A 72,089-nucleotide genomic window follows, 5' to 3' on the forward strand; every position below is an offset into this window, starting at 1 on the left:
TACTCTATGTGACTGCAGTTTTCTGAATTCTCACAGCGCCTGCACTGCACACTTTAAGGATTCTTCCTTGCTGGTGGCAAGAGTGGACGATCATGTTAGCAAAAGTATGCGATTTGAATACTTCTTGCCACATTCCTACTAGACGTGTCCGGCCTCGCTCGTTTAATTTTAATTGAGGTCACACACGTCTAGTCGGCATGTGACCACATGTATGCTTATCGCCAACATGAGAGAATCCTGACAGCGTGCAGTGCGCACTGTGAGAATTCAGAAGTCTGCAGTCACATAGAATTACTGCAGACTCCTCAGAAACTTGGACAACCCCTTTAATGTTCTTAACATTAATAAAAATATGAGAATTAGTTAGTATCACCAAAACACATTTACATCTAGGTACCTGATAGATGACATCTCTGGAGTCGTTCTCTTTCTTTTCTTCATCTTTTTCCAGACTCCATGATGACTCCACATCTTCAGCTGTCTCTGCAGACTTCCATCTTCTCCGGTCTCCTGCAGCGCATCCCCACATGATGCCCTTAAAAAGTGTCATTATAATGCTCTTGAATAAATATATCTGCCCTATGCTGCACCCCTGAATAAATAATTGCCCCTCACTATATTCTTTGCACAAAATATGCCCCCACACTGTCCCTCTTATGACACATGCCCTCCACTCTACCCTTTCCTTTCCATGCTGAGCCCCCTTTTCACACTGTCCTCTCACACTGTGTCCCACCAATAGGGCCCAGTCTCTATATTATGCCCCATCGTCACACTCCCCCTCCTTAGCATACTGTCCCCTCCTGGCTGTGCCCTTACACTGTCCCTCATGCTACACATTTACACTACTCAGTCTGTATTCTGTGCCCACCCATACTTTTATTCCCATACTGTATCTGTATCTTCAGACTATTCATACCTCAATAGTCTCCTCACACGTTTTCTCTTCCTCATACTGTCTCCTCTCACGTCCCCCCTGCTAACCATACTGTCTCCTCACATATTTACCCCCTTTTCTCTCCATACTTCCTCATCACACATCCCCCTGACTCCCCATAATGTGTCTGTAAACATCCCATCACCCTTGCTCTCAATACTGTGTCCGCATATTTTTTCCTTCACTATTCATACTGTGTCTGCACCTATCCCCCTACTTGCTCACCATACTGTGTCCTCATACATTCCCTCCCTTCACTACCTATACTGCGTTCGCACCCATCCTCCCTATTCTGTGTCTGCACCCATCCCCCTCATACATCCCCCCGCTCACCATACTGTGTCCGCACCCACCCTCCCACTCACCATACTGTGTCTGCACCTGTCCTTCCCTTGCTCCTCAAACTTATGTGATCATATCTTCCCCATTACGCTAAATCTTTCCCACCCCATTACACTAAAACTAATTCACCCTTGCCCCCACACAGAATAAATCTCCCCTACACACAGAATAAATCTCCCCCCCCTACGTCGAATCTTCGGTGTCTTCAGGTCTACTAATGTGGAGCACTTACCACCGATGCTCTTCGCACTTCTACGAATGATGTAAGCGGCATGATCACACGACCTGATCACGGTGCTGACGTCGCTGTGACCTGGCGGTCAGAGCTTCAGTTGTAGTGACATCTGGAAGATGTGAGTACAATTGATCACTGGGAGCCGGCGCACTGCAGCTTTTCTGAGCCGACTTTCAGCTTGACATCCAGCAAGAGAACGGCCAAATCCCCTTGTGGGGGCGGCAGAATGAAGCCACTGGAGGAGACACTTCAGACAGCCGCATTAGGCGACTGGAATGCACCCCCTGCTGGCTGCACCCAGGGCACATGCCATGCCTGCCCCCCCTAGATACGCTTTTGTGATGGAAGACCCAGCCACGACCCTTCTTCAATGCTCTTACCAGGGGAAGGAGGTTGTTGGCCAAGTTCTTGTAATACATGACCCCATCCATCCTCCTTTCAATACGGTGTGCAGTCGTCCTGTCCCCTTCACAGAAAATCACCCCCAAAGTATGATGTTTCCCCCACCATGCTTCACGGTTGGGACGGTGTTCTTGGGGATGTACTCATCCTTCATCTTCCTCCAAACATGGCGAGTGGAGTTGATACCAAAAAGTTCTATTTTGGTCTCATCTGACCATATGACCACATGACCTTCTCCCAAGACTCCTCTGGATCATCCATATGGTCATTGGTGAGCTTCAAACGGGCCTGGACATGTGCTGGGGTGAGCAGGGGGACCTTGCGTTCCCTGCAGGATTTTAATCCATGACGGCGTAGTGTGCTGCTAACGGTAATGTTTGAGACTGTGGTCCCAGCTCTCTTCAGGTCATTGACCAGGTCCTCCAATGTATTTCTGGGCTGATTCCCGACCTTTCTCAGAATTATCCTTACCCCACGAGGTCAGATCTTGCATGGATCCCCAGACCGAGGAAGACTGACAGTCATCTTGTGTTTCTTCCATTTTCTAATAATTGTGCCAACAGTTGTTGCCTTCTCACCAGGCTGCTTCCCTATTGTGCTGTAGACCACACCAAGTGTCCTTAAACAGCTCTTTGGTCTTGGCCATGGTGGAGAGGTTGGAGTGTGATTGAGTATGTGGACAGGTGTCTATTATACAGGTAATGAGTAGGAGGGCAAGTCTGGTCATTAAAAGTGTTCTCTAGTGCTGGACAAGCCCTTCTTTAACGGGTTTTCTGTTTTCAGTAAATTGTTGTCCTTAGGCAAAGTTCTGTGTAAAACAAGCAAACTGAGCTTTACTTATCCTGCTGGGGTTCAGGGCGGTGTCTCCCGCCGCTTCTCACGGTCTCTATTGTTCGTCTGCAGCTCTGACATCACGTCAACAGCACTGCGGCCAATCACTGAGTTAATGACATCTATATTGAAAGAGTCAAAACCCCCACAAATCAAATATACACTCACCTCCCAGATCGGCGCCGTTACTCTGATGTCAGGGCGGACTCTCTGGGTGGTCACGTTACATTGTTATGTCGCTTGACCACTGCAGCCAATCAACGCCCACTGATTGGTTGAATTGTTTACCATTTCTATTTACTAATTCTTTACTAGCCAGATTATAACGTGGTTAAAAATTGGCATAGATTGGTAATCGAAACGGAAAGTCTACAACGTTTTGATTATCTGGCGGCCATTTTTCACATGTACGCTCGGCTTCGTTGAGTGTGCACGTGTTCTCAGTTGGTAGAGCTTTCTTCCAGTCGATGCAAGACGATCTGCCGTTACACGCGGACCCTTCTTTTCCTGGTTTCCGTCCAGTATGGATGAAACCAACACTTCTCCGTTGACCCGCCATAAGGGTGGGAAAAGCGCGGCACTCGGTGCACTGTTTGGCGCTATATGGGCACTACGCGGCCGTATGGGAGCAACGTATGACACTTTGTGGGCACTGTATGGCAAGATGGAGGTAAGTCAGAGAGTAAAGCTGTGCGCTGTTTATCTCAGCACCATTTACGGGTTTATATTTATGAATAATAAAAGAATAGGAACAAAATCGAAAACTAAAAGCCGCATCATTATCTCGCCGCTGATTCTGGAGACGGAGACATTTACATACTTTGATGCTTTCATACTTTGACCTGAGCCGAGTCTCTCATAGCAGGGAAGGAAGGATGAAGGTGCGGCAGGCTCACGGCACAGAATAATAGGATTGTGAAGATCTCTCCGAGCGGCTGAACCAAACATAGAGCAGAGGGAAATGGAGGGAAAAATAGCTCCTTGTTTTTGTAAGAGGCAAATGATGCATTTATCTCCCTGAATGGCGACGAGCGCGGCTTCCTCTTTGAACATCTCTTGATGAGTTCCTGTTATTACTGCGTGGTTTTTTTCAGGATCTTGGCTGCCTCGTCATATTGGCTGTGGGAAACAAGATTCTGAATATCTCTTGTCAGTGTTCATTTCCTTTCTAATCACAGCAGCTGGAGACGGGCGACATGTTTATCGCTGCATTGTCAACCGCCGACGACACCGCCAAAATGGAAGCTGCGGGGACAAGTAGCGAAGCCCAAAATAAATCAAAAGACCCAGAAAGGTTGAGAGCGCTACCTTCAGATTGTAAAAGCATCATAAACGTATCCGTCAGGTATATTAATAGACAATAGGGGGCAGTATTACATATATATTCTTGTACATAGGGGCAGTATTATAGTAGCTATATACTTAAACATAAGGGACAGTGTTGTGAATTCCGCTTTTGGGCTCCCTCCGGTGGTTGTAAGTGGCACTTTTGTGAGTTCTGCTCTTGGGCTCCCTCCGGTGGTTTTAAGTGGAATGGCTGCTCCTTGGATTTAGCAGTCTACAGCTGCTTCCACTGATTGTCTTTCTGCTCGGCTATTTATGCCTGGCTCTTTCCTTCAGCCAGTGCCACTTGTCAATGGTTCCTGGTTGGATTCACATCTCTCTTGGATTTCCCTGATATCCTGACCAGTTCAGCAAAGATAATTCCTTGCTTTGCTCTTTTCTGTCCACATGTTGTGGACTTATTCGTTCTGTGCATTCTATGTTTTGTCCAGCTTGTCAGTATGGATTAATTCAGTTAAGCTGGAAGCTCTGGGAAGCAGATTTACCCTCCACACCTTTAGTCAGGTGTGGAGATTTTTGTAAACTCTGTGTGGATTTTTGTAGTTTTTAATACTGACCGCACAGTATTCTATCCTGTCCTATCTATCTAGCTAGACTGACCTCCTATGCTACATCCTGGTTTCATTCTGTGTATGTCTTTTCCCTCTCCACTCACAGTCATTACTTGTGTGGGGCTATCTATCCTTTGGGGATTTTCTCTGAGGCAAGATAGTTTTCCTGTTTCTATCTTTAGGGGTAGTTAGTTCTCAGGCTGTGACGAGGTGCCTAGGGAGTGACAGGAGCATCCCACGGCTACTTCTAGTGTTGTGTTGAGCTTAGGGACTGCGGTCAGTACAGGTACCACTTCCTTCAGAGCTCGTCCCATGTTGCTCCTAAACCACCAGTTCATAACAGGACAGTATTATAGTAGTTATATTCTTGTACATAGGAGCAGTATTATAGTAGTTATATTCTTGTACATAGGGGCAGTATTATAGTAGTTATATTCTTGTACATAGGGGCAGTATTATAGTAGTTATATTCTTGTACATTGGAGGCAGTATTATAGTAGTCATATTCTTGTGCATAGGAAGCAGAATTATAGTAGTTATATTCTTGTACACAGTGGCAGTATTATAGTAATTATATTCTTGTACATAGGAGCAGTATTATAGTAGTTATATTCTTGAACATAAGGGCAGTATTATAGTAGTTATAGTCTTGTACATAGGGGTCAGTATTATAGTAGTTATATTCTTGTATATAGGGGCAGTATTATAGTAGTTATATTCTTGTAAATAGGGGCAGTATTATATTAGTTATATTCTTGTACATAAGGGCAGTATTATAGTAGTTATATTCTTGTACATAGAGGCAGTATTATAGTAGTTATAGTCTTGTACATAGGGGGCAGTATTATAGTAGCTATATTCTTGTACATAGGGGCAGTATTATAGTAGTTATATTCTTGTACATAGGAGCAGTAATATAGTAGTTATATTCTTGTACATAGGAGGCAGTATTATAGTAGTTATATTCTTGTACATAGGAGCAGTATTATAATAGTTAGATTCTTGTACATAGGAGCAGTATTATAGTAGTTATATTCTTGTACATAGGAGCAGTATTATAATAGTTATATTCTTGTACATAGGAGCAGTATTATAGTAGTTATATTCTTGTACATAGGGGCAGTATTATAGTAGTTATATTCTTGTACATAGGAGCAGTATTATAGTAGTTATATTCTTGTACATAGGAGCAGTATTATAGTAGTTATATTCTTGTACATAGGAACAGTATTATAGTAGTTATATTCTTGTACATAGGAGCAGTATTATAGTAGTTATATTCTTGTACATAGGGGGCAGTATTATAGCAGTTATATTCTTGTACATAAGGGCAGTATTATAGCAGTTATATTTTTGTACATAGGGGCAGTATTATAGCAATTATATTCTTGTACATAGGGGCAGTATTATAGTAGTTATATTCTTGTACATAGGAGCAGTATTATAGTAGTTATATTCTTCTACATAGGAACAGTATTATAGTAGTTATATTCTTGTACATATGAGCAGTATTATAGTAGTTATATTCTTGTACATAGGGTCAGTATTATAGTAGTTATATTCTTGTACATAGGAGCAGTATTATAGTAGTTATATTCTTGTACATAGGATCAGTATTATAGTAGTTATATTCTTGTACATAGGGGGCAGTATTATAGTAGTTATATTCTTGTACATAGGGGCAGTATTATATTAGTTATATTCTTGTACCTAGGGGGCAGTATTATAGTAGTTATATTGTTGTACATAGGGGCAGTATTATAGTAGTTATATTCTTGTACATAGGGGGCAGTATTATAGTAGTTATATTTTTGTACATAGGAGCAGTATTATAGTAGTTATATTCTTCTACATAGGAACAGTATTATAGTAGTTATATTCTTGTACATATGAGCAGTATTATAGTAGTTATATTCTTGTACATAGGGTCAGTATTATAGTAGTTATATTCTTGTACATAGGAGCAGTATTATAGTAGTTATATTCTTGTACATAGGATCAGTATTATAGTAGTTATATTCTTGTACATAGGGGGCAGTATTATAGTAGTTATATTCTTGTACATAGGGGCAGTATTATATTAGTTATATTCTTGTACCTAGGGGGCAGTATTATAGTAGTTATATTTTTGTACATAGGGGCAGTATTATAGTAGTTATATTCTTGTACATAGGGGCAGTATTATAGTAGTTATATTCTTGTACATAGGAGCAGTATTATCTACTATATAATTGTCTAAGGGTCACTTCCGTCTGTCTGTCCAGGATATTCATTGGTCGCGGCCTCTGTCTGTGATGGAAATCCAAGTCGCTGATTGGTCTCGCCAGCTGCCTGTCATGGCTGCCGCGACCAATCAGTGACGGCCACAGTCCGATTTGTCCCTCCCTATTCCCCTGCAGTCAGTGCCCGGCCCCCGCTCTATACTCCCCGCAGTCAGTGCCCGGCGCCCGCTCCATACTCCCCGCAGTCATCGCTCGCTCCATTATCCCCTCCACTCACCGCTCACACAGGGTTAATGCCAGCGGTAACGGACCGCGTTATGCCACGGGTAACTCACTCCGTTACCGCCGCTATTAACCCTGTGTGACCAAGTTTTTACTATTGATGCTGCCTATGCCGCATCAATAGTAAAAAGATCTAATGTTAAAAATAATAAAAAAACAAAAACCTGCTATTCTCACCTTCCGTAGTCCGACTTGTGCCTGCCGCCAGCTTCCGGTCCCAGAGATGCAGTGCGAAATTACCCAGAAGACTTAGCGGTCTCGTGAGACCGCTAAGTGATCTGGGTAATTTTGGAATGCATCCTGGGAACGCAAGATGGCGGCAACCGCGCACATCACCAGAGGTTCGCTGGATCTACGCTGGATCCCGCCGGAAGGTGAGTATATAACTATTTTTTATTTTAATTATTTTTTTAACAGGGATATGGTGCCCACACTGCTACATACTACGTGGGCTGTGTTATATACTACGTGGCCGTGTTCTATACTGCGTGCTATATACTATGTGACCACTGTTAGATACTATGTGGGCTGTGCTATATATTACGTGGGCTGTGTTATATATTAAATGGCCAGTGTTACATACTACGTGGGCTGTGTTATATACTGCATGGCTGCTATATACTGTGTGGGCTGTGTTATATACTACATGGGCTGTGTTATTTACTGTGTGGCCTATATTAACGCATCGGGTATTCTACAATATGTATGTATATAGCAGCCACATGGTATATACCACAGGCCACGTAGTACTCCTATATACTATCTGGCCTATGCTATATACTATGTGGCTGCTATATACATACATACATATTCTAGAATACCCGATGCGTTAGAATCGGGCCACCATCTAGTAGTAGTTATATTGTTGTACATAGGGGGCAGTATTATAGTAGTTATATTCTTGTATATAGGGGCAGTATTATAGTAGTTTTTATTCTTGTACATAGGGGGCAGTATTATAGTAGTTATATTCTTGTACATAGGGGCAGTATTATAGTAGTTATATTCTTGTACATAGGGGCAGTATTATATCAGTTACATTCTTGTACATAGGGGCAGTATTATAGTAGTTATATTCTTGTATATAGGGGCAGTATTATAGTAGTTATATTCTTGTATATAGGGGCAGTATTATAGTAGTTATAGTCTTGTATATAGGGGCAGTATTATAGTAGTTATATTCTTGTACATAGGAGCAGTATTATAGTAGTTATATTCTTGTACATAGGAGCAGTATTATAGTAGTTATATTCTTGTACATAGGCACAGTATAATAGTAGTTATATTCTTGTACATAGGAGCAGTATTATAGTAGTTATATTCTTGTTGATATTGGGCAGTATCGTTCCTAACTGCAGCATATGACCTTTCCTAAAACCCTACTTTAATCTAAGTTCGATTTAGTAGAGCCGCAGGTAACACAATATTCTTTGATTCAGTATAGACCGTGTTCAACTTAAACCCCATTTAGAAAACAAAATAGTTTTGTAATCCCAGCAAATAACTCATGTGCAGCATCTCGCAGGAAGCCGAGCTTTTCGCAGGGAGAATCAAATAACCCAGAGATATTAATAAGGACCAGGAGGAAGATTTTCACTGAGCTGATATTTGCTAAAGATTCCAAGAGAGGAAGCCTATAAGTAGTAATAAGGGATAAACAGCTGCCCTCCTCCCCCAAAACATACCCAAGCTATGCGTGTGTGATAACTGCGCTGATCATAAGGCGCACACATAAATCCTCACAGCTTTCATCAGAAAACAAATCTCCACGGAACAACAATGTCAGTGATAAATCAAAATCACACCATTGTTATGTGGCACAAAGGCGGATTGGCAGCTGATAGCTATCACAAAGCCAGTGCTCTCTATGGCAGGAGGCCATATGGAACTGCATCGAAAGAAAACAGCATCTTCAAGAAATGAAGCTTGTGGGACAAATGTGGACAATGTACAGAAGGCTTGGTTGCATACTTTATTGAGTACCCGTTACTAGGTCAAAAGAGGCCTTTTTTTTGCCTGTATTTGTTTCCCGCTGCTCCCCTTAGTATTTTTTATTTTTAAGTATGCAGTACGATTCCAGAGAAATGGATCTTTTTATTTAGTACTATTTTTTTCCAAGGCACCGTAGCTCACATGCTGCGCTGAGGTGTGTCTATAGGCTGCACTGGGTGACGTCTTCAGGCTGCTCTGGGGCGTGTCTTTAAGCTGCTCTGGAGTGTTTCATTATGCTGATCTGGGGGATGTCTTTAAGCTGCTGTGGGGCATGTCATTAGGTTGCTGTGAGGTGTGTCTTTAGGATGCTCTGGGTGATGTATTTAGGCTGGTCTGGGGACGTCTTTAGGCTGCTCTGGGGTGTGTCTTTAGGCTGCTCTGGGGGATGTCTTCAGGCTGCTCTGGGTGATGTCTTTAGGCTGCTGTGGGGCATGTCTTCAGGCTGCTTTGGGTGATGTTTTTAGGCTGCTCTGGGGTGTGTCTTCAGGCTGCTCTGGGTGATGTCTTTAGGCTGCTGTGGGGCATGTCTTCAGGCTGCTTTGGGTGATGTTTTTAGGCTGCTCTGGGGTGTGTCTTCAGGCTGCTCTGGGTGATGTTTTTAGGCTGCTCTGGGGTGTGTATTCAGGCTGCTCTGGGTGATGTATTTAGGCTGCTCTGGGGCGTGTCTTCAGGCTGCTTTGGGTGATGTTTTTAGGCTGCTCTGGGGTGTGTCTTCAGGCTGCTCTGGGTGATGTTTTTAGGCTGCTCTGGGGTGTGTATTCAGGCTGCTCTGGGGAATGTCTTCAGGCTGCTCTGGGGATGTCTTCAGGCTGCTGTGGGGCATGGCTTCAGGCTGCTCTGGGTGATGTTTTTAGGCTGCTCTGGGGCGTGTCTTTAGGTTGCTCTGGGTGATGTTTTTAGGCTGCTCTGGGGTGTGTCTTCAGACTGCTCTGGGTGATGTATTTAAGCTGCTCTGGGGCATGTCTTCAGGCTGCTCTGGGTGATGTTTTTAGGCTGCGTTGCTTGAAGTCTTTATGCTGCTCTGGGGGGGTGTTTAGGCTGCTCTGGGTGATGTCTTTAGGCTGCTCTGGGTGATGTCTTTAGGCTGCTGTGGGGTGTGTCTTCAGGCTGCTCTGGGTGATGTATTTAGGCTGCTGTGGGGCATGTCTTCAGGCTGCTTTGGGTGATGTTTTTAGGCTGCTCTGGGGTGTGTCTTCAGGCTGCTCTGGGTGATGTCTTTAGGCTGCTGTGGGGCATGTCTTCAGGCTGCTTTGGGTGATGTTTTTAGGCTGCTCTGGGGTGTGTCTTCAGGCTGCTCTGGGTGATGTTTTTAGGCTGCTCTGGGGTGTGTATTCAGGCTGCTCTGGGGAATGTCTTCAGGCTGCTCTGGGGATGTCTTCAGGCTGCTGTGGGGCATGGCTTCAGGCTGCTCTGGGTGATGTTTTTAGGCTGCTCTGGGGCGTGTCTTTAGGTTGCTCTGGGTGATGTTTTTAGGCTGCTCTGGGGTGTGTCTTCAGACTGCTCTGGGTGATGTATTTAAGCTGCTCTGGGGCATGTCTTCAGGCTGCTATGGGTGATGTTTTTAGGCTGCATTGCGGGAAGTCTTTATGCTGCTCTGGGGGGGTGTTTAGGCTGCTCTGGGTGATGTCTTTAGGCTGCTCTGGGTGATGTCTTTAGGCTGCTGTGGGGTGTGTCTTCAGGCTGCTCTGGGGGATGTCTTTAAGCTGCTGTGGGGCATGTCATTAGGTTGCTGTGAGGTGTGTCTTTAGGATGCTCTGGGGGATGTTTTTAGTCTGCTCTGGGGATGTCTTTAGGCTGCTCTGGGTGAAGTTTTTAGGCAGCTCTGGGGGATGTCTTTAGGCTGCTGTGGGGATGTCTTCAGGCTGATCTGGGGATGTCTTTAGGCTGCTCTGTGGTGTGTGTTTAGGCTGCTCTGGGTGATGTCTTTAAGCTGCTGTGGGGCATGTCATTAGGTTGCTGTGAGGTGTGTCTTTAGGATGCTCTGGGGCATGTCTTTAGGCTGATGTGGGGCATGTCTTTAGGCTGCACTGGGGGATGTTTTTAGTCTGCTCTGGGGATGTCTTTAGGCTGCTCTCGAGTGTGTGTTTAGGCTGCTCTGGGTGATGTCTTTAGGCTGCTCTGGGGGATGTCTTCAGGCTGCTCTGGGTGATGTCTTTAGGCTGCTCTGGGTGATGTCTTCAAGCTGCTCTGGGGAATGTCTTCAGGCTGCTCGGGGTGATGTCTTTAGGCTGCTGTGGGGCATGTCTTCAGGCTGCTCTGGGTGATGTTTTTAGGCTGCTCTGGGGTGAATCTTCAGGCTGCTCTGGGTGATGTTTTTAGGCTGCTATGGGGTGTGTCTTCAGGCTGCTCTGGTTGATATTTTTAGGCTGCTCTGGGGCGTGTCTTAAGGCTGCTGTGGGGCATGTCTTCAGGCTGCTCTGCGTGATGTTTTTAGGCTGCGTTGCGGGATGTCTTTATGCTGCTCTGGGGGGGTGTTTAGGCTGCTCTGGGTGATGTCTTTAGGCTGCTGTGGGGAATGTCTTTAGGCTGCTCTGGGGAATATCTTTAGGCTGCTGTGGGGCATGTCTTCAGGCTGCTCTGGGTGATGCTTTTAGGCTGCTCTGGGGCGTGTCTTCAGGTTGCTCTGGGGCGTGTCTTCAGGCTGCTCTGGGGAATGTCTTCAGGCTGCTCTGGGTGATGTTTTTAGGCTGCTCTGGGGCGTGTCTTCAGGCTGCTCTGGGGCGTGTCTTCAGGCTGCTCTGGGGAATGTCTTAAGGCTGCTCTGGGTGATGTTTTTAGGCTGGTCTGAGGCGTGTCTTCAGGCTGCTCTGGGTGATGTTTTTAGGCTGCTCTTGGTGATGTTTTTAGGCTGATCTGGGGGATGTCTTTAGGCTACACTGTGGTGTGTGTTTAGGCTGCTCTGGGTGATGTCTTTAGGCTACTCTGGTTAAGTAAATAAGGCAGCACACTGCAGCGCTAGAACATGCAAACTTGAAAACACGAAATTTGAACTGCATTACTGCACTAGAAATATGAAAAATGAGAGCGTTTAGCGCATAAAAATGGCCAATTTTATGTGTACCTGGTAGCCCCTTTACGGCATCTCTCTTATACCAGGTCCTAAACTTGCCTTACCTCGCTGAGAATAAACGTCTCCATCTGAACGGGTACATGTGAAACCTCTTCTAAGACTAAAATTCTCTCTCTCTGTGGAGGGGTATTGGACCTGCTGTAATTAAAACACCTGAAGCTAGGAGGCGGAGTGCATGATCAGAAGGCTAAAGAATACATTTCAAAAACCTGACCTGCACATCCAAACATAGACTAAGTGTGAACAGGTGCTGAACCTAGAGTCGCCAACTCGTATATAGTTAAGTAAATAAGGCAGCACACTGCAGCGCTAGAACATGCAAACTTGAAAACACGAAATTTGAACTGCATTACTGCACTAGAAATATGAAAAATGAGAGCGTTTAGCGCATAAAAATGGCCAATTTTATGTGTACCTGGTAGCCCCTTTACGGCATCTCTCTTATATCAGGTCCTAAACTTGCCTTACCTCGCTGAGAATAAACATCTCCATCTGAACGGGTACATGTGAAACCTCTTCTTAGACTAAAATTCTCTCTCTCTGTGGAGGGGTATTGGACCTGCTGTAATTAAAACACCTGAAGCTAGGAGGCGGAGTGCATGATCAGAAGGCTAAAGAATACATTTCAAAAACCTTACCTGCACATCCAAACATAGACTAAGTGTGAACAGGTGCTGAACCTAGAGTCGCCAACTCGTATATAGTTAAGTAAATAAGGCAGCACACTGCAGCGCTAGAACATGCAAACTTGAAAACACGAAATTTGAACTGCATTACTGCACTAGAAATATGAAAAATGAGAGCGTTTAGCGCATAAAAATGGCCAATTTTATGTGTACCTGGTAGCCCCTTTACGGCATCTCTCTTATACCAGGTCCTAAACTTGCCTTACCTCGCTGAGAATAAACGTCTCCATCTGAACGGGCACATGTGAAACCTCTTCTTAGACTAAAATTCTCTTTCTCTGTGGAGGGGTATTGGACCTGCTGTAATTAAAACACCTGAAGCTAGGAGGCGGAGTGCATGATCAGAAGGCTAAATAATACATTTCAAAAACCTGACCTGCACATCCAAACATAGACTAAGTGTGAACAGGTGCTGAACCTAGAGTCGCCAACTCGTATATAGTTAAGTAAATAAGGCAGCACACAGCAGCGCTAGAACATGCAAACTTGAAAACACGAAATTTGAACTGCATTACTGCACTAGAAATATGAGAAATGAGAGCGTTTAGCGCATAAAAATGGCCAATTTTATGTGTACCTGGTAGCCCCTTTACGGCATCTCTCTTATACCAGGTCCTAAACTTGCCTTACCTCGCTGAGAATAAACGTCTCCATCTGAACGGGTACATGTGAAACCTCTTCTTAGACTAAAATTCTCTCTTTCTGTGGAGGGGTATTGAACCTGCTGTAATTAAAACACCTGAAGCTAGGAGGCGGAGTGCATGATCAGAAGGCTAAAGAATACATTTCAAAAACCTGACCTGCACATCCAAACATAGACTAAGTGTGAACAGGTGCTGAACCTAGAGTCGCCAACTCGTATATAGTTAAGTAAATAAGGCAGCACGCTGCAGAGCTAGAACATGCAAACTTGAAAACACGAAATTTGAACTGCATTACTGCACTAGAAATATGAAAAATGAGAGCGTTTAGCGCATAAAAATGGCCAATTTTATGTGTACCTGGTAGCCCCTTTACGGCATCTCTCTTATACCAGGTCCTAAACTTGCCTTACCTCGCTGAGAATAAACGTCTTCATCTGAACGGGTACATGTGAAACCTCTTCTTAGACTAAAATTCTCTCTCTCTGTGGAGGGGTATTGGACCTGCGGTAATTAAAACACCTGAAGCTAGGAGGTGGAGTGCATGATCAGAAGGCTAAAGAATACATTTCAAAAACCTTACCTGCACATCCAAACATAGACTAAGTGTGAACAGGTGCTGAACCTAGAGTCGCCAACTCGTATATAGTTAAGTAAATAAGGCAGCACACTGCAGCGCTAGAACATGCAAACTTGAAAACACGAAATTTGAACTGCATTACTGCACTAGAAATATGAAAAATGAGAGCGTTTAGCGCATAAAAATGGCCAATTTTATGTGTACCTGGTAGCCCCTTTACGGCATCTCTCTTATACCAGGTCCTAAACTTGCCTTACCTCGCTGAGAATAAACGTCTCCATCTGAATGGGCACATGTGAAACCTCTTCTTAGACTAAAATTCTCTTTCTCTGTGGAGGGGTATTGGACCTGCTGTAATTAAAACACCTGAAGCTAGGAGGCGGAGTGCATGATCAGAAGGCTAAATAATACATTTCAAAAACCTGACCTGCACATCCAAACATAGACTAAGTGTGAACAGGTGCTGAACCTAGAGTCGCCAACTCGTATATAGTTAAGTAAATAAGGCAGCACACTGCAGCGCTAGAACATGCAAACTTGAAAACACGAAATTTGAACTGCATTACTGCACTAGAAATATGAGAAATGAGAGCGTTTAGCGCATAAAAATGGCCAATTTTATGTGTACCTGGTAGCCCCTTTACGGCATCTCTCTTATACCAGGTCCTAAACTTGCCTTACCTCGCTGAGAATAAACGTCTCCATCTGAACGGGTACATGTGAAACCTCTTCTTAGACTAAAATTCTCTCTTTCTGTGGAGGGGTATTGAACCTGCTGTAATTAAAACACCTGAAGCTAGGAGGCGGAGTGCATGATCAGAAGGCTAAAGAATACATTTCAAAAACCTGACCTGCACATCCAAACATAGACTAAGTGTGAACAGGTGCTGAACCTAGAGTCGCCAACTCGTATATAGTTAAGTAAATAAGGCAGCACGCTGCAGCGCTAGAACATGCAAACTTGAAAACACGAAATTTGAACTGCATTACTGCACTAGAAATATGAAAAATGAGAGCGTTTAGCGCATAAAAATGGCCAATTTTATGTGTACCTGGTAGCCCCTTTACGGCATCTCTCTTATACCAGGTCCTAAACTTGCCTTACCTCGCTGAGAATAAACGTCTCCATCTGAACGGGTACATGTGAAACCTCTTCTTAGACTAAAATTCTCTCTCTCTGTGGAGGGGTATTGGACCTGCGGTAATTAAAACACCTGAAGCTAGGAGGCGGAGTGCATGATCAGAAGGCTAAAGAATACATTTCAAAAACCTTACCTGCACATCCAAACATAGACTAAGTGTGAACAGGTGCTGAACCTAGAGTCGCCAACTCGTATATAGTTAAGTAAATAAGGCAGCACACTGCAGCGCTAGAACATGCAAACTTGAAAACACGAAATTTGAACTGCATTACTGCACTAGAAATATGAGAAATGAGAGCGTTTAGCGCATAAAAATGGCCAATTTTATGTGTACCTGGTAGCCCCTTTACGGCATCTCTCTTATACCAGGTCCTAAACTTGCCTTACCTCGCTGAGAATAAACGTCTCCATCTGAACGGGTACATGTGAAACCTCTTCTTAGACTAAAATTCTCTCTTTCTGTGGAGGGGTATTGAACCTGCTGTAATTAAAACACCTGAAGCTAGGAGGCGGAGTGCATGATCAGAAGGCTAAAGAATACATTTCAAAAACCTGACCTGCACATCCAAACATAGACTAAGTGTGAACAGGTGCTGAACCTAGAGTCGCCAACTCGTATATAGTTAAGTAAATAAGGCAGCACGCTGCAGCGCTAGAACATGCAAACTTGAAAACACGAAATTTGAACTGCATTACTGCACTAGAAATATGAAAAATGAGAGCGTTTAGCGCATAAAAATGGCCAATTTTATGTGTACCTGGTAGCCCCTTTACGGCATCTCTCTTATACCAGGTCCTAAACTTGCCTTACCTCGCTGAGAATAAACGTCTCCATCTGAACGGGTACATGTGAAACCTCTTCTTAGACTAAAATTCTCTCTCTCTGTGGAGGGGTATTGGACCTGCGGTAATTAAAACACCTGAAGCTAGGAGGCGGAGTGCATGATCAGAAGGCTAAAGAATACATTTCAAAAACCTGACCTGCACATCCAAACATAGACTAAGTGTGAACAGGTGCTGAACCTAGAGTCGCCAACTCGTATATAGTTAAGTAAATAAGGCAGCACACTGCAGCGCTAGAACATGCAGACTTGAAAACACGAAATTTGAACTGCATTACTGCACTAGAAATATGAAAAATGAGAGCGTTTAGCGCATAAAAATGGCCAATTTTATGTGTACCTAGTAGCCCCTTTACGGCATCTCTCTTATACCAGGTCCTAAACTTGCCTTACCTCGCTGAGAATAAACGTCTCCATCTGAACGGGTACATGTGAAACCTCTTCTTAGACTAAAATTCTCTCTCTCTGTGGAGGGGTATTGGACCTGCTGTAATTAAAACACCTGAAGCTAGGAGGCGGAGTGCATGATCAGAAGGCTAAATAATACATTTCAAAAACCTGACCTGCACATCCAAACCTAGACAAAGTATGAACAGGTGCTGAACCTAGAGTCGTCAACTCGTATATAGTTAAGTAAATAAGGCAGCACACTGCAGCGCTAGAACATGCAAACTTGAAAACACGAAATTTGAACTGCATTACTGCACTAGAAATATGAAAAATGAGAGCGTTTAGCGCATAAAAATGGCCAGTTTAATGTGTACCTGGTAGCCCCTTTACGGCATCTCTCTTATACCAGGTCCTAAACTTGCCTTACCTCGCTGAGAATAAACGTCTCCATCTGAACGGGTACATGTGAAACCTCTTCTTAGACTAAAATTCTATCTCTCTGTGGAGGGGTATTGGACCTGCTGTAATTAAAACACCTGAAGCTAGGAGGCGGAGTGCATGATCAGAAGGCTAAAGAATACATTTCAAAAACCTGACCTGCACATCCAAACATAGACTAAGTGTGAACAGGTGCTGAACCTAGAGTCGCCAACTCGTATATAGTTAAGTAAATAAGGCAGCACACTGCAGCGCTAGAACATGCAAACTTGAAAACACGAAATTTGAACTGCATTACTGCACTAGAAATATGAAAAATGAGAGCGTTTAGCGCATAAAAATGGCCAATTTTATGTGTACCTGGTAGCCCCTTTACGGCATCTCTCTTATACCAGGTCCTAAACTTGCCTTACCTCGCTGAGAATAAACGTCTCCATCTGAACGGGTACATGTGAAACCTCTTCTTAGACTAAAATTCTCTTTCTCTGTGGAGGGGTATTGGACCTGCTGTAATTAAAACACCTGAAGCTAGGAGGCGGAGTGCATGATCAGAAGAATACATTTCAAAAACCTGAAACTACTACTCTGGGGCATATCTTTAGGCTGCTCTGGGTGATATCTTTAGGCTGCTGTGGGGGATGTCTTCAGGCTGCTCTGGGGTGTGTGTTTAGGCTGCTCTGGGGAATGTCTTCAGGCTGCTCTGGGGAATGTCTTCAGGCTGTTCTGGGTGATGTTTTTAGGCTGGTCTGGGGCGTGTCTTCTGGCTGCTCTGGGGGATGTCTTTAGGCTGGTCTGGGGTGTGTCTTTAGGCTGGTCTGGGGATGTCTTCAGGCTGTTCTGGGGTGTGTATTTAGGCTGGTCTGGGAATGTCTTTAGGCTGCTCTGGGGTGTGTCTTTAGGCTGCTCTGGGGAATGTCTTTAGGCTGCTCTGGGGAATATCTTTAGGCTGCTGTGGGGCATGTCTTCAGGCTGCTCTGGGCAATGTCTTCAGGCTGCTCTGGGTGATGTCTTTAGGCTGCCATGGGGCATGTCTTCAGGCTGCTCTGGGTGATGTTTTTAGGCTGCTCTGGGGTGTGTCTTCAGGCTGCTCTGGGTGATGTTTTTAGGCTGCTCTGGGGTGTGTCTTCAGGCTGCTCTTGTTGATGTATTTAGGCTGCTCTGGGGCGTGTCTTCAGGCTGCTGTGGGGCATGTCTTCAGACTGCTCTGGGTGATGTTTTTAGTCTGCTCTGGGGCGTGTCTTTAGGCTGCTCTGGGTGATGTTTTTAGGCTGCTCTGGGGTGTGTCTTCAGGCTGCTCTGGGTGATGTTTTTAGGCTGCTCTGGGGTGTGTCTTCAGGCTGCTCTGGGTGATGTTTTTAGGCTGCTATGGGGTGTGTCTTCAGGCTGCTCTGGGTGATGTATTTAGGCTGCTCTGGGGCGTGTCTTCAGGCTGCTGTGGGGCATGTCTTCAGGCTGCTCTGGGTGATGTTTTTAGGCTGCGTTGCGGGATGTCTTTATGCTGCTCTGGGGGGGTGTTTAGGCTGCTCTGGGTGATGTCTTTAGGCTGCACTGGGTGATGTCTTTAGGCTGCTGTGGGGCATGTCATTAGGTTGCTGTGAGGTGTGTCTTTAGGATGCTCTGGGGCATGTCTTTAGGCTGATGTGGGGCATGTCTTTAGGCTGCACTGGGGGATGTTTTTAGTCTGCTCTGGGGATGTCTTTAGGCTGCTCTGGGTGAAGTTTTTAGGCAGCTCTGGGGGATGTCTTTAGGCTGCTGTGGGGATGTCTTCAGGCTGATCTGGGGATGTCTTTAGGCTGCTCTGTGGTGTGTGTTTAGGCTGCTCTGGGTGATGTCTTTAGGCTGCTCTGGGGGATGTCTTCAGGCTGCTCTGGGGAATGTCTTCAGGCTGCTCTGGGGAATGTCTTCAGGCTGCTCTGGGTGATGTCTTTAGGCTGCTGTGGGGCATGTCTTCAGGCTGCTCTGGGTGATGTTTTTAGGCTGCTCTGGGGTGTATCTTCAGGCTGCTCTGGGTGATGTTTTTAGGCTGCTATGGGGTGTGTCTTCAGGCTGCTCTGGTTGATATTTTTAGGCTGCTCTGGGGCGTGTCTTCAGGCTGCTGTGGGGCATGTCTTCAGGCTGCTCTGGGTGATGTTTTTAGGCTGCGTTGCGGGATGTCTTTATGCTGCTCTGGGGGGGTGTTTAGGCTGCTCTGGGTGATGTCTTTAGGCTGCTGTGGGGAATGTCTTTAGGCTGCTCTGGGGAATATCTTTAGGCTGCTGTGGGGCATGTCTTCAGGCTGCTCTGGGTGATGCTTTTAGGCTGCTCTGGGGCGTGTCTTCGGGCTGCTGTGGGGAATGTCTTCAGGCTGCTCTGAGGTGAAGTTTTTAGGCTGCTCTGGGGCGTGTCTTCAGGTTGCTCTGGGACGTGTCTTCAGGCTGCTCTGGGGAATGTCTTCAGGCTGCTCTGGGTGATGTTTTTAGGCTGCTCTGGGGCGTGTCTTCAGGCTGCTCTGGGGCGTGTCTTCAGGCTGCTCTGGGGAATGTCTTAAGGCTGCTCTGGGTGATGTTTTTAGGCTGGTCTGGGGCGTGTCTTCAGGCTGCTCTGGGTGATGTTTTTAGGCTGCTCTTGGTGATGTTTTTAGGCTGATCTGGGGGATGTCTTTAGGTTGCACTGTGGTGTGTGTTTAGGCTGCTCTGGGTGATGTCTTTAGGCTACTCTGGTTAAGTAAATAAGGCAGCACACTGCAGCGCTAGAACATGCAAACTTGAAAACACGAAATTTGAACTGCATTACTGCACTAGAAATATGAAAAATGAGAGCGTTTAGTGCATAAAAATGGCCAATTTTATGTGTACCTAATAGCCCCTTTACGGCATCTCTCTTATACCAGGTCCTAAACTTGCCTTACCTCGCTGAGAATAAACGTCTCCATCTGAATGGGTACATGTGAAACCTCTTCTTAGACTAAAATTCTCTCTCTCTGTGGAGGGATATTGGACCTGCTGTAATTAAAACACCTGAAGCTAGGAGGCGGAGTGCATGATCAGAAGGCTAAAGAATACATTTCAAAAACCTGAAACTACCACTCTGGGGCATATCTTTAGGCTGCTCTGGGTGATATCTTTAGGCTGCTGTGGAGGATGTCTTCAGGCTGCTCTGGGGTGTGTGTTTAGGCTGCTCTGGGGAATGTCTTCAGGCTGCTCTGGGGAATGTCTTCAGGCTGCTCTGGGTGATGTTTTTAGGCTGGTCTGGGGCGTGTCTTCAGGCTGCTCTGGGGGATGTCTTTAGGCTGGTCTGGGGTGTGTCTTTAGGCTGGTCTGGGGATGTCTTTAGGCTGCTCTGGGGTGTGTATTTAGGCTGGTCTGGGGATGTCTTTAGGCTGCTCTGGGGTGTGTCTTTAGGCTGCTCTGGGGAATGTCTTTGGGCTGCTCTGGGGAATATCTTTAGGCTGCTGTGGGGCATGTCTTCAGGCTGCTCTGGGCAATATCTTCAGGCTGCTCTGGGTGATGTCTTTAGGCTGCCGTGGGGCATGTCTTCAGGCTGCTCTGGGTGCTGTTTTTATGCTGTTCTGGGGTGTGTCTTCAGGTTGCTCTGGGTGATGTTTTTAGGCTTCTCTGGGGTGTGTCTTTAGGCTGCTCTGGTTGATGTATTTAGGCTTCTCTGGGGCGTGTCTTTAGGCTGCTGTGGGGCATGTCTTCAGGCTGCTCTGGGTGATGTTTTTAGGCTGCTCCGGGGCGTGTCTTTAGGCTGCTCTGGGTGATGTTTTTAGGCTGCTCTGGGGTGTGTCTTCAGGCTGCTCTAAGTGATGTCTTTAGGCTGCTGTGGGGAATGTCTTTAGGCTGCTCTGGGGAATATCTTTAGGCTGCTGTGGGGCATGTCTTCAGGCTGCTCTGGGTGATGCTTTTAGGCTGCTCTGGGGCGTGTCTTCGGGCTGCTGTGGGGAATGTCTTCAGGCTGCTCTGAAGTGAAGTTTTTAGGCTGCTCTGGGGCGTGTCTTCAGGTTGCTCTGGGACGTGTCTTCAGGCTGCTCTGGGGAATGTCTTCAGGCTGCTCTGAGTGATGTTTTTAGGCTGCTCTGGGGGATGTCTTTAGGTTGCACTGTGGTGTGTGTTTAGGCTGCTCTGGTTGATGTAATTAAAACACCTGAAGCTAGGAGGCGGAGTGCATGATCAGAAGGCTAAAGAATACATTTCAAAAACCTGAAACTACTACTCTGGGGCATATCTTTAGGCTGCTCTGGGTGATATCTTTAGGCTGCTGTGGGGGATGTCTTCAGGCTGCTCTGGGGCATGTCTTCAGGCTGCTCTGGGGCGTGTCTTCAGGCTGCTCTGGGGAATGTCTTAAGGCTGCTCTGGGTGATGTTTTTAGGCTGGTCTGGGGCGTGTCTTCAGGCTGCTCTGGGTGATGTTTTTAGGCTGCTCTTGGTGATGTTTTTAGGCTGATCTGGGGGATGTCTTTAGGTTGCACTGTGGTGTGTGTTTAGGCTGCTCTGGTTGATGTCTTTAGGCTACTCTGGTTAAGTAAATAAGGCAGCACACTGCAGCGCTAGAACATGCAAACTTGAAAACACGAAATTTGAACTGCATTACTGCACTAGAAATATGAAAAATGAGAGCGTTTAGCGCATAACAATGGCCAATTTTATGTGTACCTGGTAGCCCCTTTACGGCATCTCTCTTATACCAGGTCCTAAACTTTCCTTACCTCGCTGAGAATAAACGTCTCCATCTGAACGGCTACATGTGAAACCTCTTCTTAGACTAAAATTCTCTCTCTCTGTGGAGGGGTATTGGACCTGCTGTAATTCAAACACCTGAAGCTAGGAGGCAGAGTGCATGATCAGAAGGCTAAAGAATACATTTCAAAAACCTGAAACTACCACTCTGGGGCATATCTTTAGGCTGCTCTGGGTGATATCTTTAGGCTGCTGTGGGGGATGTCTTCAGGCTGCTCTGGGGTGTGTCTTCAGGCTGCTCTGGGTGATGTATTTAGGCTGCTGTGGGGGATGTCTTCAGGCTGCTCTGGGGTGTGTCTTCAGGCTGCTCTGGGTGATGTTTTTAGGCTGGTCTGGGGCGTGTCTTCAGGCTGCTCTGGGGGATGTCTTTAGGCTGGTCTGGGGTGTGTCTTTAGGCTGGTCTGGGGATGTCTTTAGGCTGCTCTGGGGTGTGTCTTTAGGCTGCTCTGGGGAATGTCTTTAGGCTGCTCTGGGGAATATCTTTAGGCTGCTGTGGGGCATGTCTTCAGGCTGCTCTGGGCAATATCTTCAGGCTGCTCTGGGTGACGTCTTTAGGCTGCCGTGGGGCATGTCTTCAGGCTGCTCTGGGTGCTGTTTTTATGCTGCTCTGGGGTGTGTCTTCAGGTTGCTCTGGGTGATGTTTTTAGGCTTCTCTGGGGTGTGTCTTCAGGCTGCTCTGGTTGATGTATTTAGGCTGCTCTGGGGCGTGTCTTCAGGCTGCTGTGGGGCATGTCTTCAGGCTGTTCTGGGTGATGTTTTTAGGCTGCTCTGGGGCGTGTCTTTAGGCTGCTCTGGGTGATGTTTTTAGGCTGCTCTGGGGTGTGTCTTCAGGCTGCTTAAAGTGATGTTTTTAGGCTGCTCTGGGGTGTGTCTTCAGGCTGCTCTGGGTGATGTATTTAGGCTGCTCTGGGGCGTGTCTTCAGGCTGCTGTGGGGCATGTCTTCAGGCTGCTCTGGGTGATGTTTTTAGGCTGCGTTGCGGGATATCTTTATGCTGCTCTGGTGGGGTGTTTAGGCTGCTCTGGGTGATGTCTTTAGGCTGCTCTGGGTGATGTCTTTAGGCTGCTGTGGGGTGTGTCTTCAGGCTGCTCTGGGGGATGTCTTTAAGCTGCTGTGGGGCATGTCATTAGGTTGCTGTGAGGTGTGTCTTTAGGATGCTCTGGGGGATGTTTTTAGTCTGCTCTGGGGATGTCTTTAGGCTGCTCTGGGTGAAGTTTTTAGGCAGCTCTGGGGGATGTCTTTAGGCTGCTGTGGGGATGTCTTCAGGCTGATCTGGGGATGTCTTTAGGCTGCTCTGTGGTGTGTGTTTAGGCTGCTCTGGGTGATGTCTTTAGGCTGCTCTGGGGGATGTCTTCAGGCTACTCTGGGGGATGTCTTTAGGCTGCTCTGGGGAATGTCTTCAGGCTGCTCTGGGGAATGTCTTCAGGCTGCTCTGGGTGATGTCTTTAGGCTGCTGTGGGGCATGTCTTCAGGCTGCTCTGGGTGATGTTTTTAGGCTGCTCTGGGGTGTATCTTCAGGCTGCTCTGGGTGATGTTTTTAGGCTGCTATGGGGTGTGTCTTCAGGCTGCTCTGGTTATTTTTAGACTGCTCTGTGGCATGTCTTCAGGCTGCTGTGGGGCATGTCTTCAGGCTGCTCTGGGTGATGCTTTTAGGCTGCTCTGGGGCGTGTCTTCGGGCTGCTGTGGGGAATGTCTTCAGGCTGCTCTGAAGTGAAGTTTTTAGGCTGCTCTGGGGCGTGTCTTCAGGTTGCTCTGGGACGTGTCTTCAGGCTGCTCTGGGGAATGTCTTCAGGCTGCTCTGGGTGATGTTTTTAGGCTGCTCTGGGGCGTGTCTTCAGACTGCTCTGGGGTATGTCTTCAGGCTGCTCTGGGGCGTGTCTTCAGGCTGCTCTGGGGAATGTCTTAAGGCTGCTCTAGGTGATGTTTTTAGGCTGGTCTGGGGCGTGTCTTCAGGCTGCTCTGGGTGATGTTTTTAGGCTGCTCTTGGTGATGTTTTTAGGCTGATCTGGGGGATGTCTTTAGGTTGCACTGTGGTGTGTGTTTAGGCTGCTCTGGGTGATGTCTTTAGGCTACTCTGGTTAAGTAAATAAGGCAGCACACTGCAGCGCTAGAACATGCAAACTTGAAAACACGAAATTTGAACTGCATTACTGCACTAGAAATATGAAAAATGAGAGCGTTTAGCGCATAACAATGGCCAATTTTATGTGTACCTGGTAGCCCCTTTATGGCATCTCTCTTATACCAGGTCCTAAACTTTCCTTACCTCGCTGAGAATAAACGTCTCCATCTGAACGGGTACATGTGAAACCTCTTCTTAGACTAAAATTCTCTCTCTCTGTGGAGGGGTATTGGACCTGCTGTAATTAAAACACCTGAAGCTAGGAGGCAGAGTGCATGATCAGAAGGCTAAAGAATACATTTCAAAAACCTGAAACTACCACTCTGGGGCATATCTTTAGGCTGCTCTGGGTGATATCTTTAGGCTGCTGTGGGGGATGTCTTCAGGCTGCTCTGGGGTGTGTGTTTAGGCTGCTCTGGGGAATGTCTTCAGGCTGCTCTGGGGAATGTCTTCAGGCTGCTCTGGGTGATGTTTTTAGGCTGGTCTGGGGCGTGTCTTCAGGCTGCTCTGGGGTGTGTCTTTAGGCTGCTCTGGGGAATGTCTTTAGGCTGCTCTGGGGAATATCTTTAGGCTGCTGTGGGGCATGTCTTCAGGCTGCTCTGGGTGCTGTTTTTATGCTGCTCTGGGGTGTGTCTTCAGGTTGCTCTGGGTGATGTTTTTAGGCTTCTCTGGGGTGTGTCTTCAGGCTGCTCTGGTTGATGTATTTAGGCTGCTCTGGGGCGTGTCTTCAGGCTGCTGTGGGGCATGTCTTCAGGCTGTTCTGGGTGATGTTTTTAGGCTGCTCTGGGGCGTGTCTTTAGGCTGCTCTGGGTGATGTTTTTAGGCTGCTCTGGGGTGTGTCTGCAGGCTGCTCTAAGTGATGTTTTTAGGCTGCTCTGGGGTGTGTCTTCAGGCTGCTCTCGGTGATGTTTTTAGGCTGCTCTGGGGTGTGTCTTCAGGCTGCTCTGGGTGATGTATTTAGGCTGCTCTGGGGCGTGTCTTCAGGCTGCTGTGGGGCATGTCTTCAGGCTGCTCTGGGTGATGTTTTTAGGCTGCGTTGCGGGATGTCTTTATGCTGCTCTGGGGGGGTGTTTAGGCTGCTTTGGGTGATGTCTTTAGGCTGCTCTGGGTGATGTCTTTAGGCTGCTGTGGGGTGTCTTCAGGCTGCTCTGGGGGATGTCTTTAAGCTGCTGTGGGGCATGTCATTAGGTTGCTGTGAGGTGTGTCTTTAGGATGCTCTGGGGGATGTTTTTAGTCTGCTCTGGGGATGTCTTTAGGCTGCTCTGGGTGAAGTTTTTAGGCAGCTCTGGGGGATGTCTTTAGGCTGCTGTGGGGATGTCTTCAGGCTGATCTGGGGATGTCTTTAGGCTGCTCTGTGGTGTGTGTTTAGGCTGCTCTGGGTGATGTCTTTAGGCTGCTCTGGGGGATGTCTTCAGGCTGCTCTGGGGGATGTCTTTAGGCTGCTCTGGGGAATGTCTTCAGGCTGCTCTGGGGAATGTCTTCAGGCTGCTCTGGGTGATGTCTTTAGGCTGCTGTGGGGCATGTCTTCAGGCTGCTCTGGGTGATGTTTTTAGGCTGCTCTGGGGTGTATCTTCATGCTGCTCTGGGTGATGTTTTTAGGCTGCTATGGGGTGTGTCTTCAGGCTGCTCTGGTTATTTTTAGACTGCTCTGGGGCATGTCTTCAGGCTGCTGTGGGGCATGTCTTCAGGCTGCTCTGGGTGATGTTTTTAGGCTGCGTTGCGGGATGTCTTTATGCTGCTCTGGGGGGGTGTTTAGGCTGCTCTGGGTGATGTCTTTAGGCTGCTGTGGGGAATGTATTTAGGCTGGTCTGGGGAATATCTTTAGGCTGCTGTGGGGCATGTCTTCAGGCTGCTCTGGGTGATGTTTTTAGGCTGCTCTGGGGTGTATCTTCATGCTGCTCTGGGTGATGTTTTTAGGCTGCTATGGGGTGTGTCTTCAGGCTGCTCTGGTTATTTTTAGACTGCTCTGGGGCATGTCTTCAGGCTGCTGTGGGGCATGTCTTCAGGCTGCTCTGGGTGATGTTTTTAGGCTGCGTTGCGGGATGTCTTTATGCTGCTCTGGGGGGGTGTTTAGGCTGCTCTGGGTGATGTCTTTAGGCTGCTGTGGGGAATGTATTTAGGCTGGTCTGGGGAATATCTTTAGGCTGCTGTGGGGCATGTCTTCAGGCTGCTCTGGGTGATGCTTTTAGGCTGCTCTGGGGCGTGTCTTCGGGCTGCTGTGGGGCGTGTCTTCAGGCCGCTCTATGGAATGTCTTCAGGCTGCTCTGATGTGAAGTTTTTAGGCTGCTCTGGGGCGTGTTTTCAGGTTGCTCTGGGGCGTGTCTTCAGGCTGCTCTGGGGAATGTCTTCAGGCTGCTCTGGGTGATGTTTTTAGGCTGCTCTGGGGCGTGTCTTCAGGCTGCTCTGGGGCGTGTCTTCAGGCTGCTCTGGGGAATGTCTTAAGGCTGCTCTGGGTGATGTTTTTAGGTTGGTCTGGGGTGTGTTTTCAGGCTGCTCTGGGTGATGTTTTTAGGCTGCTCTTGGTGATGTTTTTAGGCTGATCTGGGGGATGTCTTTAGGTTGCACTGTGGTGTGTGTTTAGGCTGCTCTGGGTGATGTCTTTAGGCTACTCTGGTTAAGTAAATAAGGCAGCACACTGCAGCGCTAGAACATGCAAACTTGAAAACACAAAATTTGAACTGCATTACTGCACTAGAAATATGAAAAATGAGAGCGTTTAGCGCATAAAAATGGCCAATTTTATGTGTACCTGGTAGCCCCTTTACGGCATCTCTCTTATACCAGGTTCTAAACTTGCCTTACCTCGCTGAGAATAAACGTCTCCATCTGAACGGGTACATGTGAAACCTCTTCTAAGACTAAAATTCTCTCTCTCTGTGGAGGGGTATTGGACCTGCTGTAATTAAAACACCTGAAGCTAGGAGGCGGAGTGCATGATCAGAAGGCTAAAGAATACATTTCAAAAACCTGAAACTACTACTCTGGGGCATATCTTTAGGCTGCTCTGGGTGATATCTTTAGGCTGCTGTGGGGGATGTCTTCAGGCTGCTCTGGGGTGTGTGTTTAGGCTGCTCTGGGGAATGTCTTCAGGCTGCTCTGGGGAATGTCTTCAGGCTGCTCTGGGTGATGTTTTTAGGCTGGTCTGGGGCGTGTCTTCAGGCTGCTCTGGGTGATGTTTTTAGGCTGCTCTGGGGAACGTCTTCAGGCTTCTCTGGGGAATGTCTTCAGGCTGCTCTGGGTGATGTTTTTAGGCTGCTTTGCGGGATGTCTTTAGGCTGCTCTGGGGTGTGTGTTTAGGCAGCTGCAGTAAAATAAGCGTTAAAAACTGACAACTTTTTACTCGGTAGCAAGTTCTCTTTAAAGGGGTTCTCCAACAAATAAAATGAATACATCTGAAAATACATTCATATAAATAAATTGATACGTCTAATTATTGACACTCATCTCGTCTGGGGGGGTGATTGTAATGTTTTTATTTAGAATTGTCGCTGTCGCATTACTGAACACAAAACCCATACTAAACTCTCAGCAGGACAGGTTGTGTGGGTAGAGAAAGCTCTCCTTTCACCTCTCGAGGGATTGTGTGTCTGCCAAAGCTGGGATAATGTCTCAGCTGAAGCTCAGGCAGCTATGTCAGAAGCTGAGAGGAGAGAGAGGAGGAAGGACGAGAAGAAATGCAGGCTGTGGGAGATGTTCTTTTCTAACATAGCTTTCATCTCATCTCAACCTGCTCACTCTGGTTTCGGGTGTCGGACCGCAACGATCGTATCCCTTTGATGTAGTGACTGGACACTTGAATAGGACGGGACAAGACAAGCTGCGTTACCAGGATCGGTCTTTCATACGGATATACTCCGATGTTGCTTGCCTCAGCCGTCAAAGACAAGGGTCGTCTCCTAAATGTTCCTGAAAAACCCCATGATTAGTCTTGATTTAGCCCACAATATGGCGCACACAGTCTACGTCTCCTGTGCGCAGAAAATCTAATTATCAGACCAGAATGTTTGCTATTATTTATTATAATTAGTTATATAACCCCCAAAAAAATTGGAATGTTGACTTAGAGCCAAATCAGAAATTTCTCCCACTTTGCACAGCTCAGTATTTATCGTAGCTCCACTTCACAATTTCCATAGACGTTCCGAGTCTATCTGACATTCCCTAGAGACGATCCTTAGAAGACATCGCTCGCACATTGAAGTCCTTCATTGTCTGTAATGCATACCATGTATCAGGACTAACTCTATCAGAGGAAGATGCGCGATCCCTGAAAGAGTTTTCGTTTCATCTAGTTGTATGTTCCAGTCAAACACTTCTTCACAAAAACTGTTGATGCACAAGTCTTCGTTCTCCGATTGGCCCATCATGTCTTCATCAACAGCGCACCCATCAGCGCCTCCCCCACACTTGTCATAACGGCACTTTAAAACTCTCTCGAATTCTGCGTGGGGGAGATCAACCAGCGTCACATTTCTCAGCGCACAGTTTTTCTTTCTTTTTTTGGGAGGTTTAAGAAAACATAATGAATTTTAAACATTGAAAGCACCAGTGTGCTCAACGTAGGGTAAAATTCTTCACTCCGGCATCGTCGTGTATATTTTGTGCCTTTAAGATACATAGTAGTATATTCTTGACAGGCACTACACACTCCCTCATGCATCGTGGTTCACCGTCACTCATCTATAACTCAAAAGTTTGGCTATACAATCATTTGGAAGCTATATATTGTCCCGGTTTCACCTCTCGAAACGTAAGCTGGTCAGAAAAAAAAAATTAAAAAATATCTGGTGGCATGTCCTTATCTCCTCTTCTGCAGAACCCCCCCCCCCCCCCCCGATAAACAGCATCAATTATGCACAATATCTATTACATTAAACATTCTCATCCTCTGCTCTGTAAAAGCTTGATTTTTCCCTCTGAAAAAGCAAAATTTACCTTTGAAACATTATGTTCCTACATCATCCTAAAACACAAACACTTACACAACTTAGACAGTCTTTCCAAGTCATTAGTTACAACATATAGGTCATCATATAAGCTCCATGCTTAAACTCTGGCGCTGTTGTAACATTCCGAACAGGAAGTGACATTCCGAACAGGAAGTGACATTCCGAACAGGAAGTGACATTCCGAACAGGAAGTGACACGTATTGTTGATTTTTTTTTCCTGTCGCCATGTGGTTTGTAGTTTGATTGAAATAATATATAAAGAATAAACAGCTCTGTGACCGTCTCCGGTTACCACCGTATTTCTTTGTTTAGGTCACATTATCTCCCTGTCTTGCAATTCTCAGACCGGTGTGGTGCGCCTGTTGGAAGGATTGTTGTGTAACGACTCCTTGTAGTCTTTTTGTATGGAGTTGTGAACTTGAAGAAAGTTATGCTCCCTTTCGGAATTTAGTAAAGAGCCAACAGTCATCTTGGTAGGGTCTCGGGCAGTTAAGGTGTAGAGGGAAATATCGCTAGTGGGAATAGGGTTGAAACTTTTGCCTACAGGGGAAGGGTCTCTAGAGCGAGGCTCTGTAGAACGGGAGCTGGAACGCCTCCGGAAACGATACCGGTAGCTTGGTATCCGGGTAAAGGCAGACTTCTTGAAGAGGTCGGAATGGGATTTAGCTCTTATTTGCCGATGTTTTTCGATAAACATGTGTACAGCTAAAACTCCAACCATTTCGGCAATAATGAATGATAGGGCCCCGAAATAAAATGACCAACCATAAGAATAGTTGCTTTTCTTGGAGTCACTTTGGCCGGGGTCTCCGGCATTGGCAGAAATGTAGACAATTATTCCAATAATGTTGCTCAGGCCTGAAAGAGAAATGAGTCGTTAGCCAAAATCATTCTAAGGGTAGTCCAGATCCAAAATGTCATGTGTATAGCAAAGCATGAGGTTTTTCTACCAACCATGGTGGTCTTGACCATACACATCGATGCCGACCATCTAATGTGTAGACCTCCCGATCATGGATGTTGGATGGAGATAAGAATTGGGCACTTGGGTCCTTATGGTCTTTGGGAAGATAAGCTGAGACCAACTTATTCTTCTTTTTTGACCGAGGACACATGTGAATGTGCTTGTCTACGGGAAGAGACATCTTTGCACAAACCACATAGTTGAGCAAGTGGAGCAATATCTAGGACCACTTGTGCAAGATCCGGGGAAAGTAATGTCCTTAGCAATCAGCCAAATAAAAGTAGTAAGTTGAATATCTTGCTACGGAGAAATGTAGGTTTGCTTCACACTGTCATTGAGTCGTGTGATGAATGCAGGTGGCGGAGCTTAGTGAAATAACATTATTATTTGGTACAATAGGAGCCATATACTGCAGGGGACATCTGGATCTCTGCCGCAGAATAATGAAGCTCCGACTGATACAAAGAAATATTAAGAAACATGCGAGATCTAAGTGAAAAATATATAACTACTCTTTTGTTAAAACTGGGCAAATTGAGCGAATACTCACCCGCCGAGACGAAGAAGATCCCCGCACTGAGAATGACATTTTGCTTATTTTTGTAAAACTCGCTGGCCGCGACACAGAGACCCCCAAAGAACAGAAGGCCGACGCTAAGGATGGGAAAGATACTGGAAGCTCGAACCGCACCTGAAGAGACAGAGGAATAAATGAATACACAGCAGAGACCAGAAACTGTAATATAAGAAACTATGGCGGAATCTGGAGGGGCGACCATGTACCACTTGTAATGCCGGTATCATCGGAAGTGGTAGAGGGGCTGCTGGGCCTCCGTCAAGCATGGAGGTCCAGCTACGGAATGCACTCTTGGGACCGAAGCGTCGCGAGGGGCATCGGTAAAAGCCTAGCCTGGATCCGGGGGCCGACGGAAGATGAGTATATAACTATTTTGTATTTTATTTCTTTTTTTAACAGGGATATGGTGTCCACATTGCTATATACTATGTGGGCTGTGTTATATACTACATCTCTGTGCTATATACTATGTGGGCTGTGCTATATACTACGTGGCTGTGGTATATATTACGTGGCTGGGCAATGTACTACATTGCTGTGCTCTATACTACGTGGCCTGGGTTATATACTGCATGGGCAGTGTTATATACTACGTCTCTGTGCTATATACTATGTGGCTATGCTATATACTATGTGGCTGAGCAATATACTACGTGACTGGGCAATATACTATGTGTCTGTGCTATATACTATGTGTCTGTGCTATATACTACGTGGCTGGGCAATATACTACGTGGCTGGGCAATATACTATGTGTCTGTGCTATTTACTACGTGGGCTGTGCTATATACTACGTGGCTGGGCAATATACTCCGTGGCTGTGCTATATACAACGTGACGGTGTTGTATACTATGTGGGCTGTGTTATATACTACGTGGCTGTGCTATATACTGTGTGGCTGTGCTATATTTCTCTGCTGTATCTGCATCATGAATCGTGGTATGTGTTAAAGAGGGGGGCCCAATGAGACTCTTTCGCCAGGGGCCCTCAAAAACCTGGAGCAGGCCCTGGCTTCACTGATTGGTCACACCCGACCGCGAACAATCAACGACAGGCGCAGTCCGCCCGCAAATTGGCGCAGAATTTGAAAAAGAAGTAGCAGCGGATCCTAATTATTATTAAAACATAACAGAATTGGAACCCTGCTTCACTAATTGGTCACGGCCGGCTGGCCGAAACCTGTGTATCAATTGCATTATTCTGAAAACTTCATAAATAAACTACATACATATTCTAGAATACCCGATGCGTTAGAATCGGGCTATTATCTATATATTATCTATATATCTATCTATCATCTATCTATTATCTATATATCTATCTATTATCTATCTATTATCTATCTATTATCTATCTATCATCTATCTATTATATATCTATCATTTATCTATTATCTATCTATCTATGTTTTATCCATCTATTATCTATCTATTCTCTATCTATCTATCTATCTATCATCTATCTATCTATCTATTATCTATCTATTTGTCTATCTATTATCTATCTATCTATCTATCTATCTATCATCTATCTCTCTATTATCTATCTATCTATCTATCTATCTATCTATCTATCTATCTATCTATCTATCTATCTATCTATCTATCCATCTATTATCTATCTATCTTCCGTCTCCCTTGTATTTCTTTGTCTATTGCTTCGATTCTAGGGACACAGCGGCGTCTTCTCCTGGTTCATCCTTCACCTGGTGACTCGGATAAGAGCCCCGTCCCTTTGATTAACGTTTTCCGGCTGTGAATGTGCTACCTGCCGGCGTCTGTTCTTGCAGCTTTTTCTTTTTTTTTCTTCCCCCCTCCTGTAACAATTGTGTATCTACTTCTGCGCTTTCTCTAATGCGAGAGAACAGGTTCAAAGTTCCCAGGGTATAAAAAGACACAAAGAAAAATAGACGTCTGTCTCTCAATAAATATAAAGCTATCTAGCCAGGCCGAGAAAGGCCGGGGGCATCCAGATTGCAAGGAACTTGTTACAGAGTGTCTTTATTTATCCAGAATCCCGGCGAGCATCTTGTTTCTATCAGCCGACTTGCTCGGGGCTCATGGAGCCGCGCACATGATTGGCTCGGGACCGGCACGCTACATTGACATGGAAGTCACTGATTATTGACCGCTCCGCGGCCGAGCTCTGCAGCAACCAGTCTGTTTTGCTCGGTTTTCTGTAAATGTAGACAATGGTGGGAGGATTCAGCTGACTCTCAGCGCCCGGTATCATCAGAGCTATATTAATCCATGGTCCAGTGGCTACATCGGTAGTTCGTGGCCACTGGACCAACCTTCTCCTACCCACCAGTGCCTCTTTTGATTAATCGGTCTTAATGCACTCAAGACGTTGTGCCAAAAGAGGAGCCAAGCATGTAACTCCCCGACCTAGCCGACAGTCCGTGGTCACCAGACCAAGCATGTAACTCCCCGACCTAGCCGACAGTCCGTGGTCACCAGACCAAGCATGTAACTCCCCGACCTAGCCGACAGTCCGTGGTCACCAGACCAAGCATGTAACTCCCCGACCTAGCTGACAATCCGTGGTCACCAGACCAAGCATGTAACTCCCCGACCTAGCCGACAGTCCGTGGTCACCAGACCAAGCATGTAATTCCCCGACCTAGCCGACAGTTCGTGGTCACCAGACCAAGCATGTAACTCCCTGACCTAGCCGACAATCCGTGGTCACCGGGTCAAGGTCCTCCAAACCTCCACCTTTTTTTGCCACCAATCCGCCACCTCTTTTAAGTGTTAGGCCCGGCACAACATCACGATGACGTTGCACCTGACCTAATATTCAGAAGAAGTTCTTGTGATGCCGGCAGGTAGGAGGATGTCCACAAGGCTCCGGTCCAGTGGCCATGGACTACTGACCCTGGACCAGGGTTCTGCAAATCATTTTGCTCAAATCTAGTAGCTACCTATGTGAAGACGCCATTGGGGTCTCTTTAGGAGTCGATTAAGTGATCTGCATTACTAAATGTAAGCTTCCAAGTATATTGGTGCCCAAGACAGTGAAGGCAAATGTCTCCTTCACGTTCTGCTGTGGAAAAGGTCCTGGGTAGTTCCTAAGAATATCTACCCTTCTCTCCCACCAGGTTTTTCATATATTTTTAATAATCTTCCAGGTGACTCAATCCTGTTAGTGAATCAGGAACGCCATGGGCCCCTGCTTCCCATTCTCCAAAAACCAATCAGCTACTACGCCATTGGATTTATCTTTATGACTTCCTCACCTCCCTGACATCTGTCGTTCCCCTTTTCGTACCCGTAGACCCTCTGTGCTTGTTTAGAAACCTCCTCAGTGTCTATGTACTAAAGTGAATATCAGGTGGGGAGTAGAGGGGGGATGCAGCTGCAGTTTTTCCCTTAGTGAAGAAGAAAGCATCACATTGACTCCGAGTGCACAGCACAGCTCTGATGTCACACCAGAGGGATGACACATAATGATCACCTAACCCTCAAATCCATAATTACAGTATCGGACTGGCAAACGCCCACCGGTAACATTGATTCTTGGGGCCCACTGTTCCGCTACATGCAAAAAATAACCTGACCCTAATACATAAAATTACTTTGGCTTCTATGCAATAAAGATTTGGCTAGCTTGTTTACTGAATAATTAGATCATACCTTTTTTTCTGCAAATTGTGAATCAAGCGCACTACTCATTAGAACTCCATCACAGGGGCCTACCGGAAGATTCCCCTGTTCCCCCTTGAGCCAGTCCGAGTCTGCATAAGTATGCAATGTATGCCACCCAAGATGGGCCAAGGCCAGGGACAATCTTTGCATTTGCTTTTGCTTGGGAATCAATTATCTCTTCACAGTGGCCTACCGGAGGATTCCCCCGTTCCCCCATGGGCCAGTCTGAGCCTACATAGGTGTGCAATGTATGCCACCCTAGATGGGCCAAGGCCGGGGACAATCTTTGCATTTGCTTTTGCTTGGGAATCAATTATCTCTTCACAGGGGCCTACCGGAGGATTCCCCTGTTCCCCCGTGGGCCAGTCTGAGCCTACATAGGTGTGCAATGTATACCACCCTAGATGGGCCAAGGCCAGGGGCAATCTTTGCATTTGCTTTTGCTTGGTAATCAATTATCTCTTCTCAGGGGCCTACCGGAGGATTCCCCTGTTCCCCCGTTGGCCAGTCCGAGTTTGCATAAGTATGCAATGTATGCCACCCTAGATGGGCCAAGTCCAGGGGCAATCTTTGCATTTGCTTGGTAATCAATTATCTCTTCACAGGGGCCTACCAGAGGATTCCCCTGTTCCCCCATGGGCCAGTCCAAGCTTGAATAAATCTGCAATCTATGCCACCCAAGATGGGTCAAGACCAGGGACAAATTACAGTTAATGTCACCTGACTACACAGTCTTTGCATTTGCTTTTGCCTGGGAATATCCCTTTACAGGACACTGCAAAATGGCATGGCCCTTTTTATCTGCTACCACTTTGTCTTATCCTGTGGCTGTGAACTGAAGATCTGGCTATCTACAGTTGTGCACCAGAGGGGACCGCAAGCTACCTATCTGCTATAGTATATTGTCCTCCAGCCTTGTCGGTGGGGCTTATACCTTCGGCCCCCCACCTGAATACAAACTATTTTTTTCCAGTGCTCTCCAAAGACCCTTTCTCCTTATAATTACATCCACAAGTTTGGGACTGGCTTGCTCCCACCTTCTCGCCCCTTTTTGTCCCCTATTCTGCCATGAAGGGAAGTTGCTGAGGATGTATAAGTTGACTATGAATAGCCCAGACCGCCTGTTATTGGGGATGAAGAGCGGACAGGGAGATCATTCAAGGTAAAATCCTTACGTAGTAAATACTCTGCCGTGTCCTGCTCGTAATCTGCGTCCTCCGGAAAATGATCAATTTTCTTGCACATTCCTCTGAAGGCTCCTGCAGGAGAGAGATAACTAGTTATACAAAGGCGGTGACTGTGCCAAAAAAATATTGGAACTTAAAAACTCCGTCTTCAGAGATGAAGGGTCCTGCAAGTCATTAAGGCTACGTTCACATTAGCGTTGCGCGCCGGTGCGTCGGCGATGCAACGGCGACGCAACGCGCGACGCACCAAAAACGCGCGCAAAAACGCTGCGTTTTGCGACGCGTGCGTCGTTTTTTGACGAAAATCGGACGCACGAAAAATGCAACTTGTTGCATTTTCGTGCGTCCGACGCTAGCGTCGAAAACGACGCACATGTCGAAAAACGCAAACAAAAAAACGCACGCGTCCCCTATGTTAAACATAGGGGTGCGTCGCCGCTGCGTCGCTGCTGCGTCGCCGACACAACAGCGACGCACATTAGCGTAACGCTAATGTGAACGTAGCCTTACATGGAAAAAAATAAACACAAAGCAGACGTCATTTTTTTTTTTTACTTAACTTTTCACTCAAAAATTTACGTCCTGCCTTAGTATAGAAGTCATGTACTCTCAGCAGCCCGGGTCAGGAGCAGTTAAGCCTTGAGGAGCCGGGATTATTTTACATTACTTATTTCTAGTGTCTTTTGTATATAGGACAACTAGAGTTTTCTTTTAGCCAATATAGAATCAAGGAGACCAAATTTTCTGAAATATTATTGATCTAATATATGCGTGTAAGAGTTTACAAAATCTCGGGGCCTAGTGATGCACTGATCTCAGGGACTCTCCTTGTCCTACCACGTCCAGACTATGACAGATTATGGTCCACCTGGCCATGTGTATAAAGAAACAATCATGGAAGTGGAGTAGAAGAAAATCTGAGATCTTGGCACATCTCAGACTTGGTGCCTTCTATGCTGTATGGGTGTCTATGGACAGTGAATGGAATCAATGAAATTTCAACAAATTCTTGATGCAAACATAACAGCATCATCTGTTAGAAAGCTGAAGGTGAAAAGAGGATGGATTCTACAAATGGATAATGATTAGTGATGAGCGAATATACTCGTTACTCGAGATTTCGCTCGGGTGACCTCCAAGTATTTTTTATTGCTCGGAGATTTAGTTTTTCTTGCCGCAGCTGAACGATTTACATCTGTTAGCCAGCATAAGTACATGTGGGGGTTGCCTCATTGCTAGGGAATCCCCACATGTACTTATGCTGGCTAACAGATGTAAATCATTCAGCTGCGGCGATGAAAACGAAATCTCCGAGCAATAAAAAATACTCGGAGGTCACCCGAGTGTGCTCGGGAAATCTCGAATAACGAGTATATTCGCTCATCTCTAATAATGATCCTAAACACACGTCACAATCCACAGTAGACGACCTCAAAAGGCACAAGCTGAAGGTTTTACAATGGCCCTCACAGTCCCCTGATCTGAACATCATTGAAAATCCGTGGCTGGACCTCAAAATGGAGGATGCAAGATGACCCAGGAATCTCACAGAACGGGAAGAATTCTCCAAGGAAGAATGGATGAAAATCCCTCAAACAAGAATTGAAAGACTCTTGTCCAGGCTACAAAAAGCGTTTACAAGCTGTGATACTTTCAAAATGGGGCGCTACTAGATAATAAACATGCAGGGAGCCCAAACTATTGCATCAGCCCATTTTCCTTTTTTGTAATTTAATTTGTTTTCCTAGTCATCTAAATACCCTGGCGAAGGAAAAGGGCTTGTTTGCCCCTTGGCACATGGGACACAGGCTCCAGTTGCTCCTCACCAGCCACGCCCATGCAGATCCTCAGCCAGGCCCCTGCGGATCCAATCGTATGTCTCTAGTGTATTAGCTAGCAAACTGCATTAGCCTGGTTTTTCCCTGGTCCTCTCCTAATTCCTGTGTGCCTGCCCAAATTCATCTTCTCTCTTTTCATCTCCAATACTTCACTCTGCAGCTTCTATTTCTCTGGATATAGAATTTCTTCAAGACTTCAAATTAATCCATGAAGCTCAACTCTGTAGGCATTCAGCCGTGAGGACCATGCATGGGAGACACCGAGGTCTTTTATGTATATAAATATTGAAAAACAGCTTTTAGGACTTTTGACATTCGCTTGTAAAAGACTTCTCCATGGAGTTGCTCACGTGGAACCCAAACCAATTTCTGGCTATCATTGCGTCCAAAACAAAAGCGGGACTCATGACCGAAGATGACAAACCTCCATTGTCTCGCTCTGAACCATGGTAACATTTAAGAGCTATGGCGAGAGGTCAATTGAGGACCTGTATCTGGATGTCGCCTCGTAGCCCAATTCATGCAAACATCTGATGGTGCGTGTAGACACTATATGACACATTAGGCTCGGTCCATGACTTCTAATTTCACTTATAGTACAAAATTGATGCCATTCTTAGACTCTAACGAGACCACGTGGCCATAACGAGGCCTTCACGAGGGATCATCATACCGGTTTCCATTTTTTAAAAATCATTTGCATATCATTAACATGTCTACTTATCCTGTGATGTGCTTAAATTTCAAAGTTGAGTATATATTTATAATGTACTAGATGTTGGCCCGATTCAAAAGCTTCGGGTATTCTAGAATATGTATGTATGTATGTATGTTGCGCTGTCAGTGGTGTTTAAATCCCGTACTAATATCGCTGATTGGCTGATATCCGAGACAGACAGACAATTAGACCCTTAGACAACACAATGGCGGCACTTGACAGCAGTGGAGGACAATGATGATTCCAGAATTCGTGGCCTGGCGGCCTCGACCAATCAGAGACGCGGGATTTCCAGGACAGACAGACAGACAGAAAAACCCTTAGACAATTATATATATAGATGTATATACATATAGAGTATTGTGGAAAAGTTTTACGCAGGTGAGAAAATGCTGCAAAGTAAGAAGCTTTCACAAATAGAAGTGCTAATAGTTTATTTTTTTCAGTTCACAAGGTGCACAGTGAATGAGGAAAAGAGAAATCTAAATCATAAATATATTTAATTTCATCAGTTCTTGTCACTTCTACACTGTGGGAGGTTTTTCCAAACATCTTGGAGAACAGATCCCAGATCTTCAGTGTATGAGTCTTGCGCGGATCCTACTGTTTCTCCGGGTAATCCCAGACAGATGTGAGGACTCCGAAGAACTATTTTCAGCATAAGGAAGAGCAAAGAGTCTTGGATGTGATTATTCTGGCCCACAGAGTGATGATCCGGGCCCACAGAGGGATGATCTGGGCCCACAGAGTGGTGATCCGGGCCTACGGAGTGGTGATCCAGCCCCACAGTGTGATGATCTGGCCCCACAGAGTGATGATCCGGGCCCACAGAGTGATGATCCGGGCCCACAGATTGGTGATCCGGGCCTACAGAGTGGTGATCCAGCCCCACAGTGTGATGATCTGGCCCCACAGAGTGATGATCCGGCCCCACAGAGTGATGATCCGGCCCCACAGAGTGATGATCCGGCTACACAGAGTGGTGATCCGGACTGACAGAGTGATGATCCGGCCCCACAGAGCGATGATCCGGGCCAAAGAGAGTGGTGATCCGGACCCACAGAGTGGTGATCCGGACCCACAGAGTGGTGATCCGGACCCACAGAGTGGTGATCCGGACCCACAGAGTGGTGATCCGGACCCACAGAAAAATAATCCGGCTCCACAGAGTGATAATCCAGCCCCACAGAGTGATGATCCGGTCCCACAGAGTGATGATCGGGCGACACAGATTGGTGATCCGGCCCCACAGAGTCCTGATCTCACATCATCCGGTCTGGGATCACATGAAGACACAGAAGGATCCGCACAAGCCGCATACACAGAAGATGTGGGATCAGTTCTCCAAGATGTTTGGAACAACCTCCTGCCAAGATCCTTCATAAACTGTGTACAAGTGATGAGGAGAAGCGATGAAGGTAAATGCCGGCCACAGCAAATATTGATCTGATTTAGATTTCTCTTTTGTTCATTCATTTTGCATTTGTTCAACTCCTAAAAATAAACTTTACTTTTCTATTTTTTAAAGAATTCTTACTCTGCAGCATTTTCTCCACACCTGCCGATATAGATCATGGACTGGAGGCGGCAGATAGGTAGCAGGTAAAGTATTCCATAGCACAGGTGCAGCACGGGAGAAGTCTTTGGCATTGAAGTGGAGCTTGAGGTGTAACAGTATCATAAATCCCTGATCTCACATTCAGTGCAGGCAGCGTTGTGCCAATGTTATGCTTTGCCCTCCCAATGTATCCTCAGAAGAGAAACACACAGTAAATGACACGCTAAGGACACAATAACTGACATCCACCATATGTTGTCTGCTAGTAACATTCAGAGCTGGAATCAAAATTCTGCTCTCTGCCAACACTTTGTTGATTTTCACACATTACGGCAAAGGACATACTGGGTTTTGGAGATTACCAACTGCTACTAAACTGAGCCACAATTTCATGTAAGGTCAAGCAACCTGAGAGTCCAAGAATGAATGCTGCTTTGGATGTGATTGGAGTACAATTTCCACAACATATTTGCAAAAGAACACAACATTACTAAATAATGCAAAGCCATGAAGACTCCTTAGTAATAGTCCACTCCCCGAAAAACGCCACAGAAGTAATTCCACACTACCGGGATGGGAATGGTTAATAAAACATCAATGCCCCAGTATTAGAGCAGATGTGGGCACCTTCCATTGTGAATGAGGCAGGAAGAGAGGAAAATCGATTCTTTGCCCGAGGGAAGGGCAAACATCACGAGCCCAGCAGGATGTCTGAGTCCCCACTTTTTTGTAGGATTAAGAGGAAAAGTTTACCTTGTGCGGCCGCTGATATCTGCTGCTCACATCTGTTGTGGAATTATGGTCTGTGTCCACACAGATAATAGCTAAGTGAACTGATTAGAAGCACTTCGCCTTCTTATTAAACGGTGTAAGTTTCATTTGGCAGTGCAGGGGTTATTCTGCTCAGTTGAGAGCTCCTGGATCTAAGGTTCTCAGCTGTGCACTGCTGCCCACTCCCATCTCCTGTATAATCTGGGCCCAGGCTAGCACTCATTGTCAGAGTTAGCTTGTGCGGCATGGCTGGAGGTTGTTGTTGATTTTTATAAGAGAAGGCTTTGGTGAATTTATCTGTGACTGCTGCCATGTTATGAGTGTGTGATAATTCCCTTTCTTCTCCTACTTTGGTTTAACCCCATCCTCAACTGCCCGATGCATTCCTCTGTTAGATGTGTGTGTATATTTGTATGATTGGTATTTTGTGATCCCTGTTTGTATTACCGTGTTAGTCTGGTTGGTGTATTCCGATACTCTACTACTCCTCTCTTCCCTGGGTGGGGGAAGGATACAGACTGAGGGCGAATTCAGGAGCTAGGGCAAGGTACGTGGCCCCGGCATCTTCACCATCAGAAGTAATCCGGGGAACAGGGTGAGCTAGGGTGCCCCTAGCATTAGGGACAAGGAAGGAGCCCCTGGTCCTGGGACAACCGACAACAGAGTTGTGACAATAAGTCTGTCCTCTATCTATCTATTTATCTATCTATATCAGTATCTATCTATCTATAGATAGATAGATAGGTAGATAGATAGGTAGATAGATAGATAATAGGTAGATAGAATATTAGAGTTGAAGGGGACCTCCAGGGTCACAGTGTCCACTTCCTGCAGATCTTTTTGTATAGAGACAGGAAAATAAAAGCCGCACTTTTCCATGCAAAGATGGGTGCAAAAACCTGTTACATATAGAAATTTCTAAAAAAAAAATGGGGTCAGCGCTCCAAAGTCAGATGATGAAACAACAAATTTTAATTAGCCCATCTATATACTGTATTCAGTGTTTATATAAATATATACGGTATATCATATGTATTTATCATTGCTGTATGCAGGATATCAGTCCAATATTTATACAATCTCTATTTCATGTCTGTACCTATCCACCCGTCCATTCATCTGTCATCTCTTCCTTTCTTTCTCCCGCTCTCGTTTTCACCTCTTACAGTATCTGTCTGTCCGTCCATCTATCTGTATTGTGCTTTACGGTCTCGTATATACATCATCACTGCCATCTTCTCAGTCACCGGTGTCAGTGATGGAATCAGACACCGGCTTCACCTTCCCAGGAGACTTTCCGCCACCAGCTAACTAGCTCTGCCGCCAATATAAGTGGCATATGTCACAGATCGGGGCTGCCTCACATCTCCGCAACCTATTACTTGGACTGAAGAAGCTTCTGTAGTTCCGAGAGGCATGTCACGCAGGATCGGGCCCTCTCATCTCCCCTCTAATTGTGCCCTCAGTGCGGAAAGGTAGATAGGAGACGGAGCAGGTCTCAGCGAGCTTGTGATGTATGGCATAGGAAGAGAGAGTCAATGAGACTATTCCTAATTACATGTGATTGATGGCCACTCCAGTCCATGGACTAACTCATGTCGGAGCCACCAGTCATTGGGATGGTAGTCACTCATCTTACATCTTAGGACGAGGGACCACAGACTGCCTCAGCCATGGCAATTCACTAGGCAACTTTAGTAGATTAACCCTCCGTCACATACAACTGATCTGACAGGCGCTTCTCTTTTACTTTCATTTCTCCTTCCTCACCAGATTGTGAGGAAACCCCCTCCCTCCAGGTAGTCTCCTGTCTCTTGAAGGTCTGTGAAACCTGATATCACAGTTGGATTTCAGAGCTTCAGGGGAGAGGATATAGCTGCACAGATCTCTCAGGCTCATTGTATGTGAATACGTCACATTCAGTAAGGTTGGTATTTTATGTTTTTATTCATCACAATAAAAACATTTGTTTTATGAATGTATAGCACAAAATGTGAGGATATTTCATAGAAATAAAGGAGATTTTATAAAAGAAAGTGTGCTGCTCAGGCATATACAGTAGTTCCCTAACATATTCCTTCTCTTGCTTCAGATTATCTGCTGAAATGGAGAGGAAAATGTACAATTTATCCAAACAACTTGATGTTGAGGAAGTAACAAACATGCTGTTAGATGATAGAGACCTCACACTGAATGAGGATTTAGGAGAGGAAAGTGAGATTGATTCTCATGATGAGGTGGAAGAATGTGTCCTGGATTCTGAAACAGAGCAAGATGGTGACAGTGGTGAGGATGAAGAAGTTGGATCATATTATATTGGAAAAGATAAAAATACTAAATGGAACAAGAAGCCATTCCAGAAAAAACGTAGGGAACTTTTAAACATTATTACTCACCTTCCTGCAGTAATAGGAACTGCACGTAATGCAAAAACTGCAGTTGAATGCTGGAACAGTATATTTACAGATGACATTCTGGACTCTATTGTCACATATACCAACCAATATATAGACATTATAAAGGACAAGTACATCTGCAACAGAACCATCAAGCCCACAGATGAAATAGAACTGCGTGCTTTTTTTGGATTACTGTACCTTGCAGGAGCTTATAGGGCAAATAGACAAAGTTTGGAGGAACTTTGGGGTAAAGATGGGGATGGAGTTGAAAAATTTAGCCTTGTTATGTCCATAAACAGATTCAAGATTCTAATTCGTTGCCTTCGGTTTGACGACAGAACTACCCGAACCGAACGCAAAACACATGACCGACTTGCTCCAATTCGTGATATATTTCAGAGATTTGTTGTAAACTGTAAACAAAGTTATTACCCTGGAGAGAATCTCACTATTGACGAAATGCTCCCTGGTTTTCGTGGTAGATGTGCCTTTCGTCAATATATTCCATCAAAGCCAAACAAATATGGAATAAAAATGTATGCCCTTGTTGATGCCAGTAAGACCTACACTTACAACCTGGAAGTTTATGCAGGAAAACAACCAGAAGGTCCTTACTGTGTGAGCAACAAACCCATTGATGTTGTAAAAAGACTGGCTGAACCCTTATTTGGATCGGGTCGCAATATTACAGCTGACAATTGGTTTACAAGTTGTGATCTGATTGATTATCTGAAAATTCAGAAGCTGTCATATGTGGGAACTGTAAGAAAAAACAAAAGGGAATTGCCGCCACAGTTTGTACGTGTGAAAGAGAGACAACAGTACAGCAGTATGTTTGCATTCCATAATGGAAAGGCTTTAGTTTCCTATGTACCACATGCCAAAAAAATCGTACTTCTTCTATCAACACTTCATGATGATGCTGCCATCGATCCTGGGACTGGGGCAGAAAAAAAAACGGAGATAATTACATTTTACAATGCCACCAAAGGGGGTGTGGATACAGCAGATCAGATGTGCTCCACTTTCAACGTCAGCAGAAACATCAAACGCTGGCCAATGCTCATATTTTTTGCTATGTTGAATTTGGGTGGTATAAATTCACAAGTAATTTATCTTGAAAACAAGCTTGAACCACTCCGTAGACGATTGTATCTGAAAAAATTGGCCCATGAACTAGTACTTGGAGAGCTACGCAGGAGAAGCGTGAAAACAATCGGTATCCCCTCTCGCCTTCAAGTTCAGCTCAAAAGGTTCCGCCCAGAAGATGATGGTGAAAAGTCACCATCTGCACCACCTCACAAAAGAATGAGATGCACCACCTGCCAAACGGAAAGCGGAACCAGAAGGCTTTCAAATTATGAATGTCTCAAATGTCATAAAGCAATTTGCCTGACACATGCAAAAATGGTGTGTAATTCTTGCTATTTGCTCTGCAAGTGTGACTTTTCTGGGGAAACCTCAGCATCTACTTCTGATTGAATATGTTTTTAATAGTACTTAAGGTACCTTAAAATTAAGTTTGTGTTCAAAAATTTTCTTTGTACATTTTTTTGAGAGAGTCGAACTGGGGACTATTTGGCGGGAGTTTTGAAAAGTTTGTATTTCATAGTTATTAGTTTTATGTTAAGTAAATGTTTTTTTTGCAACTGATTATGTGTAGTCTCTTTTATTACATCCCTATGAAGGTCACTGATCACTTTTAGAGCACTGAAATTGCAAACATTAGATATTATAGGTATTTTTCCAGCAGGCGCCTGACAGGCACATTTTATGTGAACTCGTTAGTCCGAATATTGTATGTGACGGAGGGTTAAAGGACACCTGCCCCTAGGAGGCGCCATTGGGATTTATTCAATGCCTTATTAATGGAGTGTAAAGGAAGTGCTAGCTAGTGACAGCGTTCTACAGGTTCCAAGAAAGCGGATGCAGCAAGTCTTCAAACAGTATGACGACACATCTTAAGCTTCATGAGGATGCCGGGGCAGTCTTGGGCCTAGGGCCTGAAAACGGTATTGTCACGAGGATATCATGTCCCCCTGGAAGACCTGGAGTTAGACGGTCATGTCGGGTAATGAATCGCAGGTCTTTTTTATACATGGTGTGATATTAAATGAATTTAGTTTATTCTGGTGCTGAAGAGATTAACGACCCTTTCTTTGCTGGTCAGAAACATGCAGCTCCGTTTCAGCTGCTTCTGATCTGGTCATTACCTCTTCCTATATAAACTGACCCGACCTTCTTGTCCCTGCCGGTGAAAGATTTATCTTCCTGTGCTATGTGTTAAAGCTCAGTGCTTGGAGTAGAGTTGTTTTGGAAGTGTTCTGTGGTTTACTGCAGTTCCCATGTAGTTTATTCCTCCCTGTCCCTATCTTCCTCCCTATTGTTGGTTAGTGCTTTTGTATGATAGGGATTTTCTGTTTTCCCTGTTTTGTCTTTGTGACCAGTTTACATTACATTTCTGTTCCATGCGTCTTGGGGTGGGGGAGGGAACAGATCATAGTTTAACAGGAGCATAGTAAGGTCGGAGACTCAGGCCTCTCTACCTTCAAGAGTACCCTAGGGGCAGGGATAGTTAGGGTCCCAGTTCCAGGGACAGTTTGAGGCCCCCTCCCTTACCAAAGACCATCACAAGGTGACATGTATTGAGTAACATAACTCAGTCTCCCCTGTGAGGAAGATGTTGGCCTGGTCTCAGCGAAAGGGAAGGATGGTGGGCCTCAGGGAAGATGTTGTGCCAGATAAAAGGCCCCTGGTAGCAACAGGAGCTGTTGAGGCATGGACAGGTCGGGCAGAATGGAGTGTAGGACTGATAGTACACTGGACAAAGGGACCATGATCTGGAGGGGATTCTGTCTCACCCTGTGCTCCACAACCGATTGTATCCGAATTGCACAGTAAGCCTGAACCTGTTGAACTGGACCTAAAGTCTCCTGTTATGTCTGTAGCTGTATCCGGTCCCATGGACGGGGAGGTAACAAGGACACCCAAACTACAAGTGAGTAAAGAAAGCCCCCCACAGCACATCACACTCAACTCTGATTCCTGTTTAGACGAGGGGTTTCAGGGCAAAGGGAACTCCGTTCTGGGCCACAGCAGCCGTCCCTGCCCCCCTTCAGCAACATGCCAGTACCAGCCAAAGTGCCCCCATAACCAGTGCCAGAGAGAGAGAATTGTCCATACTGCAGCTCTGGAGGAGCTCTCTCTGCTTTTTGAGGCCATTGACTAGAAATTTCTATGACTGGTTTGCTGATTATGATGTGACAACCAATATGGCCGCCATAATAGCAGATAACATTTTCTAGGCCCGATGTTCTGCCCAGGATCATGGTAAACTTGAGCGACAACCAATATGGCCGCCATATGACAATCGCGCTCTCCATTGGGAGTAAATGGGTGCCGCTTTGAAGAGTCAGTCAGCTGGCGGAGACGGTGACACGCGGAGGGCACAGAGTCGTGTTTGTTAGTGATGGCGGAGACGAGCGCTGAGGGGCATTGTACTGTGTATAATTGGGTTCATCCCGTATGAGACGGTACAGAGAGCGCCGTCTCCACTCTCCTACTCGACCATTGTTAGAATACAATGCCCGGGGTCCGCTCCTTTCTGTCAGTCAGCGAGAGCGCTGAACACGACATGAAAGAGCGCGCAGGCGAGTATTTAAGAGGAGACAGGTAACAGCCCGGCGGAGAGGAAAGATCACAATATTAATTAAAATATGCTGAGTCTGTCAGAGTGCGGGGAGGTAACGCTGCATCGATAACGACCGCCAGTTTCCATAGCAACCGTGGCACGACGTATTAGGGAACACTCATGTGCATCTTTCTTACACACAAACTACAAACAGACCGACAGCTGTACACACGAGGGGAGACGACTGGGGGGCGACGCGACGGCCCGCTCAGCCAGGCTCAACCAATCCAGCCCAGAAATGCCACCATGTGCCATAGTGGCCACAACACTGTGGAACATATCACCCACCCATGTGTATCCACCTGGGTCACAAGTTGTGCCTATGACCGAATTCATCACGCCCCCAAATAAAGACAGACCCCAGGCCAGACCCCCTAAAGAACACACACCCTAAATAACAGACCCAAGGCCAGATCCCCCTAAATGACACCCTCAACAAGACCCCCATAAAGAAATGCAGACCCTGGACCAGACAATAAGAGGACATCAGACCTGACACCCAAAATAACAGACCCCAGGCCAGATCCCCCTAAATGACAGACCCCCTGCAAGACCCCATAAAGAAATGCAGACGCAGGACCAGACAATAAGAGGACATCAGACCTGACGCCGTAAATAACAGACCCCGGGTCAGACCCCCTAAATGACACCCTCAACAAGACCCCCATAAAGAAATGCAGACCCAGGACCAGACAATAAGAGGACATCAGACCTGACGCCCTAAATAACAGACCCCCTAAAGAACAGACACCCTAAATAACAGACCCCTTAAATAACAGACCCAAGGCCAGATCCCCCTAAATGAAAGACCCCCTGCAAGACCCAATAAATAAATACAGACCCACGACCAGACAATAAGAGGACATCAGACCTGATGCCCAAAATAACAGACCCCGGGCCAGATGCCCCTAAATGACAAACCCCAGGCAAGACCCCATAAATAAATACAGACCCAGGACCAGACAATAAGAGGACATCAGACCTGACGCCCTAAATAACAGACCCCCTAAAGAACAGGCACCCTAAATAACAGACCCCTTAAATAACAAACCCAAGGCCAGATCCCCTTAAATGACAGACCCCCTGCAAGACCCCATAAATAAATACAGACCCAGGAACAGACAATAAGAGGACATCAGACCTGACACCCTAAATAACAGACCCCAGGCCAGACCCCCTAAAGAACAGACTCCAGGCCAAACCCCTTAATAACACCCCCAGGTAGGACCCCACAAATAAATACAGACCCCAGACCAGACCCCTCTAATTAAATAGAGACCCCAGACCAAACAATAAACAAATACAGACCCCCTAAATAAAAACAGACCCTGGATCAGACCCATTAATAAATACAGACCCCCGCCCAGACAATAAACAAATACAGACCCTGGAACTGGCCACATAAGTAAAAACAGACCCCAGTCCAAAATCAAATAAAGACCTAAAACCAGACCCCCTCAATAACAGACCCCAGGTCAGACCCCCTAAATAAATACAGACCCCAGAAAATAAATAAATAAATACATACTTCATACCAGACTCCCTAACTGACAGACCCCAGGCCAGACCCCCTAAATAAATACAGACACCAGAAAATAAATACAGATTTCAGACCAGACCCCCTAAATAGCAGACCCTATGTCAGACCCCTAAATAAATACAAACCTCAGACAATAAACAAAGACAGACCAAGGAACGGACCCCCTACAAAAATACAGACCTAGAACAATAAGAGGGTCTCAGTCCTAACACCCTTAATAATGGACCCCAGACCAGACCCCTAAATAAATGCAGAGGACCCTGCCCCTAGGACCCCTATTTGCCTAATCAGGGCATAAGGACAGAGATTTTCTGCACCAGGTATCATCTTTAGGCTTCGTAGACCCTTAAAGGGGTGGTGCTAACTCATAAAGTGACGACTTATCGTTAGGAAGTGGTTGAACCCCAGCGATGATCGACCCTGTGGGAATGACCCTTTAAGCACAGCATGTTGGGAGTATTTGTGCTTTATATGGCAGCACACCATATGGCGGTGGTACCTATAGTAGGGATAGCATATGGCGGCTGTATATATACATGTACGGATTTTATCTCTTTGCTCCGCTACCAGCACTGTGCCAACCGCGGGGTTAACAATATATTACTAAGTGCTCACCATAACCCGGCTCTCTCTCGGCGGTGATATAGCGGGACTTTACAGCGTCGGTCGCCCCGGGGTTATTTTATTTTAAATCCTCTAATGTGGCTGAATCATTTAAAGGTCACAGTTCTGAAACATGGAGCTTTGCTTTAATACGCCAGCGTTGTGGAAATCTCACACTGATGTGACAGGAGGTCACGCGTGTTCGCAAGCCTCACGCAGCCTGCCTCGTCCCCAAAGACGTGTTAATGTGCTCTTGTGGAGAAGACATCGGGGAAGGCGGGCAGCCATGGGACGTACGTGGGCGTCATGATGGTACGCCAGGGCTGTGATGCGGAAACCTGAACGAGAAGTCACCGCTCATTTCGTGATATTCTGAAGTGTTACATTCTTATTTACACTGCGATTATAGATATGGTTGTTTCATTTATCACTTTATTTCAATAGCCAAGCCAGCCCCCTTCTTCATCACTGCTGACTCATAGACAGAAAAGGGGGCTTGCCCACCATTTATTTCAATAACTAAGCCAACCTCCTCTTTGATACCACTACTATAGTTCATAGAAAGAGATGGTGACTGACTGATTGCTCCTTTCAATAGCAAAGCCAGTCCCCTTCTTCATCACTTCTGGTTGAACTTGCCGACTGCTCATTTCAAGACTTAAGCCAACACCCTTATCCAATACCATTGGTTCATAGATAGAGAAGGAGGCAGGCTGCTGATTTCAATAGCCAAGCCAGACCCCTTCTTTGTAACAGATTATTAATAGACTGAGTAGGGGATTTAGTTATTGAAATGAGGGGCTTGCCAACTGTGCATTTCAAGAGCTAAGCCAACCCCCTTATTTAATACCTCTGGTTCATAGACAGAGAGGGGGGCTGGCTGCTGCTTTCAATAGCCAAGCCATACCCCTTCTTTGTCAGATATGATTAACAGATTGAGAAGGGGAATTAGTTATTGAAATGAACCAATCAGCCAGCCCCCTCCATGGAAAGCTCGGGCCATGTGACTACCGACAGGTAACTCTCTCCTCTGTCAAACACAAGAGTAGAAGTGGCACTGCCAATCTGGGGAACAGAGGAGAAACCTAAAGATCGGGGCACCTGGCGTATCTGAAGTATATCAGAACGTTATACAACTCACATTTCTGGGGCTCAGACATGTGCACGCGGAACGTCTCCATATTTTGGTGCAGAAAAGAAGCCACGTTTTCACCCTTGGGAACATGAACTAAGATAAAATTCTGCATCAAAATCCATTGTGGCAAAATCTGCAGCAATTACAGGAAGGCAGAGACAGTTATAGACCGCGTCTGCCTTCTCCAGGGGGAGTCTGGCTGTGTCTGACAGCAGCCACTGAATGATCTCCATGCATCTGCTGACTGTGCAATAACATTATAAAACACCACGGCAGAGTTAGGCTATGTTCACACGTCGCGCTTTTACAACCCTTTGTTTGCTGCGTTTTTCTATGTACTGTAGATAACAAGCTGCTGTTTACAGCAAAAGCTATGAGATTTCCAAAATCTCATGCACTTGCTTAGATTTTTTTGCAAAGTGGCTGCGTTTTTGTTTTTTTTTTAATCTGCAGCTTGTCACTTCTTTTATTTTATTTTTTGCAGCTTTTTTTTAAACTATAGAGAGCAACGAGTAAGTGCAAAAACGTAGTGAAAACGCAATGTGTGAACATAGCCTTGTGTGCAGACCATTCAGATGTTTAAAGTCGGATGTGACCTACAAACCAGCAGTTCTGTTTTATCTATTTTTACATATTGATAAAATATACCATATAATTTATTTATTTTTTATTTTATTTAATTTGTTTATTATGTATATATTGTATTATTTAACTATTATTTTATGTACGGTATATATTTTATTATTTCTCTATATTTTTTAATGTATATATTTTATTTATATTTTTAATGTATTTTATTTAAATATTTCATTATTTACATTTTTTGTATGTTTTATTTAGATGTATTTTAATGATGTTTTATATATATATATATATATATATATATATATTGCTATTCTATTTTTATGTATTTATATTTTTTACTTTATGAGATAGATAGATAGATAGATAGATAGATAGATAGATAATAAATAGATAGTAGATAGATAGATGATAGATAGATAATAGATAGATAGATAATAGATAGATAAAAAGATAGAAAAAATTAAGCAGAGAGCAGCACCTATATAACAACAATAGTTGGGTGCAAAGCTTCACGGGTACATAAGCAGCACACCATCATCTTAGTGCAAAAAAAACTATTTTAATAGCCCATTTGAGCGCGACGTTTCGGCTCTGTGTGTGAGCCTTTTTCAAGATACGGTAAATAGATAGATAATAGATAGATAGATAATAGAGAGATAAATAATAGATAGATAGATAGATAGATAGATAGATGATAGATAGATAGATAGATAGATAGATAGATAGATAGATAGATAGATAGATAGATAATAGATAGATAGATAATAGATAGATAGATGATAGATAGATAGATAGATAGATAGATAGATAGATAGATAGATAGATAGATAGATAGATAATAGATAGATAGATAGATAGATAGATAGATAGATAGATGATAGATAGATAGATATATAGATAATAGATAGATAGATAGATAGATAGATAGATAGATAGATAGATAGATAATAGATAGATAGATAGATAGATGATAGATAGATAGATAGATAGATAGATAGATAGATAGATAGATAATAGATAGATAATAGATAGATGGATAGATAGATAGAAAGATAGATAGATAGATAGATGATAGATAGATAGATAAATAGATAGATAATAGATAGATAGATAGATAGATAGATAATAGATAGATAGATAATAGATAGATAGATAATAGATAGATAGATAGATAGATAATAGATAGATAGAAAGATAGATAGATGATAGATAGATAGATAGATAGATAGATAATAGATAGATAGATAGATAGATAGATAATAGATAGATAGATAATAGATAGATAGATGATAGATAGATAGATAGATGATAGATAGATAGATAATATTTAGATAGATAATAGATAGATAGATAGATAATAGATAGATAGATAGATAGATAGATAGATAGATAGATAGATGATAGATAGATAGATAGATAGATAGATAGATAGATAGATAGATAGATAGATAATAGATAGATAGATAGATAGATAATAGATAGATAGATAGATAATAGATAGATAATAGATAGATAATAGATAGATAGATAGATGATAGATAGATAGATAGATAGATTAGATAATAGACAATAAATAGATAATAGATGATAGAGAGATGATAATAGATAATAAATAATAGATAGATGATAGTAGATAGATAATAAATAATAGATAATAGATAAATAATAGATAGAACTTTACTTTATTTTTCTGTATGGAGAATCTGTTGTATTTCATGCAGATAGTAACATTTCACATCACCAGTGAACTCGGCAGGAGCAGCAATCAGGCAGAACTAGGCCGAGGTTAATATGGCAGAAAAAATGCAACACTGGAAAACAAGCAGCCCGACAGTGATGGAGGCGCAGAGAGGGGATAGCCAAAAAAAGGGAGAACCAGAGTTTGAAGGAGTTGTGCTGTCAGGGATGGTGATGGCCGCCTCTGGGGGCCCCGTGTAACACTCTCCTCAGGTCACATGCTGGCATGATTGGCATACTTATCACCCATAATAACATGCTTCTATGAGCAGAACACACGATTGGGAGCTTAAAAGCCTTTGATGTCAGATAAAAGGGGAAATATTTAGCAAATATTGGTCTAAACTGAAATATATGAAGGGAGCACAGACCAGTCAGTAATTCTTTCCTAAAAAGGAACAGTACATTCAACAAACTTTGCATAAATCAATAGTACAAGCAAATATGAGAAACTTTGTAATATCTCTTATTAGAAAAATCAGATTATTTCTCCACGTATGAGCCACTTCTTCACCCGCTTCGTTAATTCATCATCTTCATCAATGCTAAAAACAAGCAAACTGCTAAACTGCATCATTTTCCAAACAAGATGGAAAGGGAAAGGTGTGGAGATGTGGGGAGCAGTGTCTGAATACAGGCAGAAGGAGACACAGAAAGATTGTGCTGAGCTTTTGAACAAGAGCTGGATTCTCAGCTACACTGCTCAATACTGCTGTATGATGTTCTCTATGCTGCTTCTGACCAAATACAACATAGAAACAGGAGAGCACGAATCCCTCGTGTCTGTGTTTGGGAGACATCATAGCAGGCTAATCTCACACCAGGAGATTGATTTTTTTTTTTTTTTAGCCACATTTTTTAAAATGGTGCAGCAGTTTGTGAATTTTGAGTAAGGTAAAAAAATGCTCGATGTCTTGTACCTTTTTTAGCTCTTTTTTTCGAACATATGTAATATAGGCTTTAAATATGGCGCAAATGAAAAACACCAAAAACTAGCAAAAAAAGGCATAAATGTATTAATGGATTGGGACGGAACTCAGGTTTTTTCCATTATCCCTTATCTAGAGTGCGAACATTTTTCCGTCATAGATACAGTTGTATGAAAAAGTGTTTGCCCCCTTCCTGATTTCCTATTCTGTTGCATATTTGTGACACTTAAATGTTTCAGATCACCAAACAATTGTAAATATTAGACAAAGAGAACACAAGTAACACAAAATGCATTTTTTAAATGAAGGTCTTTATTATTAAGGGAAAAAGAAATCCAAACCTACAGGGCCCAATGTGAAAAAAATTATTGCCCCTCCCCCTTAAAACTTAAATTAACTGTGGTTTGTTACATCTTTGGGAAGCTGAGTTCATATTCCCTAGCCACACCCAGGCTTGATTACTGCCACACCTGTTCTCAATCAAGAAATAACTTACATAGGACCTGCCTGACAAAGTGAAGTGACCAAAAGAACCTCAAAAGCTAGACATCATGCCACGATCCAAAGAAATTCTGGAACAAATGAGAAGCAAAGTAATTGAGACCTATCAGTCTGGAAAAGGTTATAAAGCCATTTCTAAATCTTTGGGACTCCAGTGAACTCCAATGAGAGTCATTATCCACAAATGGCGAAAACATGGAACAGTGATGAATCTTCCCAGGCATAGCTAAATGACCAAAATTACCCCAAGAACACAGTGACGACTCATCTAAGAGGTTACAAAAGACCCCACAAAAACATCCAAAGAACTGCAGACCTCTCTAGCCTCAGTTAAAGGGAACCTGTCACCTGAATTTGGCGGGACTGGTTTTGGGTCATATGGGCGGAGTTTTCGGGTGTTTGATTCACCCTTTCCTTACCTGCTGGCTGCATGCTGGCTGCAATATTGGATTGAAGTTCATTGTCTGTCCTCCATAGTACACGCCTGCACAAAGCAATCTTGCCTTGCGCAGGCGTGTACTACGGAGGACAGAGAATGAACTTCAATCCAATATTTCGGCCAGCATGCAGCCAGCAGGTAAGGAAAGGGTGAATCAAACACCCGAAAACTCCGCCCATATGACCCAAATCCAGTCCCGCCAAATTCAGGTGACAGAGTCCCTTTAAGGTCAGTGTTCATGACCACCATAAGAAAGAGACTGGGCAAAAAAAGACGTGCATTGCAGAGTTTCAGGACGAAAACCCCTGTTGAGCAATAAGAACATAAAGACTTGTCTCAGTTTTGCCAGAAAACATCTTGAAGATCCCCAAGACTTTTGGGAGAATACTCTGTGGACTGACGAGACAAAAGTTTAACTTTTTAGACAATGTATGTCCCATTACATCTGGTGTAGAACACAGCATTTCAGAAAAGGAACATCATACCAACAGTAAAATATGGTGGTGGTAGTGTGATGGTCTTGGGCTGTTTTGCTGCTTCAGGACCTGGAGGACTTACTGTAGTAAATGGAACCATGAATTCTTATGTCTACCAAAAAATCCTGAAGGAGAACGTCCAGCCATCTGTTAGTGACCTCAAGCTAAAGCGCACTTGGTTTATGCAGCAGGACAATGATCCAAAACACACCAGCAAGTCCAACTCTGAATGGCTTAAGAAAAACAAAATTAAGACTTTGGAGTGGCCTAGTCAAAGTCCTGACTTTAATCTGATTGAGATGCTGCGGCACGATCTTAAAAAGTCGGTTCATGCTCGGAAACCTCCAATATGGCTGAATTACAACAATTCTGCAAAGATGATTGGCCAAAATTCCTCCAGAGCGTTGTAAAAGACTCATTGCCAGTAATTACGCTTGATTGCAGTTGTTGCCGCTAAGGGCGGCCCAACCAATTATTAGGTTTAGAGGGCAATCACTTTTTTCACACAGCGCCCTGTAGGTTTGGATTTCTTTTTCCATAAATGATAAAGACCTTCATTTAGAAACTGCATTTTGTGTTACTTATGTTATTGTTGTGTAATATTTACATTTGTTTGATGATCGGAAACATTAAAGTGTGACAAACATGTAAAAGAATAGGAAATCAGGAAGGGGGCAAACACTTTTTCACACCACTGTAGATGGGGAGTTTTTGTGACAATTACATGAGAAATAAAGTTTTCCCCGTGACATAACCGAGACTCGTCCTGCTGATATTCGGGGGGTTACCTCGCACCCACGTTACTGTCCTAATAAATCTGAGCCTGGCATTGAGCGGCTCACGCGCTCCGCAGCTTCCCGTCTCGCTCCCTGGTGTACACAGAAATTAACAGCAGTCAGTAATAAGATCAACTCAATCTCTTCATTACTTTCCAATAAACCAATTTCCTAAAACCTGTCTGCAGCGCACTGATATGTGCACTCAGCTAATGGGGGCATTAGTCCGCCACGCCGGCACGTGTTTAGAGGATTGCTTTATGGGTGGCAGAGATTAAAGATGCCGACTGCAATTTCCTAATATCTCCTTTTGCGTACTAACCATTTGCGTCCAAACAAATATCTTCACTATCTGTAAGGAAATTAATCCTTTTTAGTGAGGAAAATCATAAAAACTGCTGTGTGGGAGTGAGCTGCAGTATCGGGCATAGCCACAGCCATATGTATGGCGCTATAATGAAGGCACTGTTGACTTCTACATTCACAGGAGTAGCGCGAGTCAGACCACCACCGATCATGTAATTATGGTCTATGCTAATGAGCAGAAACCCCTTTATAGCATCCTTATAGAAAGGGATTGAGCAACTATAACTCCCAGTATGCCCTGACCGCCTCCCATATATAACAGCCACCAGTCTGGATAATTATTACAGGTTTATCAGATATTCATTCTCTAAAGTTTCAGCTGCTGACATGAAAATCTCACACCTGGAAAACCAGTGTGTGACCGGTGACCCCACAATGCCTGCAGCATGGCGGCGTCACAGGGGCCACGAGGGATCGCAGCTCCAACAGTACCTGCAGCATGGCGGCATCACAGGGGCCACGAGGGGTCGCAGCTCCAACAGTACCTGCAGCATGGCGGCATCACAGGGGCCACGAGCGGTCGCAGCTCCAGCAGTACCTGCAGCATGGCGGCGTCACAGGGGCCACGAGGGATCGCAGCTCCAACAGTACCTGCAGCATGGCGGCATCACAGGGGCCACGAGGGGTCGCAGCTCCAACAGTACCTGCAGCATGGCGGCATCACAGGGGCCACGAGCGGTCGCAGCTCCAGCAGTACCTGCAGCATGGCGGCGTCACAGGGGCCACGAGGGATCGCAGCTCCAACAGTACCTGCAGCATGGCGGCATCACAGGGGCCACGAGGGGTCGCAGCTCCAACAGTACCTGCAGCATGGCGGCATCACAGGGGCCACGAGGGGTCGCAGCTCCAACAGTACCTGCAGCATAGCGGCATCACAGGGGCCACGAGGGATCGCAGCTCCAACAGTACCTGCAGCATGGCGGCATCACAGGGGCCACGAGGGGTCGCAGCTCCAACAGTACCTGCAGCATAGCGGCATCACAGGGGCCACGAGGGGTCGCAGCTCCAACAGTACCTGCAGCATGGCGGCATCACAGGGGCCACGAGGGGTCGCAGCTCCAACAGTACCTGCAGCATGGCGACATTACAGGGGCCACGAGGGGTCGCAGCTCCAACAGTACCTGCAGCATGGCGGCATCACAGGGGCCACGAGGGGTCGCAGCTCCAGCAGTACCTGCAGCATGGCGGCGTCACAGGGGCCACGAGGGGTCGCAGCTCCAACAGTACCTGCAGCATGGCGGCATCACAGGGGCCACGAGGGGTCGCAGCTCCAACAGTACGTGCAGCATAGCGGCGTCACAGGGGCCATGAGAGGTCGCAGCTCCAACAGTACCTGCAGCATGGCGGCGTCACAGGGGCCACGAGGGGTCGCAGCTCCAACAGTACCTGCAGCATGGTGGCGTCACAGGGGCCACGAGGGATCGCAGCTCCAACAGTACCTGCAGCATGGCGGCATCACAGGGGCCACGAGGGGTCGCAGCTCCAACAGTACCTGCAGCATGGCGGCGTCACAGGGGCCACGAGGGGTCGCAGCTCCAACAGTACCTGCAGCATGGTGGCGTCACAGGGGCCACGAGGGATCGCAGCTCCAACAGTACCTGCAGCATGGCGGCATCACAGGGGCCACGAGGGGTCGCAGCTCCAACAGTACCTGCAGCATGGCGGCATCACAGGGGCCACGAGGGGTCGCAGCTCCAACAGTACGTGCAGCATGGCGCGTCACAGGGGCCATGAGAGGTCTCAGCTCCAACAGTACCTGCAGCATGGCGACATTACAGGGGCCACGAGGGGTCGCAGCTCCAACAGTACCTGCAGCATGGCGGCATCACAGGGGCCACGAGGGGTCGCAGCTCTAGCAGTACCTGCAGCATGGCGGCGTCACAGGGGCCACAAAGGGTTGCAGCTCCAACAGTACCTGCAGCATAGCTGCTTCACAGGGGCCACAAGGGGTCGCAGCTCCAACAGTACCTGCAGCATGGCGGCGTCACAGGGGCCACGAGAGGTGGCAGCTCCAACAGTACCTGTAGCATGGCGGCGTCACAGGGGCCACGAGGGGTCACAGCTCCAACAATACCTGCAGCATAGCGGCATCACAGGGGCCACGAGGGATCGCAGCTCCAACAGTACCTGCAGCATGGCGGCATCACAGGGGCCACGAGGGGTCGCAGCTCCAACAGTACCTGCAGCATGGCGACATTACAGGGGCCACGAGGGGTCGCAGCTCCAACAGTACCTGCAGCATGGCGGCATCACAGGGGCCACGAGCGGTCGCAGCTCCAGCAGTACCTGCAGCATGGCGGCGTCACAGGGGCCACGAGGGGTCGCAGCTCCAACAGTACCTGCAGCATGGCGGCATCACAGGGGCCACGAGGGGTCGCAGCTCCAACAGTACGTGCAGCATAGCGGCGTCACAGGGGCCATGAGAGGTCGCAGCTCCAACAGTACCTGCAGCATGGCGGCGTCACAGGGGCCACGAGGGGTCGCAGCTCCAACAGTACCTGCAGCATGGTGGCGTCACAGGGGCCACGAGGGATCGCAGCTCCAACAGTACCTGCAGCATGGCGGCATCACAGGGGCCACGAGGGGTCGCAGCTCCAACAGTACCTGCAGCATGGCGGCGTCACAGGGGCCACGAGGGGTCGCAGCTCCAACAGTACCTGCAGCATGGTGGCGTCACAGGGGCCACGAGGGATCGCAGCTCCAACAGTACCTGCAGCATGGCGGCATCACAGGGGCCACGAGGGGTCGCAGCTCCAACAGTACCTGCAGCATGGCGGCATCACAGGGGCCACGAGGGGTCGCAGCTCCAACAGTACGTGCAGCATGGCGCGTCACAGGGGCCATGAGAGGTCTCAGCTCCAACAGTACCTGCAGCATGGCGACATTACAGGGGCCACGAGGGGTCGCAGCTCCAACAGTACCTGCAGCATGGCGGCATCACAGGGGCCACGAGGGGTCGCAGCTCTAGCAGTACCTGCAGCATGGCGGCGTCACAGGGGCCACAAAGGGTTGCAGCTCCAACAGTACCTGCAGCATAGCTGCTTCACAGGGGCCACAAGGGGTCGCAGCTCCAACAGTACCTGCAGCATGGCGGCGTCACAGGGGCCACGAGAGGTGGCAGCTCCAACAGTACCTGTAGCATGGCGGCGTCACAGGGGCCACGAGTGGTCACAGCTCCAACAATACCTGCAGCTTGGCGGCATCACAGGGGCCACGAGGGGTCGCAGCTCCAACAGTACCTGCAGCATGGCGGCATCACAGGGGCCACGAGGGGTCGCAGCTCCAACAGTACGTGCAGCATGGTGCGTCACAGGGGCCATGAGAGGTCTCAGCTCCAACAGTACCTGCAGCATGGCGACATTACAGGGGCCACGAGGGGTCGCAGCTCCAACAGTACCTGCAGCATGGCGGCATCACAGGGGCCACGAGGGGTCGCAGCTCCAGCAGTACCTGCAGCATGGCGGCGTCACAGGGGCCACAAAGGGTTGCAGCTCCAACAGTACCTGCAGCATAGCCGCTTCACAGGGGCCACAAGGGGTCGCAGCTCCAACAGTACCTGCAGCATGGCGGCGTCACAGGGGCCACGAGAGGTGGCAGCTCCAACAGTACCTGTAGCATGGCGGCGTCACAGGGGCCACGAGGGGTCGCAGCTCCAACAGTACCTGCAGCATAGCCGCTTCACAGGGGCCACAAGGGGTCGCAGCTCCAACAGTACCTGCAGCATGGCGGCGTCACAGGGGCCACGAGAGGTGGCAGCTCCAACAGTACCTGTAGCATGGCGGCGTCACAGGGGCCACGAGGGGTCGCAGCTCCAACAGTACCTGCAGCATGGCGGCGTCACAGGGGCCACGAGGGGTCGCAGCTCCAACAGTACCTTCAGCATGGCGGCGTCACAGGGGCCACGAGAGGTCGCAGCTCCAACAATACCTGCAGCATAGCGGCATCACAGGGGCCACGAGGGGTCGCAGCTCCAACAGTACCTGCAGCATGGCGGCATCACAGGGGCCACGAAGGGTCCCTTCTCCAACAGTACCTGCAGCATGGTGGCATCACAAGGGCCATGAGGGGTCACAGCTCCAACAGTACCTGCAGCTTGGCAGCATTACAGGGGCCACAAGGGGTCGCAGCTCCAACAGTACCTGCAGCATGGCGGCGTCACAGGGGCCATGAGGGGTTGCAGCTCCAACAGTACCAACAGCATGGTGGCATCACAGGGGCCACGAGGGGTCACAGCTCCAACAGTACCTGTAGCATGGCGGCATCACAGGGGCCACGAGTGGTTGCAGCTCCAACAGTACCTGCCGTATGGCGGCATCTCAGGGGCCACGAGGGGTCGCAGCTTCAACAGTACGTGCAGCATGGCGGCGTCACAGGGGCCATGAGGGGTCACTGCTCCAACAGTACCTGCAGCATGACGGCATCACAGGGGCCACGAGTGGTTGCAGCTCCAACAGTACCTGCAGTATGGCGGCATCACAGGGGCCACGAGAGGTCGCAGCTCCAACAATACCTGCAGCATGGCGGCGTCACAGGGGCCACGAGGGGTTGCAGCTCCAACAATACCTGTAGCATGGCGGCGTCACAGGGGCCACGAGGGGTTGTAGCTCCAACAGTACGTGCAGCATAGCGGCGTCACAGGGGCCATGAGGGGTCGTAGCTCCAACAGTACCTGCAGCATGGCGGCGTCACAGGGGCCATGAGGGGCCGCAGCTCCAACAGTACCTGCAGCATGGCGGCATCACAGGGGCCACGAGGGGTTGCAACTCCAATAGTACCTGCAGCATAGTGGCGTCACAGGGGCCACGAGGGGTCGCAGCTCCAACAGTACCTGCAGCATGGCGGCATTACAGGGGCCACGAGGGATAGCAGCTCCAATAGTACCTGCAGCATAGTGGTGTCACGGGGCCACGAGGGGTCGCAGCTCCAAGGCACAAAAGGTGAAAGTAATACAAGTTTCTTTCTTTTTGTCATCTCTTTCGTTCTCTTTTGCCTTCTTTCTATTTCTTGCTCTCATTCTGCTTTTCTCTGTAGATGTTTCTTTCCTTTTTTTATTTCTCTCTCCTCTTCTTTTTATCCCCTCTTTCTCTGCCTCCTTTCTTACTCTTTTCTATTTCTCTCTCTCCTCATTCTCTTTTTCTCGTTTTCTTCTCTAGTCCACTTTCTTTCCTTCTCCTTTCTTTTTCTCCTCTTTCTCTCTCCTCTCTTGCTCCCTCTTCTCTTTCTCTCTGTTCTCCTTCTCTCCCTCTTTCTCTCTTTTCCTCCTCTCTCTCATCTTTCTCTCTCTCCTCTTACTCTTTTCTCTTTCTCTAGTCCACTTTCCCTTTCCTCTCTTATTCACACTTCTTTCTCCTTTTTTTTCTTTTCTCTTTCTCTCTCTTTCTCTTCCTCTGTCTCCCTGCTCTCTTTCTCTCCTATCTTTCTCTCTCTCATCTTTCTCTGTCCTCTGTCTTTCGTCTCTATCTTGCCCCACTTTCTCTCTATATTGCCCTTTGTTTTTCTCTCTTTCTCTTCCTCTTGCTTCCTCTCTTTTTCTCTTTCTCTCTTTTTTCCTCTCTTTCTCTCTGCCTCTCTTCTCTCTTTCCCTCTCCTCGCTCTTTCCCTCTTCTCTTTCTCTGTCCTCTTTCTTTCATCTCTCTATATCGCCCTTTGTTTTTCCCTTTTTCTCTTTCTCTCTTCCTCTCTTTTTTTCAGTTTCTTCCTCCCTTTTTCTCTTACTCTCTTCCTCTCTTTTTTTCTGTCTCTTTCTCTCTCTCCCTCTCTTCTCTCTTTCTCTCACTCTCCTCTTTCACTTTTCCTTTCCTTCTGTTTCAACTTCCCTCCTCTATTTCTCTCTCCCTCTCTGTTTCTCCTTTTCTCTGCCTCTTTCTCTTTTTTTTTCTCTTTCCCTCATCAATCTGCCATATTAATCTCTTTCATATCTATCTGTTGGATTCTAACTGATTCCTATGAGGTCTATGATAACACTGAGCTGCCAGTGTACAGGTACAAGAAGTGTTGTCATGGGGCAGCAGACCCAGAAGCTTTCCTCCCAGGTTCAGAGCGTGGGATTTACTGACCAACATGACGACGAGCAAACAGCGATAGCCGAGGATGACTATTACCCTGAATATCTCTATGACCGTCCAGGACACGTCCGGCTCCTCTTCTTTTCTCATTTTCGCTCTGAATTAGCCAGACCTCATTGAACTCATTTCAAAGTTTGTTTTTTTTCTATGAATTAATCAAGCTTTAGTAATCGGCCGAGCTGACATCTGTGATACTTTATGGACACCTCATGGCAGACAGGACGACGATCAGATGCAGGATTTATCTTTTTTTTGCCATGAGAGACCATAAATAAAGAGGACCCCTCCATCACTAGAACAAGCTTAGAAGCCTTAGTATCAATTCAGATAGTGGAAAAAAGAAGGAGAAACCCAAAATTATCCAGCAGTTCTCATGTTATTGATATCATGTGAAATAATCGACAGCGTGTCCAAATACAAATGGAAAATTCTAACTTTCTTTCCTCCTCCCTCATACACTAAATGGGCAAAAAATATCGGGACATTCACACATTACTCCTCCAGTAGATTTTCTGTCCTCCCATTAATTTACATTAATATGGAGTCGACCCCTCTGCAGATATAACAGCTCCCGCTCTTCTGGGAAGGATTTCTACCAAATTATAGTGGCAGCTTTACACCACTCCTTCCGACGCTCGGCATTGGGCTTGGTGATGTACGGCTGCATGCCGCTGATTGAAGGGAAAATCTAAAATCTTGTTTATAAGAGCTCAATATCCCTAATATAACATAGATCTGCTAAATCCAGAAGTTTTCTTGTCTCGTCAGATTAATTGTCGCCGACTTGCCGATGACCTTTCGCTTCGGACTTTACAGCTTGAACGCTTGATCGTTTACGTTTCCATCTTTCTATATCTTTTGATCAGACATGAAAGTATCTCACATATCATAAAGCTCTTTCCTGCCAGAGCTGCGCTCTTCCTCGCTCATCCTCACTTGAACATATGGTCGGAGTTTAACGAAACCAATTAGATCTGTTTTTTAATTATTTACAGGAGCGCTCTGGCTGTCTGCCCGGCTCGGAACCTTTAATAAGCACCATGACTGGGGAACGTGGTTTGATGGGATGCGTTATTAGGTCATTACATGACTTCGCACTTGTAGGACCCATGTATGGCGAAGCTTTCTCAGCCGTGGCCTTTATTAGTGAGGTGCTCCATGAATTATAGAGATACTGTATGTAGAACAATATAAAAGGATTGTCCAGGCCGAGCGACGACGTGGAACATCTCAGCCGACATATGGATGATACGTAGACGACGTCTTCCCATGCCCCCAGGAAGCACAGAACAATAGGCAAATTAGGTACAGGCGTGTTGGTGATCATTGTGTCACTCAGGCCTGGTCGTCATCCTTCACCCACAATGCCATGGGTCAGAGTTTGCACAATGCCTGCGGCACGCATGGTTCTGCACATGGCCTCTCTTGTGTCTTTACACCTGTTCTGTGTCTTCCTAGCATTACACTACTGGCTATGACCAATGATGGTGAGCAGAAGGTGACGTGGCAGGAAGAAAGAGCAGAACTGACCATACTCTAATATAAAAGTACAAGGAACGCACCAGGGAATAATCTGTGTAATGAGTCATATGCAGAGAGCAGATACGCCGCTGTCAGCAACGCGATGTGATTTTCCACTGTCATTAAAATGTGCAGCCACTTGGCGGTTCATGCTGTCTGCTATGTCTCCAGGACATCATCCTAACAAACTAAAGAAAAGTTATGTCACAATTAGTGGTTGTCTGTGGAAACAGTAGGTACTTTGTGCAAGGTGCTCGGGTGTGGACATGGCCCATAATGTTATTTACAGGGCCACTGCCCATAGCAGGTTGTAGCAGCCCCAACACTAACATTACAGGGACACAGTCCAAGGATGCGTCATGTATGAAGTGTGGGGGTGATAGGCCTCGACAGTCTCCGTACAAGCCATTCCTGGTCAGTCACAAGTTGTCTCCCCGCGCCTTCCTTTCAGGACTCATACATTTCATAACGTTAAATTATTCTCATTCCTCACATCTTCAAGATTCAATATCCTCCGGCTCCGTAGGATGTGTTCTGTTATCTTGTTATGTTTCCTGCTGCCCGAGAGAAGGAGAAGTGAGGAAGACTGAAGAGTAGTGTTGAGCGATACCTTCCGATATCGGAAAGTATCGGTATCGGTTTGGATCGGCCGATATTCAAAAAATATCGGATATCGCCGATACCGATACCCGATCCCAATGCAAGTCAATGGGACCAAAATATCGGAATTAAAATAAACCCTTTCTTTCCTTGTAGGTTCATTCTACCTGAAGGAAAACAACTAAGAATAATGTAGGATGTATGGGGGAGGTGGCGGAGACATTAAAGGCAATGAGGATTAGTCCAATCAAATAGAATAGCATGTTTTTTGTTTTTTTTTAAAGAAGTTCGGATTGAAAAAGATATTGAGTATGTAAATTTTTTTTATTTTGTCAGATATTGATGTTTCACTATTCCACGCCCTTCCCCTTCTTTTTTTTTTTTTTCTTTTCCCACACTTTCATCTTCATCATCATCAGCATCCTTGACATCAACTTCTTCACCTTATTCATCTTCTTCTTCATCTTCTACCTATTTTTTTTTTTATTACATTCTTCATATTCATTTTCTTCAACTATTATTATTCTTCCTATTCTACATATTCTTTTTATTCCACTGTTATTATTCTTCCTATTCTACTTCTTCATCATATTCTCATTTGTGACAGGCATTCCCGTAGTTGTTATCTATAAAAGTTGGAAGATTACACCTTCCGTTCTGCCAGTCACAAAAGTTACATTTGTCCGCGTTCAGTTTGGCCTGCAGCATCAGGCTTTATCCAGGGGCACCACGAGGAGGAACGGACTCACCCCCATACACTGCTTAGTCTTCTTCTGCATATAATTTAGATAATATCTTTTGCTCTGATATTAAGTCTTATGCTTAATGTTCTTCTGCTCTTTGTTCTGCAGCCTCTTGTTCTTCTGCTTCTCGGTCTTCCATGTTGTCGTCTCCAGGGTCTTCGTCTCCAGTGTCGTCATCTCCGCCGTCGTCGTCTCAGCCGTCGTCGTCTCCGCCGTCGTCGTCGTCGTCGTCATCGGGGTGGTCTTCCGGGTCGTCGTCATCGGGGTGGTCTTCCGGGTTGTCGACGTTAGGGTCTTCAACTTGGAAATGTAGCAGAAGGTACAAGAAGGCTGAGAAAATGCCAAGAACCAGCTGATGGAACTGGAACTCGGATGGCTACCCGAAGGTTCAAGAGCCTATGGAACTACCGAGGACCAGCTGACGTTACTGGAACCCGGTTACTAAGCAGGAGGTACCCGTGCTAAAAAGCACTACCAAGGACCGCCTGACGTTGGCGGAACTCGGATACCCAGAAGGAGGCACCTAAGCCAAAGGCTCTGCCCGGAACCAGATGACGTTACTGGAACCAGGATGGGGAGCAGAAGGTACAAGAGCAAAAGACACTGCCGAGAACCAGCTGACGGTACTGGAACCCGGATGGGTAGCCGAATGTCCAAGAGCCAATGGAACTACCAAGGACCAGCTGACGTTACTGGAACCCGGTTACTAAGCAGGAGGTACCCGTGCCTGAAAGCACTACCAAGGACCACCTGACATTGGTGGAACTTGGATACCCAGAAGGAGGCACCTAAGCCAAAGGCTCTGCCCGGAACCAGCTGACGGTACTGGAACCAGGATGGGGAGCAGAAGGTACAAGAGCAAAAGACACTGCCGAGAACCAGCTGACGGTGCTGGAACCAGGTGGTGGACCCGAAGGCCCACAGGAGAGGAGAGAACAGCTAGGCCGCGAGGCAGCCGCAGTTACCGAACCCCAACAGTCCTACAGGGGGAGCTGGGCCTACTGGCACTACAGAACCAGCCTTGACTACCAGTTCACGCAGCCCACATAGGAAGCTCCTAAACTGGAGGCACCCTGGAGTTGGCTAACTCGACCGCCCCACGACGGGGCAAGCATAGGCGTCTCAGTGAAGTTGACACAACCCGGAAACAGCTGACGGTGCTGAAACCAGGCTTGGCACGAGGGAGTACCTGTGACAAGAACACTGCCGAGAACCAGCTGGCGGTGCTGGAACCCGGATGCGTTGCCCCAGTGTGCAAGAGCCAATGGCACGACCGAGGACCAGCTGACGGTGCTGGAACCCGGTTACTAAGCTGTAGGTGCCCGCGCTTAAAAGCACTACCAAGGACCGCCTGGCGTTGGCGGAACTCGGATACCCAGGAGGAGGCACCTTAGCCAAAGGCTCGGCCCGGAACCAGCTGACGGTGCTGGAACCAGGTGGTGGACCCCAAGGCCCACAGGAGAGGAGAGAACAGCTAGGCCGCGAGGCAGCCGCAGTTACCGAACCCCAACAGTCCTACAGGGGGAGCTGGGCCTACTGGCACTACAGAACCAGCCTTGACTACCAGTTCACGCAGCCCACATAGGAAGCTCCTAAACTGGAGGCACCCTGGAGTTGGCTAACTCGACCGCCCCACGACGGGGCAAGCATAGGCGTCTCAGTGAAGTTGACACAACCCGGAAACAGCTGACGGTGCTGAAACCAGGCTTGGCACGAGGGAGTACCTGTGACAAGAACACTGCCGAGAACCAGCTGGCGGTGCTGGAACCCGGATGCGTTGCCCCAGTGTGCAAGAGCCAATGGCACGACCGAGGACCAGCTGACGGTGCTGGAACCCGGTTACTAAGCTGTAGGTGCCCGCGCTTAAAAGCACTACCAAGGACCGCCTGGCGTTGGCGGAACTCGGATACCCAGGAGGAGGCACCTAAGCCAAAGGCTCGGCCCGGAACCAGCTGACGGTGCTGGAACCAGGTGGTGGACCCGAAGGCCCACAGGAGAGGAGAGAACAGCTAGGCCGCGAGGCAGCCGCAGTTACCGAACCCCAACAGTCCTACAGGGGGAGCTGGGCCTACTGGCACTACAGAACCAGCCTTGACTACCAGTTCACGCAGCCCACATAGGAAGCTCCTAAACTGGAGGCACCCTGGAGTTGGCTAACTCGACCGCCCCACGACGGGGCAAGCATAGGCGTCTCAGTGAAGTTGACACAACCCGGAAACAGCTGACGGTGCTGAAACCAGGCTTGGCACGAGGGAGTACCTGTGACAAGAACACTGCCGAGAACCAGCTGGCGGTGCTGGAACCCGGATGCGTTGCCCCAGTGTGCAAGAGCCAATGGCACGACCGAGGACCAGCTGACGGTGCTGGAACCCGGTTACTAAGCTGTAGGTGCCCGCGCTTAAAAGCACTACCAAGGACCGCCTGGCGTTGGCGGAACTCGGATACCCAGGAGGAGGCACCTTAGCCAAAGGCTCGGCCCGGAACCAGCTGACGGTGCTGGAACCAGGTGGTGGACCCCAAGGCCCACAGGAGAGGAGAGAACAGCTAGGCCGCGAGGCAGCCGCAGTTACCGAACCCCAACAGTCCTACAGGGGGAGCTGGGCCTACTGGCACTACAGAACCAGCCTTGACTACCAGTTCACGCAGCCCACATAGGAAGCTCCTAAACTGGAGGCACCCTGGAGTTGGCTAACTCGACCGCCCCACGACGGGGCAAGCATAGGCGTCTCAGTGAAGTTGACACAACCCGGAAACAGCTGACGGTGCTGAAACCAGGCTTGGCACGAGGGAGTACCTGTGACAAGAACACTGCCGAGAACCAGCTGGCGGTGCTGGAACCCGGATGCGTTGCCCCAGTGTGCAAGAGCCAATGGCACGACCGAGGACCAGCTGACGGTGCTGGAACCCGGTTACTAAGCTGTAGGTGCCCGCGCTTAAAAGCACTACCAAGGACCGCCTGGCGTTGGCGGAACTCGGATACCCAGGAGGAGGCACCTAAGCCAAAGGCTCGGCCCGGAACCAGCTGACGGTGCTGGAACCAGGTGGTGGACCCGAAGGCCCACAGGAGAGGAGAGAACAGCTAGGCCGCGAGGCAGCCGCAGTTACCGAACCCCAACAGTCCTACAGGGGGAGCTGGGCCTACTGGCACTACAGAACCAGCCTTGACTACCAGTTCACGCAGCCCACATAGGAAGCTCCTAAACTGGAGGCACCCTGGAGTTGGCTAACTCGACCGCCCCACGACGGGGCAAGCATAGGCGTCTCAGTGAAGTTGACACAACCCGGAAACAGCTGACGGTGCTGAAACCAGGCTTGGCACGAGGGAGTACCTGTGACAAGAACACTGCCGAGAACCAGCTGGCGGTGCTGGAACCCGGATGCGTTGCCCCAGTGTGCAAGAGCCAATGGCACGACCGAGGACCAGCTGACGGTGCTGGAACCCGGTTACTAAGCTGTAGGTGCCCGCGCTTAAAAGCACTACCAAGGACCGCCTGGCGTTGGCGGAACTCGGATACCCAGGAGGAGGCACCTTAGCCAAAGGCTCGGCCCGGAACCAGCTGACGGTGCTGGAACCAGGTGGTGGACCCCAAGGCCCACAGGAGAGGAGAGAACAGCTAGGCCGCGAGGCAGCCGCAGTTACCGAACCCCAACAGTCCTACAGGGGGAGCTGGGCCTACTGGCACTACAGAACCAGCCTTGACTACCAGTTCACGCAGCCCACATAGGAAGCTCCTAAACTGGAGGCACCCTGGAGTTGGCTAACTCGACCGCCCCACGACGGGGCAAGCATAGGCGTCTCAGTGAAGTTGACACAACCCGGAAACAGCTGACGGTGCTGAAACCAGGCTTGGCACGAGGGAGTACCTGTGACAAGAACACTGCCGAGAACCAGCTGGCGGTGCTGGAACCCGGATGCGTTGCCCCAGTGTGCAAGAGCCAATGGCACGACCGAGGACCAGCTGACGGTGCTGGAACCCGGTTACTAAGCTGTAGGTGCCCGCGCTTAAAAGCACTACCAAGGACCGCCTGGCGTTGGCGGAACTCGGATACCCAGGAGGAGGCACCTTAGCCAAAGGCTCGGCCCGGAACCAGCTGACGGTGCTGGAACCAGGTGGTGGACCCCAAGGCCCACAGGAGAGGAGAGAACAGCTAGGCCGCGAGGCAGCCGCAGTTACCGAACCCCAACAGTCCTACAGGGGGAGCTGGGCCTACTGGCACTACAGAACCAGCCTTGACTACCAGTTCACGCAGCCCACATAGGAAGCTCCTAAACTGGAGGCACCCTGGAGTTGGCTAACTCGACCGCCCCACGACGGGGCAAGCATAGGCGTCTCAGTGAAGTTGACACAACCCGGAAACAGCTGACGGTGCTGAAACCAGGCTTGGCACGAGGGAGTACCTGTGACAAGAACACTGCCGAGAACCAGCTGGCGGTGCTGGAACCCGGATGCGTTGCCTTGCCTATTAAAGATTGTCTTCCTAGAGCCCCAACTAGCGGTGTTGGAGCAAAGGGTAAGCAGGGGGAGATGAGTGTAGGCCGAAGCCTGCACTGGAGGCAGCTTTGTGTCTGCGTTGCGTTTGCAGGACACTTTGCCGGCTACACACTGGGGGAACAGCTGGCGTTGCTGAACCCCACTAACACAATGGCGTGTGTTTTTATCTGTGCAGCTAGCACTTGCGGGCAAAAACTTGCGATGTTAGAGCCCGTGTTGAAGCAGGAGGAGGAGGAGAGGAGCAGAGTGTAGGCCGAAGCCTAGTTGAACCAATTTCAAAGGAAACCTTTAACCCCCCCCTCAGGTGTTACAAAGTACAAGAGACACACCTTGTGCAGTATTAATGCTGCACAAGTGAAAGGTTGCTCTATTAATTTGTCTACTTGCACACGCTGAATGAAAGACATACACAATTTACCCCATTCTACAGTCAAACTGTAGTGGATGCGTGACTTGGTTTTTTGATGAGACGCAGCACAGGTGTCCAAAATAACGCCTTGGTGCTTGGCGCAGCTTCCTGAGCGTTGTTATTTGCTGTACAGGAGTCTGCGCTCTTGTGTTATCCCTTGGCAATGCCCTGTTAGCGCTGCCCATCTTATGACCTCATTTCATGTTGGCCGGTGCGGTTAACGATGGCCATAAATCCCAGACCCACAGTGTCTTTTCATAAAGCCACACTGCGGTGCTGGGATTCGTGGCCTTGAGCAGTAAATATTTTGGCCGCTCACACACGTCCTTACACCTGCTTCAGACTGGGCGGCCTCTGCTGATCCCTTCTCGCATGCCGCGGCCATGAGGCTGCACAGTCTGAAGAAGGCGGAAGGAGATGAGTTAAGACAGGCGAAGATATGCACTGCTCGTGCCCATCAATCACACCCTCGCAGTCAAAATAATTAAGACAACGAGGAGCATTTTATTCAGGCAGGGCGGACGAACAGGCGCAAGTAGCCAACCAATGATGTCAGAAGACGGGAAGCGCTACCAAGGGGGGTGCTGCGTATCATTAGAAAGGAAAGTCACACCTCAGGGACAGTGGAATGGTCTCAAAGAGACACATTTTGTACGTGTTGAGTTCCACGTGGGCAAGGAGAAAACGTCAGCCACCTTGTACAAATGCAGCAGTACTGCTGTACAAGGTGGCTGTTATACATAGAAACACCTGGGGGTGGTGGCCAGGCTCCCTTCAATTTCAGTTCATGTGCCTGCGTGGCGTTTGCAGGTCACGTTGCAAGCTGCACAGCAGGGGAACAGCTGGCGGTGCTGAACCCCACTAACACATTGGCTGGTGTTTTTCTCTGTGCAGCTAGCATGTCCGGGCAGAAACTGGCGTTGTTTGAGCCCAGGGTCAGCAGGAGGAGGAGAGGAGCAAAGTGTAGGCCGAAGCCTGCACTGGTGGCAGCTTTTGTTCTGTTGTGCCAGCGTGGCTTGTGCTGGACACGTTGCCGACTACACAGCAGGGGAACAGCTGGCGGTGCTGAACCCCACTAACACATTGGCTGGTGTTTTTCTCTGTGCAGCTAGCATTTCCGGGCAAAAACTAGCGGTGTTTGAGCCCAGGGTCAGCAGGAGGAGTAGAGGAGCAGAGTGTTGGCCAAAGCCTAGTTGAACCAATTTCAAAGGTTACCTTTAACCCCCCCTCAGGTGTTGCAAGGTACAAGAGCCACACCTTGAACAGCATTATTGATGCACAAGTCAAAGGTTGCTCTATTTAATTTTGCTCCTTGCACACGCTGAATTAAACACGTACACTATTTAGCCCATTATACTGTCAAACAGTAGTGGAGGCGTGACTACTAGTCTTTTTAAGGAGACGCAGCACAGGTGTACAAATTTACACCTAGGTGCTGTGCGCAGATTCCTTACCGTTGTTATTTGCAGTACAGGAAACTGCGCTCTTGTGTTATCCCTTGGCAATACCCTGTTAGTGCAGGCCGTCTCATGACCTCATTTCATGTTGGCCGGTGCGGTTAACGATGGCCATAAATCCCAGACCCACAGTGGCTTTTCCTAAAGTCACACTGCGGTGCTGGGATTCGTGGCCTTGTGCAGTAAATATGTTCGCCGCTCACACATGTCCTTACACCTGCTTCAGACTGGGCGGCCTCAGCTGATCCCTTATCGCATGCCGCGGCCATGAGGCCGCACAGTCAGAAGAAGGCGGAAGGAGGGGAGTGAAAACAGGGGAACATATGCACTGCTCGTGCCCATCAATCACACCCTCGCAGTCAAAATATATGAGACAACGGGGGGCGTTGTGTCGGGCAGGGGGGACGCACAGGCACAGCCAGCCAACCAATGATGTCAGGAGACGGGCAGCGCTAACAATGGGGGTGCTGCGTGTCATTAAAAAGGAAAGTCACACCTCAGGGACATTGTAATGGTCTGTAATGAGACACATTTTGTACTTGTTGAGTTCCACGTGTGCAAGGAGAAAAAGTCAGCCACCTTGTACAAATGCAGCAGTACTGCTGTACAAGGTGGCTGTTATACATAGAAACACCTGGGGGGGTGGGGGGCAGGCTCCCTTCAATTTCAGTTCATGTGCCTGCGTGGCGTTTGCAGGTCACGTTGCAAGCTACACAGCAGGGGAACAGCTGGCGTTGCTGAACCCCACTGACACATTGACTGGTGTTTTTCTCTGTGCAGATTGCATGTCCGGGCAAAAACTAGCGGTGTTAGAGCCCAGGGTCAGCAGGAGGAGGAGGAGAGGAGCAAAGTGTAGGCCGAAGCCTGCACTGGTGGCAGCTTTTGGTCGGTTGTGCCAGCGTGGCTTGTGCTGGACACGATGCCGGCTACACAGCGGGGGAACAGCTGGCGGTGCTGAACCCCACTAACACATTGGCTGGTGTTTTTCTCTGTGCAGCTAGCATGTCCGGGCAGAAACTGGCGTTGTTTGAGCCCAGGGTCAGCAGGAGGAGGAGAGGAGCAAAGTGTAGGCCGAAGCCTGCACTGGTGGCAGCTTTTGTTCTGTTGTGCCAGCGTGGCTTGTGCTGGACACGTTGCCGACTACACAGCAGGGGAACAGCTGGCGGTGCTGAACCCCACTAACACATTGGCTGGTGTTTTTCTCTGTGCAGCTAGCATTTCTGGGCAAAAACTAGCGGTGTTTGAGCCCAGGGTCAGCAGGAGGAGTAGAGGAGCAGAGTGTAGGCCGAAGCCTAGTTGAACCAATTTCAAAGGTTACCTTTAACCCCCCCCTCAGGTGTTGCAAGGTACAAGAGCCACACCTTGAACAGCATTAATGATGCACAAGTCAAAGGTTGCTCTATTTAATTTTGCTCCTTGCACACGCTGAATTAAACACGTACACTATTTAGCCCATTATACTGTCAAACAGTTGTGGAGGCGTGACTTGTCTTTTTAACGAGACGCAGCACAGGTGTCAAAATTTGCACCTAGGTACTGGGCGCAGATTCCTGAGCGTTGTTATTTGCTGTACAGGAGTCTGCGCTCTTGTGTTATCCCTTGGCAATACCCTGTTAGTGCAGGCCGTCTCATGACCTCATTTCATGTTGGC

The 72,089-nt window shown here is 47.1% G+C and overlaps 1 protein-coding gene across 1 annotated transcript; it reads right to left on the reverse strand.

The window, feature by feature from the left end:
* Positions 1 to 27,213: 27,213 nt before the first annotated feature.
* Positions 27,214 to 35,163, reverse strand: LOC138645324 (voltage-dependent calcium channel gamma-3 subunit-like). The gene is made up of 3 exons (XM_069734538.1): positions 35,077 to 35,163; positions 30,227 to 30,367; positions 27,214 to 29,570 (listed from the first exon to the last, which is right to left on the reverse strand). The coding sequence occupies exons 1-3, from the start codon at positions 35,144 to 35,146 to the stop codon at positions 29,053 to 29,055; spliced, it is 729 nt and encodes a 242-aa protein (XP_069590639.1). The 5' UTR covers positions 35,147 to 35,163; the 3' UTR covers positions 27,214 to 29,052.
* Between the last annotated feature and the right edge of the window lie 36,926 nt (positions 35,164 to 72,089).

Source organism: Ranitomeya imitator, chromosome 7 (assembly GCF_032444005.1).
Source record: "Ranitomeya imitator isolate aRanImi1 chromosome 7, aRanImi1.pri, whole genome shotgun sequence".
Lineage (NCBI taxonomy): Eukaryota > Metazoa > Chordata > Amphibia > Anura > Dendrobatidae > Ranitomeya > Ranitomeya imitator.

What these genes read in the sequence shown, in the direction of transcription:
- LOC138645324 (XM_069734538.1), bottom strand. Translation starts at nt 35,146, where the DNA reads ATGTGCAAGAAAATTGATCATTTTCCGGAGGACGCAGATTACGAGCAG. An exon ending in CACGGCAGAGTATTTACTAC is followed by an intron (nt 30,368 to 35,076) that starts GTAAGGATTTTA and finishes CTGTCTCTTCAG; the next exon opens with GTGCGGTTCGAGCTTCCAGT. An exon ending in GATCTTCTTCGTCTCGGCGG is followed by an intron (nt 29,571 to 30,226) that starts GTGAGTATTCGC and finishes TTTCTCTTTCAG; the next exon opens with GCCTGAGCAACATTATTGGA.